The sequence below is a fragment of the Apium graveolens genome, chromosome 5 (assembly GCF_009905375.1).
Source record: "Apium graveolens cultivar Ventura chromosome 5, ASM990537v1, whole genome shotgun sequence".
NCBI lineage: Eukaryota > Viridiplantae > Streptophyta > Magnoliopsida > Apiales > Apiaceae > Apium > Apium graveolens.
This window is the reverse complement of record NC_133651.1, coordinates 208,194,919-208,267,007: the sequence shown is the minus strand read 5'-3', so window position 1 is coordinate 208,267,007 and position 72,089 is coordinate 208,194,919. Positions and strand designations below refer to the sequence as shown.

Genomic DNA, 72,089 nt, shown 5'->3' with positions numbered 1-72,089 from the left:
ACACTCAGCGTCGGGCCGTCAAGTAGAACGTGACCCGTTACGCAAAAAGGGGAATAATGTAATAAAAAGGGAAATTCGTGATTGAGTAAGAGTCGTGATATGTGAATACGTGCTATTGCTTGAGAATATGCTTGATTATGTGCTCTATTGATTCTTTAAATGATTTAAGGGAATTATCTGATTTAAAATGAAGTTTATAGAACCTTTTAAATGTTTTGTAAAATTATCCGAATATGTTTAAGGTGTGAAATTTGTTTTTTTTTCTTCAGAATAGTCCTAGAGACTTTATAAAAATGATAGATAGATTTATTTCGTGATCAGAGTATTTTAAAATGATTTTATCATGGTATAATTCTATTTTGCGCACAATCTTGTAAAATCTGTAGTAAATCAACCGTTCGCTCAACAATTATTTCGAAAGTATGGCCGGAAATCTAATTTCGAGATATTTATTCTAAAATCATTATTCTTTGCATTCCCAACTTCTCTGAAAGAGTTATTCATTGTTTAATTCATTTTTGGAGTTTTGAATAAAAGAGAAAAGAGAATAGAAATAAGAAAAATCATGTAAATACCTAAAGCGCCCTCCCTTTTATTATAAAAACCCACCTCCCCCTTTCTTTTTCTTTTCTTCACCCGTATCTACTATCTCTATTCTCTCATTTTCTCTCGTCTCTCTCTCTTTCTCTCTCACTCTCGAAGCTCTCTCTCTCTCTTTATCTATCTCTCAGTATATAGTCTCTCTCCCTCTCTATTTCTTTAAAATCCTCCATGAAACTTCATCCTTGTTCCATATACAAGCTTCAATTCTTATGCATGTGTGTGTACATGCTTGCATGCGAGTGTGTGTGTGTGTGTGTTTGGGTTTGGTTTTGAGCCAAGTGCCGAGTTCTTGCTTTATAAACTCGAGATGATGTGATTTCTGTAAGGATTGTGTCTTGCATGTCTGTGTTGCTGTGATTTTGGAGAGAAATCGGAGGTTCAAGGTTGGAAACCCCCGAATGGGGGCACCACCGTGAAACCGCCGCCACCGGTGATGAACTCCGGTGAACCGGTGGTGAGTAATGATGTATAAAGTGAACTCTAAAGCACTAAAACTCACTTTTCTGTGGTTCCATGTGATGTTTCTTTAAAAAATCTGAATGGTTCTTGATTTTGAAAGGATTAAGTTGATTTTTGTTGATATAAATGGTTTATTGTTAATTGTTTTTAGAAATTATAGAATACATATATTGAGTTGTGGAAATTCTGTTCTTGGAAAATTCGAATGTTCTTACTTGTTTTTAAGAAATTAAGTTGAATTATGTGTTAAAGTGATTGATCAACCATGTTTAGGGTTTAAATTATGTGTTTAAATGGGTCGTAAGGATGAAATTGAATTAGTTTGGGGTGAAATATCTAATGCATGTCAATCTATAGCTTTGCATGTAAATACTCAAGTTAAAAATGATTTAAAAAGGGATGAGTGTTCGCTTGATCTCAAGTTTATATGTGATTTTGGTACTTGCTTGTCATTGTTTGATTCGCGGATTGTGTTTAGTGTTAATTCTGAATGGTTTCTAAGTATAAAAGTAATTTATTTGATTCCAATAACTTACCAAGATAATGCATGCAAGATTTCTAAGAGTTATGTGATTTATTTGTTTTTTTGGTTCGGATTAAATGAAATAAAAGAAAGTATTGAGTCGTTATGATACGAGATTGTATAATTGTTATTATGACTCAAGTATAGAGTTTAGATTTAAGGATTATATGCCATGTGTTGTAATTGCGTCGCAATATGTGATTCGATGACTATTTGGTTAAAGTATACGAGTATATGGTATAAGCGTGCCTTGTGTATATGATTGAGTATATATACTCTTAGGGTATTGTGATAAAGGGAATTGTTAAGCGTTCTGGGAACGTCGAGTGAGAATCTAATTAGGGTTTGATTGTTGAATTGTAGATTCGGAGCGTGAAGGCATTCGGGCTAGGAAAGGGAAAAGTGTACTAGATGGCAGTAGTTCAACCCTTGTGAAATAGGAAAGCGAATTCAGGCAAGTAACTCTGATTACTTGTATAAATTGTTATAGAGAGGATATTGTTCATGCCATGATAGAGTATTGAACTTTTATAGCACATGTGAAGCTGTCATTGATTCTTCAACCTTGATATTGAATTCTTGTACCATACCCGTTATTGATTCTTGAGAAACCCTGTTGTTGTTCCTTGTGAACCTGTTATTAATTCTTGCAATGATTTGATATTCTTATTGCCCAAACCCTTGTAGTAACCCTGTTGACTCATATTCTAATTACTTATTGATTCCTTTGGATACCCTGAATGCTCATGATCCCTAAAAGAACCTTTACCCATTTCCCTTGCGTATTGCTGATTAATATTTCTTTTTAATACCCTATTCTGTGATGATCCTTAGAACTGTTTTGATTCCCTATCTGGATACCTTGTTTATCATTTGATTAAGATCCTTGGTTTTAATCTTTGCTTACTTTTGATACGATCACTTTCTTTGAATTCTTGAATTGAACTTAAGAATGAGTTTTAACTTGAAAGAGTCTGATTGATTTCATATTCTTGGTAATGTTAAAATGAACTTAGTAAAACCATTCTTTCTTCCAAAGGTTTTTTCAAATAAATTCCTGATGGATTGGATTGAGGCGTAAGGAACTAGTGGGACTAGTCCAACCATATAAGAGACTGGCGGGGCTAGTCCAATTTAAGGCTGAAATTATACCATAGGTACCTTAAAGACCAGATGGAGGTCGGTACGGGTTGATCACCCGTATTATTAATATGAATTAAAAGTTAAAGTAGTCCAATCAAGGGTTCCATATCATTTAATAAAGAGAAATTGAATTCCTTATTCAGCAAATGAATCTTTGAATAATGTAATGGTTTAATATGATTTGTGATGAGTTGATTGAGATATTATTTGATATTCAGTTTTGAGAACCCTGATTCTATTCTGATAATGATATCAATCATATAATTGTTTTCCATAGTTAGATATATTCTTGCTTTCCTGGTGAGAGATCCTTTGAGATCCAAATGTTGATTTGTGATGAATGTCGGCTATCACCCTACCTTGAGCCTTGATTCCTGAAAGCCTAAACCTTTCTTCATAACCCTTTCATAGCCCAAAGACAGAAATCTACCACCTAGAGATTTTAAAGTAGAATGCCTTAAAAGCAATAATGGTGTATTGTGGATATTGTATTGTATAACTGTCATATAGTTACTTGCTGAGTTTTATACTCATATGTTTTGCTTTGTTCTAACCATTGCAGTTAAGCAAGAGGATGGCCAGACTTAGGCGCACTGCTCGTAAGAGCGTACCTGGTGGTCCCTACCGTGTTGTAGGCTTCCAGATGCCAGAGCAGGTAGTACATGTTATGTGTGAGCAAGCGCTTAGTCGAAAAGTGTGTAAAGATACAATGGGTTATCTGTCGGTTCCAAGTCGGAATCGATTGTGTAAATTAAAGATTATTTTGGGTTGTAATTTATATATTATGGTTGGTAGTTGTAATCTTGTCTCAAACTTATCATGTTTGATCATGTTGGTAGCTAATCGGGGTTTATGCTTATCTATTTTTAGTCTAATATTGTGTGGGTCCTCATTTCCTAACCCCGAGATTGAGGGTGTCACACTCACCATAGCTGTTGTCCAAAACTCATGCAGCACATCTAGGTACAATACTGGGTTAGTAGTTAAAGCTCCTGCAAGGTAAGATTCAGACAAAAATTTTACAAACCCCTTGAAACTATCAGGGGCTTGGTTAGCATTAGTAAAAGCTAGGTAGTTTGTTCCTTTCTCTGGGATAGTTGCTCTAATAATATTGAGTGCCAATGTTGATTGGTAAGTGTGAGTGGGTAAGAAAAATTATTGAGAAAGGAGTAAAAATGAGAGAGAAATCGGTTTTGGATTGAAAGGCTAGGTCACTTGAGATCTCGAGAGTTGTAAGTATGTATATATATCGAGATGTCTGGGTATTTATAGTAAAAGCAAATGACTTGTCGAGAACTCAAAAATAGATGTTTGGAATTAGTCTATCGAGAAGTCATTTTAAGAAATGAAAAACATATCGAGAAGTCACTTTAAATTACTCTTATAGAAAACTAAAAATTGACTTATCGAGATGTCAAATAAATACCCAGTTTGTCCAAAAATAGATTGAATTAATTCCAACTTTTATTTGAATAAATTCAAAATAAAATTAGAATAAATTTACCAAAAGTATTTTACCAAAATAATTTATTAAGTTAAATATTTTAGTTCTAAGTTATTGAGAAGTCTAAAAGTTATACTTGTAGAGAACTCTGTGAATTAGCACAACTAGAGAACTCTACAAGGACTTATCGATAAGTCATACTCAAACTTATCGAGAAGTCACTCGAGAAGTCAGTGAATTGACTTATCGAGAACTCACTCGTGAAGTCTTAAAATGACTTGTCGATAAGTCCTCATTTAGACTTATCGAGAACTCAGTTCTCTATATACTTTTGATCATCTTAATTCTGCCTTGTGTTAATTTTACATATTAAGGATGTAAATTAACAACTGACCAGTTTACTTAGAATTTGAAAAATTCCAAGCTGAAATTTTTGTTTTGAAAAATAAATATGCAGAGATTTCTGAAATATTTATAATTCATATTTCAGTTAATTTCCAATGAAATCAAATTAATTTTGATTTACTAGAAATTGACATGATGTAACATATTAACTGAGTTCTTGCCTTGGGATGAAGAATTAAGCATTCCAATTTCACCTACAAGTCTATTGAAAGTTACTTCATCCAAAGGTTTAGTAAAAATGTCAACTAATTATTTTTCTGTTGGAACAAAAATGAGCTCAATGATACTATTTGTAGCATGTTCTCTAATAAAATGGTACCTTACATTAATGTGCTTTGTTCTAGAATGATTAACTGAATTAGACACTATAGATATAGCACTAGTATTGTCACACATGATAGGAATTTTGTGTAACACTAGGCCATAAGCCATTAGTTGATTTATAATCCAAAGCACTTGAGCATAACAACTTCCTGCAGCTATGTATTCAGCCTCTGCTGTAGAAGTTGATACAGATTATTGTTTCTTGCTATACCAGGATACAAGTCTTTGACCAAGAAAGTGACAACTTCCACTAGTACTCTTTCTGTCCACCCTGCATCCTGCAAAATCTGCATCTGTGTAGCCAATAGCTTCAAAACCAGTTCCTTTAGGTACCATAATCCCAAGTTTGGAGTCCCCTTCAAATATCTGAAAATCCTCTTTACAACCATCAAATGTGATTCTTTTGGATTGGCTTGAAATCTTGCACATAGACATGTTGCAAACCTGATGTCTGGTCTACTTGCAGTTAAGTTGTAATAACTCGAATTTTTGAGACTTTGTAAAAACATTTAATGAATAGTAACCCTGACAGACGGGGAAAACTTTTTAGCCCACACTATGTTATGCATGAGAAAATGAGTTTCGGAGTTAATAACATGATTATACGTACCAAATGAGTGTAGGTAAACGCTATTAGTTTTCGAAGAAAACAAACTTTGAAAAATGACCGTATTTACGAACCATCGAGGATTACGGGAATCACAATATAATTACGAATTTAAAACCCTACGGATTTATATCCAAGGACAATACTTTAAAACATAAAGAATAAATACGAAAGGATTTACGCCGTGAATCGTTTACGAGAAATTATTACGAAAATGATTAAGCGACCAAACGAACGCGTAAACGAATAAATAAACTTATCATGCTAACCAACTATGGTAGAAAAGTAACCATGGTTACTTTATCAAATAGTAAGCTAAGCTATATAGGAATGATCACCTAAGGATAAAGAATAGTAAGCTAAAGTCTAAAACCAACTAGCTTAGCTTGTAACCTAGGAAAGCTAGTAAGATTTGTCCAAGATATGCCAACATAACTCTAGTTTAGGTTATATACTAAAATATATACAAACATATACCACAAGTCTTATTCAAAAGCAAGCAAGAAGCTCACAAAATCTCTCTCTCTCTTTCTCTCCCAAAAGCCTTCCATTCGGTCCCAAGCAAAAAAAACTAGAAATCATTTTCAAAACTCCAAGCTCTAGTCATGGCAAAAATCCCCCATCAATTCTCAAGCTTCATACATCCTAAACTAAGGTTCCAAAAACTCTACCAAGCACTCCCAAGACTTCACCATCACCAAGAACACATCTCAAGCTTTCAAGAAAGATTTTTGAGCAGACCCTAGAGCATCCTTCATCTCAAGATACCTAGGCAAGTTTACGAACCCAACTCCATATACTGTTGTGTTGTGCAAGGATTGTTTTATTATCATTGCATAAATACCATGCTTGCCATGATACTTAGTAATTGAGTTTTCGCATAATGTAGCGATGTTGTACGATATGTATATGTCGTAAAATGTTTAACGCCACCACGAGCGTGATGTATAATTATAAGACCGAGAGTCGGTCGGGATTTTTAAAATAAAAACCCGGGAATCATTCCGGTGATATTTGAGGACGATTAAAGTCCGTAGTAGTTGTATTCCAAGGGACTCGGCGTCCACTTGCGAAACATTAAACACCTCGAACTTTTACTAAAATGATTTCCAAAAATCGTATTCCCTCAACAATATTTAATTACCTGGATGACGGATATTAATTCATTTATTCATTTAAAATAGGAGAATTATTCTCCAATGATTATTTAGTTCAAACTCGATTAATTAATAAAGTTTACTTTAATTATTTAAAACATAAATTATTTGAGAAATATTATTTCAGATATTCTTTTAAAGTATAATTATTCGAGGTTTAATTATTTGACGATTAATATCTGATTATTAATTATTTATCTAATGAATTATTATGATTTAAAAATCATAAAGCCTAATTTAAAATACATTCTGATTTTCGGAAAATCATTCGAATAATTTCAGATCGTCGGAGAATATCATCTCGACTTATTTTAAATATTTTGAATATAGTTTCAAAAGAAACTCCCCCTTAATTAATTATATGTTGACAACAGTCAACTCACATCCCTAGTACTTCCTTCGAAAATTTCGGAAGTACATATATATATATACACTAATAAGATAAGTTGTTTCTATCAACAAGCAAAACGCTTGAGGAACTTGGATATGGTTCGAGTTCTCGAGATATAATAGGATTCTTTTAAAGGAAAAGGGAGGGGTAGACTCTAGTACTATGTGTACTAGGGAGACTACCAAAGGTACTGCAGGCGAAGGTACTCTGTGTACTCAGGAACTTGTGAAGTATGTGTATACCCAAAATGGGACACGTAGCCCGAATATGGCAAGGGTGATAACCAGGATACGAAGGTTTCGTCCTTCTACTAGTAGAAAAGGTTACTATTTCTGTAGTACGACTGATCATTGTATGTGGTGGCTCCAGTGAATGTCCTATTCTTCCAATTGAATTTGTGATGCAATACCGTAACCCAAGACTAGGTGATGGGTTTACCATTAAGGTATCGCAGGATAATAAATCCACTAAAGAATTGTTTTCAAAAGAAGGTGTGTATCACCAAGAAAAACTATTTTGAATAAAACATATTTACCATATATTGCATTATACTTGAGTTTATCATACAGTCATTTCATACTGTACATTATTATGCTTGGCATTATAGCTCACACTTGTTTTCGTAAATTGACACAACAAAATAGTGAATCAAGATGCCTATCATGAAACTTACAACCAGGAAACGGGTAGGAAATGGCCAGCTGTTCCGTAGGATGTTTGGTGTTGTACCTCAGGTAGACTGAATAAGCTGGATTGGTTTTCAGATGTTTTTAGTCTAGCTTATTTACAAGTATGACTTATGTAAGATAATGAATAAGAAACAAATATTTGGTCGGTGGACTAACCTTACTTAAAGGTTATTTCCCCGGTAAGACTTAACTACTTTTGGGTTGTAATAACTATCACTTTGTGGATTGATTTACTCTAGTAATGAATGGTTCGTTTCCAAGACAATAACCTATAAGTGTGTGTATGTGTGATAAATGTGGGGTTGTAAAAAGTGTAAGTATTTATATATTGTGATAGGAGATAAGTGTTATATAGTATTCAAGATGGTGTGGCCTCCTAGATCATTGACCCCAGATTTTGGGGCGTCATAGAAATGGTATTAGAGCCTTAGGTTATCAAATCTTGGAAATGATAGGATATAAAATATGTAGACATAAGAATAATAAATAATCAATTAGAGCTCAAGTCGAGTTCGTCGTTAGGCTACTTGAGTAGTCTTGACAGTTTTACCCTTAAGGGAATTCTGACTCTAAGTTAGTAACACCTTGCCTATTGTGTCAGGTACCAGTGGAGCCTATGGGGGAGGTTGACCCTGTTGATGATATTATGGCCCATGAGCGTGACCCTACTCCCGAACCAGAGAACCCACCCATTGATGACTCAGATGATGACCCTATTGAGGATACCCTGGAGGAGGAGACTGACCTTCCTGTCCCCATAGCTGATGACATTGAGGTGCCCCGGGGAGATGGCATAGACTGAAGGGATATAGAGATGTACCCTCTCCCGACTGTTCGCTCTCCTACACCACACCCAGGAATACAGAGCCCTTTGCCCTACACTGATGATGACGAGGAGGATGGGATGGACGCATAGACCTGCGAGGCTCATGACATATCCTCTAGCGACCCAGACTCACCTCTACCACCCCCAGCGACCATACATATAGATGTGCATGACTGGATAGTGGCTCAGCTTAACGTTGAGCTCACCGCAGCATCTGCCCGTATTGTGGAGCTACGACAGGCGCTGACATCTGAGATAGACATCAGGCTAGGATATCCAGGGGACTTCAGAGCTGCTTCCCCGGCCATAGCCCACAGGAAGATCGATGGGATCGAGCTCCGTACCCGGGTTCAGATGAGGATGACGGCGATAGGGGGATACATCCCGGTAGTTGACGCAGAGCTGATGTTGGCAGGAGTGATAAGGAGGGTGCGAGACCTCACGCGCAGCGACAGTGACTGAGGGACGAGTGACTATTTATGCACCTTGTAAAGGGTTGGGTGACTTGTCACCAATTTTCTTAGGATAGCTAGTAGTAGATAGCAATCCTAGCCTTTTAGGGTACCCGGTATATGTATTTGTATTTCAGTATTTAGGAAAAGTGGTGATGTATTATAATCAAGTCATGTACGAACTCAGATAGTTATTTTATCCCCAAGATATAATTGGGAGACCTTATGGTATATATCTAGCAGTTATTAAGAAATTTATTTCCATATTATTGCACTTGATAAAAACATGCTAGATAATAAATGACATGCTTACCTATGAATAAATTAATCCAATTATAAAAAAATTTGCAACTATATTGACAAATTTTTCATTATCAGAACGATGCCACCCCGTAGAAGAGGAACCAGGGCACAGCCCGCAGAATCTGTTAACCAACAACGGAATGGACCTGACCACATAGTGAATGAGGAAAGTGAAGAAGACCTAGACTATAATGAGTATGATGAGAAAGAGTATGTAGAAGAAGAGGCTGAGGATACCCATCAGGGAAGGAACCCCATGAATGAGTTTATGGAACTTTTAAGGGCAAATCTGAACCAACTGCCCATTCCACCACAGCCGCATATTGCCCAACAGACTGCGGCCACTGCCTTCAGGGCATTCAAATCCCTCAAACCCCCAGAGTTTCTAGGATCTGCCGACCCCATTGAGGCACGAGCTTGGCTTAAGGAAATAGAAAAGTCCTTCGAGATACTATGTGTGGAAGAATGACACAAGACCATTTTCGCTTCTTACATGCTGAAAGGGGAAGCTAACTACTGGTGGGAGTCCAAATGAAACCTCGAGACTGATGTTGTGATTCTATGGGATAGATTTACCCGATTGTTCTTAGACAAGTATTTCCCTAGGTTTATGGAAACTCAGATGGAGATTAAGTTTCTAGAGTTGAAACAAGATAAGATGACTGTGGCAGAGTATGAGGCCAACTTTACTGAGTTATCACGATTTGTGCCTGAGTTTGTGAATACCGAAGAGAAGAAAACGCGAAGGTTTCAGCTTGGTCTGAAACAGTGGATCCAGAACCGAGTGGCAGTACTAGAGCTGATAGATTACGCCACCTTAGTGCAGAAAGCCTCGATTGTTAAAGCTAGTAGTGAGCAAAGTTTGAAGGAAAAGGAAATTAGGAAAAGGAAGATAGGGAGTCAAGGAGGAGGAGGAGGAACCGGGAACAGGAGCCTTCCAAGCAGGTTTGTCAGGGGAGTGGTGTCCCAACCTTCGAGAGGCCCCAGATTTAGAAAAGCCCCAAGTGAGGGTGTTGGCCAGAAAGGCGGATAATCTAGGGAAACATTTCATAGCCAACCCCGCGCCCCAATACCGGAGTGTCAAACATGTAGAAGAAGACACCTTGGAGTGTCTAGCCAGGCGAGAACCCCTCTGAAATGCTATAAAAGTGACCAAATCGGACACCTTGCCAACAACTGCAATCGACCCAACGTAACGTGTTTCCAATATGGAAAGGTACGACACATGAGGAAGGATTGCCCGACATTGAAGCCCCAACCTCAGGGATGAGCAGAACTGCATCCAACCGGCCCCCAGCTGCTAGGATTTTCAACATGACCATTCAGGACGCTGTCCGGAACACTGACGTGATAGCAGGTACCCTTCTGTTAAATTCCGAACATGCAAATGTCCTATTTGATTCTGGAGCGACTGGGTCTTTTATATCTCAAGATTTTTTTAAAAAGTTAAAACTTAACGCCATACCCTTACGTGAAGTATTACAAGTGGAAATAGCAAACAAAGAAATAATTCCTGTAAATCAAGTACACCCCAAATGCAAGTTGAAATTAGAAGGGAAAGTCTTGGAGGTTGACTTAATCCCATTTGCGTTAGGAGAATTTGATATAATCTTAAGAATGGATTGGTTATCCAGTAATGGAGCACAAATAGATTGTGAGTGAAAGAGGGTGAAGATAAGAGTGCAAAATGGGAAGGAAGTAGTGTTTAAAGGTCAATGACAGACCCATAAATTTCTGACCATGCTACAGGCAAAGAGATTGTTAAAGAAAGGTAACGAGGCCTATTTGGCTTATGTGATGGATACTAAGAAGGAAGTTCCCAATATACAGGACATACCCATAGTGAATGAATTCGATGATGTGTTTTCAGAGAACCTACCAGGATTACCACCCGACAGAGAAATAGAATTTGCTATAGAATTAGCACCAGGGACGACACTAGTGTCCAAGGCCCCTTATAGGCTAGCCCCAGTTGAGATGAAGGAACTAGCTTCTCAACTGCAAGGGTTATTAGATAACGGAATAATAAGACCCAGTGTGTCGCCATGGGAAGCGCCAGTACTGTTCGTAAAGAAAAAGGATGACAGTATGAGATTATGCATAGACTATCGGGAGTTGAATAAGCTGACTATCAAGAATATGTACCCATTCCCTAGGATTGACGACCTATTCGACCAACTCAAGGGTGCTGCACATTTTTACAAAATAGATTTGAGGACAGGATATCACCAGTTGAAAATCAAACCTGAGGATATACCAAAGACTGCTTTTCGCACTAGGTATGAGCATTATGAGTTCTTAGTCATGTCGTTTGGACTAACCAATGCACCCACAACCTTTATGGATTTGATGAACAGAGTGTTCAAAAAGTACCTAGATATATGTGTGATAGTTTTTATAGACGATATTCTAATCTACTCAAAGACAGAGCAAGATCATGTAGAACATTTTAGGATAGTCATAGAAATCTCGAGGAATGAGAAATTATATGCCAAGTTCTCGAAATGCGAGTTTTGGTTAAGGGAAGTTCAGTTCTTAGGGCATGTGGTGAGTAACAAAGGAGTTTTAGTTGACCCCGCTAAGATAGAGGCGGTATCCAATTGGGAAAGACTGACCACCCCAACAGAGGTTAGGAGTTTTGTGGGTTAAGCAGGATATTACCGGAGATTTGTGCAAGACTTTGCCAAGATAGCCGGCCCACTGACTAGACTTAACCCGAAAAATGGAGAAGTTCGTATGGACAGAGAAATGTGAGGAAAGCTTTCAGGAACTGAAAAGGAGACTGGTGTCAATACCAGTGTTCGCTCTTCCCGATGGAAAGGGAGAGTTTGTGATATATAGCGACGCATTGCATAAAAGACTAGGATGTGTGCTTATGCAGCACGGGAAGGTTATCGCGTATGCCTCTCGGCAATTGAAGGAATATAAGATCAGATACCCAACCCACGATCTAGTGTTAGCAGCCATAGTGTTTGCCTTAAAAATTTGGAGGCACTACCTGTACGGTGAAAAATGCAAGATTTACACAGACCATAAGAGCCTCAAATATATTTTTACTCAAAAAGAACTAAACATGAGACAGAGGAGGTGGTTAGAATTGATTAAGGACTACGACTGTGAAATTTTGTATCACCCGTGTAAAGCCAATGTGGTGGCTGACGCCCTCAGTAGAAAGGAGAGACTCAAAGTGATAATGACATCTGAGGAGTTAGTTAGGGAATTTGAAAAAATGGAAATTGACGTGAGAATAATCGGTAAGGGAACAGAAGGATTATTTGAGATTAAGCTAGTGCCGGAACTGACTGAAAAGATATGAGTGTGTCAGGAAAAGAAGATGAATGAAGAAAGAGGAACATCGGCCGGTGAGGAAGTCAGATGTGAGAAGGATGAGAAAGGGATCATGAGGTATGCATCCCGAATTTGGATTCCAAATGTTCAAGAGTTAAAGGACGAGCTGTTGCACGAAGGGCACAACTCCAGATATTCGATCCACCCAGGAAGTACGAAAATGTACCGTGACCTTAAGGAATATTATTGGTGGCCTAATATAAAAAGAGAAGTAGCAGAGTGGGGTCAACAAGTGCTTGATATGCCAGAGAGTGAAGGCTGAACATCATCGACCGGTGGACTATTACGGCCCCTGGAAATTTCGGAATGGAAATGGGAGCATATAGCCATGGATTTTGTGATAGACCTACCAAGAACAAAAACCAATCACGATGCCATATGGGTTATCATAGATAGACTGACCAAGTCCGTGCACTTCCTGTTGATCAACGAAAGGTACACAGTAGAGAAGCTAGTGGATATTTACTTGAAGGAAATTGTAGTGAGACACGGTGTTCCTGTTGCCATAGTGTCAGATAGAGGCCCAAGGTTTAATTCTCGGTTGTGGAGAAGCTTACATGAGTGTGTAGGCACCAGACTAAACATGAGTACCGCTTACCAACCCCAAACTGATGGGCAAAGCGAAAGGACTATTCAGACCCTAGAAGATATGTTGCGAGTATGTACCATCGACTTTAAAGGGAATTGGAATGACCACTTACCCCTGATCGAATTTGTCTACAACAATAACTATCACGCTAGCATAGGAATGCCTCCGTATGAAGCTCTTTACGGAAGGAGATGCCGCTCTCCCCTTTGTTGGGATGAGGTTGGAGAACACAAGATAATAGGACCCGAGTTCGTCCAGCAAACTAGGGAAATGGTGGGACTCATTAGGAAGAGACTGGTAGAAGCTCAGGACAGATAAAAGAAGTACGCCGACCAGACCAGAAAAGATATAGAATATGAAGTAGGGGATTCAGTGTTGTTGAAGGTATCTCCATGGAAGGGAGTAATGAGGTTTGGAAATAAAGGGAAGCTGAGTCCTAGATTCATAGGACCATTTGAAATTTTGAGAAGAATAGGACCTCTAGCTTACGAGCTCGCCTTGCCTCCTAATCGACAACAAGTGCACAACGTGTTCCACCTATCAATGCTAAGGACGTACCATGCAGATGCGTGACATGTGATAGAGTATGAGCAGGTAGATTTACAACCAGACCTGACCTACGTTGAGCAACCGGTAAGAGTAATGGACCAAAAAGAACAAGTATTGAGGAACAAGACTGTGAAGCTGGTTAGAATCTTGTGGAGAAATCAAAATGTTGAAGAGTCAACTTGGGAACTAGAAGTTGCAATGAGAAATAGATATCCCCGCCTATTTTCTAATTGATTCCGGGACGAAATCCTTGTTATAGGGGAAGACTGTAATAACTCGAATTTTTTGAGACTTTGTAAAAATGTTTAATGAATAGTAACCCTAATAGACGGGGAAAACTTTTTAGCCCACACTATGTTGTGCATGATAAAATGAGTTTCATAGTTGATAACATGATTATACGTACCAAATGAGTGTATGTAAACGCTATTAGTTTTCGAAGAAAACGAACTTTGAAAAATGACCGTATTTACGAACCATCAAGGATTACGGGAATCACAATATAATTACGAATTTAAAACCCTACGGATTTATATCCAAGGACGATACTTCAAAACATAAAGAATAAATATGAAAGGATTTACGCCGCGAACCGTTTACGAGAAATTATTACGAAAATGATTAAGCGACCGAACGAACGCGTAAATGAATAAATAAACGCATCACGCTAACCAACTATGGTAGAAAAGTAACCATGGTTAATTTATCAAATAGTAAGCTAAGATATATAGGAATGATCACCTAAGGCTAAAGAATAGTAAGCTAAAGTCTAAAACCAACTAGCTTAGCTTGTAACCTAGGAAAGCTAGTAAGATTTGTCCAAGATATGCCAGCATAACTCTATTTTATGTTATATACTAAAAGATATACAAACATATAACACAAGTCTTATTCAAGAAGCAAGCAAGAAGCTCACAAAATCTCTCTTTCTCTCCCAAAAGCCTTCCATTCGGCCCCAAGCAAAAAGAACAAGAAATCATTTTCAAAACTCCAAGTTCTAGTCATAGAAAAAATCCCCTATTAATTCTCAAGCTTCATACATCTTAAACTAAGGTTCCAAAAACCCTACCAAGCACTCCCAAGACTTTACCATCACCAAGAACACATCTCAAGCTTTCAAGAAAGATTTTCGAGCGGACCCTAGAGCATCCTCCACCTCGAGATACCCAGGCAAGTTTACGAACTCAACTCCATATACTGTTGTGTTGTGAAAGGATTATTTTATTATCATTGCATAAATACCATACTTGCCATGATACTTAGTAATTGAGTTTTCGCATAATGTAGCGATGTTGTACGATACGTACATGTCATAAAATGTTTAACGCCGCTACGAGCGTGACGTATGATTATAAGACCGAGAGTCGGTCGGGATTTTTAAAATAAAAACCCGGGAATCATTCCGGTGATATTTGAGGACGATTAAAGTCCATAGTAGTTGTATTCCAAGGGACTCGGCGTCCACTTGCGAAACATTAAACACCTCGAACTTTTACTAAAACAATTTCCAAAAATCGTATTCCCTCAACTATATTTAATTACCCGGATGATGGATATTAATTTATTTATTCATTTAAAATAGGAGAATTATTCTCCAATGATTATTTAGTTTAGACTCGATTAATTAATAAAGTTTACTTTAATTATTTAAAACATAAATTAGTTGAGGAATATTATTTCACATATTCTTTTAAAGTATAATTATTCGAGTTTTAATTATTTGACGATTAATATTTAATTATTAATTATTTATCTAATGATTTATTATGATTTAAAAATCATAAAGCCTAATTTAAAATACATTCTGATTTTCGGAAAATCATTCGAATAATTTCAGATCGTCGGAGAATATCATCTCGACTTATTTTAAATAGTTTGAATATAGTTTCAAAAGAAACACCCCCTTATTTAATTATCTGTTGACAACGGTCAACTCACATCCCTAGTACTTCCTCCAAAAATTTCGGAAGTATATATATATACACACTAATAAGATAAGTTATTTCTATCAACAAGCAAAATGCTTGGAGAACTTCGATATGGTTCGAGTTATCGAGATATGATAAGATTCTTTTAAAGGACAAGGGAAGGTTAGACTCTAGTACTATGTGTACTAGGGAGACTACCAAAGGTACCGCAGGCGAAGGTACTCTGTGTACTCAGGAACTTGTGAAGTATGTGTATACCCAAAATGGGACACGTAGCCCGAATGCGGCGGCAAGGGTTATAACCGGGATACTAAGGTTTCGTCCTTCTACTAGTATAAAAGGTTACTATTTCCGTAGTACGACTGATCATCGTATGTAATGGCTCCAGTGAATGTCATATTCTTCTAATTGGAATTGTGATGCAATACCGTAACCCAAGCCTAGGTGCTGGGTTTACCATTAAGGTATTTGCAGGATAATAAATCCACTAAAGAATTTTTTTCAAAAGAAGGTGTGTATCACCAAGGAAAACTATTTTGAATAAAACATATTTACCATATATGGCATTATACTTGAGTTTAGCATACAGTCATTTTATACTGTACATTATTATGCTGGGCATTATAGCTTACACTTGTTTTCTTAAATTAACACAACACAACAGTGAATCAAGATGCCTATCACGAAACTCACAGCCAGGAAATGGGTAGGAAATGACCAGCTGTTCCGTAGGATGTTTGGTGTTGTACCTCAGGTAGACCGAATAAGCTGGATTGGTTTTCAGTTGTTTTTAGTCCAGCTTATTTACAAGTATTACTTATATAAGATAATGATTAAGAAACAAATATTTGGCCGGCGGACTAACCTTACTTAAAGGTTATTTCCCCGGTAAGACTTAACTACTTTTGGGTTGTAATAACTATCACTGTGTGGATTGATTTACTCTAGTAATGAATGGTTCATTTCCAAGACAATAACCTATAAGTGTGTGTGTGTGATAAATGTGGGGTTGTAAAGGTGTGAGTATTTATATATTATAATACGAGATAAGTGTTATATAGTATTCAAGATGGCGTGGCCTAGTAGATCCTTGACCCCGGATTTTGGGGCGTCACATAAGTAAAGCAATGATCCAATCATTCCTCTATAGCTTGATATATCCTCACTCTTGCCTTTTTTATCTTCATCCAACTTTGTTGCTGTAGACATAGGTGTAGAAGCAGGTGAACAATCAACCATACTAAAAATTTTCAATAAGTCCTTGACATATTTAGTTTGGCTGATGAAGATTCCATCACTTCTTTGACTGACTTGTAGTCCAAGAAAGTAACTTAATTCCCTCATCATAGTCATTTCATATTCATTCTACATAAGCTTAGAAAATCTTTGGCAAAGCTTTTCATTTGTAGAACCAAAGATGATATCATCCACATAGATCTGAACTAGGATCATATCTTCACCATGTTTCTTGTAGAAGAGAGTCTTGTCTATAGTACCTCTAGTAAAACCATGTTTTAGTAGGAATTCTGAAAATGTATCATACCAAGCTCTAGGTGCCTGCTTTAGTCCATATAGAGCCTTGAGTAATTTGAACACAAAATTTGGAAACTCTGGATCTTCAAAGCCGGGTGGCTATTGCACATAAACTTCTTCTTCTAACTCACCATTTAGGAAGACACTCTTGACATCCATTTGACACACTTTAAAATTTGAATGTGCAGCAAATGCTAGAAAAATCTTTATTGCTTCAAGTCTTGCAACTGGAGCAAAAGTTTCATCATAATTAATTTCTTCTTCTTGTGAGTAGCCTTTTACAACCAACCTTGCCTTGTTTCTGGTAACTATACCATTTTCATCCATCTTTTTCCTGAACACCCATTTTATTCCAATAATGCTTCTATTCTTTGGTGTAGGAACTAACTCCCAAACTTTGTTCCTTTCAAACTGATTAAGCTCCTCTTGCATTGCAGATATCCAATCAGGATCCATTAGAGCTTCTTCAGTTTTCTTGGGTTCTATTTGAGACAGAAAGCATGCATATAGGCACTCATTAGTAGTTGCACTTCTAGTCCTCACACCAGCAGTAGGATCACCAATAATTGTTTCTCTAGTATGAATCCTATCCCACTTCCTTGTATGAGTTGATTGACTTGTACCTTCATCATTTTCTTCATTATTGGTATGACTGTTGGATCCTTATTCTCTTTCTCCCCCTGAGTTTGTGCTATCAAATTCAGGTGTTTGAAATGAGCTTCCATTCCCATGATTTTCCTGTTCAGTAGTCTCTTCATTTATCATCTGCTGTGCATCAACTTCCTCTTCTCCATCAGAATCACTATCAATGTTGAGGTTTTCAAATGCAAGGGCTTTAGCTTCATTTTCATCAAGGCATTCAAAGTCTGGACACTTGTCATCATCAAAAGTCACACTCGTGCTTTCCATCATCTTCTTTTGAACTATTACATAGACCTTGTAGGCAGTTCTCTCCAATGAATATCCCGAAAAAATTGCTTCAAAAACTTTTGAGTTAAATTTTCCCACATATTCAGAGTTGTCTTTTAAAATGTAACACTTACTTCCAAACACATGAAGATGCTTTACAGTAGGCTTTCATTGAGTATGGTGATTTTCCATGTGTTTTGTTAATGAGATATCTGTTCTGAGTGTAACATGCAGTGTTAACAGCCTCTTCCCATAAACTTGTTGGTAACTTGGCATCTTGCAGCATTATTCTAGTAGTTTCAACCATAGTTCTGTTCTTCCTTTCAACTACTCCATTTTGTTGAGGTGTTCAAGCTGCTGAAAATTCTTGAACAATGCATTTGATTTTGCAGAATTCATTCAATGTTGCATTTCTGAATTATGTTCCATTGTCACTTCTCAATCTTTTTATACAGTTGTGATCTTCAGCCTATTTTTCTATCTTCTTGATGTGCTCAATTATGATGTATGGAGTCTCATCCTTAGAGTGCATGAACTCTACCCAAGTGTATCTTGAGAAATCATCCACCATCTGTGGAACAGCCCATTCGTAGGATAGGGAGAGTATCTCGCCAACCTGAGAGGTATTATGGCCTTGTCATTGAGAATGACAATGAGTTGTCAATCATTGATGATGACGACCCTGTGACCTATAATGAGGTTATGAGTAGTGTTGACTCAGAGAAATGGCATAGTGCCATGAAATCCGAAATGGAATCTATGTATACCAACCAAGTATGGACTCTGGTTGAGGCGCCTGAAGGTGTTAAGCCTATTGGGTGCAAGTGGGTATACAAAAGAAAGATTGGAGCAGATGGCTAGGTGGAGACCTATAAGGCCAGGCTCGTGGTAAAAGGATTCAAACAAAGACAAGGGATTGACTTTGATGAAACTTTTTCGTCTGTAGCCCTGTTAAAATCAATTCGGATTTTGCTTGCGATTGCTGCTTACTACGACTATGAGATCTGGAAAATGGACGTGAAAATGGCCTTCCTCAATGGGGAACTTGAGGAGGAAGTGTATATGACACAGCCATAGGGTTTTCTTTCCAAGGGAAATGAACACCTAGTGTGTAAGCTGCTGCGAACCATATATGGTTTAAGGCAAACTTCTCGTAGATGGAACATCCGTTTTGATGAGACAATCAAAGAGTTTGGTTTTATCAAAAACATAGATGAACCATGTGTGTACAAGAAGGTTAGTGGGAGTGCGGTAACATTTCTTGTATTGTATGTGGATGACATACTTCTTATAGGAAATGATATACTGATGCTACAATCAGTCAAAGTATGGCTATCAAAGAACTTCACCATGAAGGACTTGGGAGAAGCATCCTACATTCTCGGTATGAAGATCTATAGAGATAGATCTAGAAGAATGATAGGTCTTACCCAGGGTACATACATCCAGAAAGTGCTTAAAAGGTTTAGCATGGAAAACTCCAAAAGAGGTCTCATACCGATGAGCCACGGAGTGACCCTTTCCGAAAAAATGTCTCCTAAGACACCTGAGCAAAGAGAGCGTATGAGTAAGATTCCTTATGCTTCAGCATTAGGATCAATCATGTACGCGATGTTGTGTACAAGGCCTGATGTTGCTTATTCAATTAGTGTGACGAGCAGATATCAGTCCAATCCAGGTGAAGACCACTGGAAAGCAGTGAAAAACATCCTTAAGTACTTGCGAAAGACTTATGACATTTTTATTGTTTTTGGTGGTGAATCTGAGTTGAAAATAGAGGGTTATACTGACTCTAGTTTTCAATCAGAAAGTGATAGCAAATCCATGCCAGGGTACGTGTTTACTCTGAATGGTGGTACGATTAGTTGGAAGAGTTCCAAACAGTCTACAACGGCTGACTTCACAGCGGAAACAGAATATATAGCTGCAAGTGAGGCTGCAAAAGAAGCCATTTAGATGAGGAAATTTGTTTCTGAGTTGGGAGTTGTTCCTAGCGTTGAAGAGACTATTGTGTTGTATTGTGATAACAACGCAGCAATAGCACAAGCCAAGGAACCTAGGTCTCATAGAAATTCCAAACATGTCCTGCGGCGCTTTCATCTGATTAGGGAGATTGTTGAAAGAGGAGATGTCAACGTCGAGAGAGTTGACACACATAACAACGTAGCAGACCCACTCACAAAGCCACTTTCTCAGAGTCACTTTGATTGTCATAAAGACAAGTTGGGTATTAGATACCAGAGTGATTGGCTTTAGTACAAGTGGGAGATTGAAAGAGATATGTCTTAAGTCCAATCATGTATGAGGATTTAAGAATAACTTTTATGTAATCTTTTTTAATTTCATTGATATTAATAAAAGACTTGTTTTATTTTTATTACGGGCTCTATCTATTTAAATGTTTAAATAAGATATACCACAGTTTAGAGTAAAGCTTTTTATGGATTGTGATGATATCATAATAATGAGACCTAAAAGATGATAACTCTAAACTTAAATAGTTCCTGGTCGTAGGATTACTAACTGGTAATTAATAATCCGCAAAGATCGGTACATACTATGCTTGCTTCATTATGAAGGATGTCTGTTCTCATAGACATTTGTGTGGTGACACTATAGCTAGTATGTAGGTGCTTATTATAGAATAAGTTCACTGAACATGACTCACACAGCTGAACAACTGATGGAGTTCACTCACGTGTCAGCAGTTGTTCATATAGTGATAGTTGTACAAGTATCCTTAGACTTGAGGTCATCATAGTCATCTTGTGTACACTGAACTATGCTTTGGTTTAGTTCTTAGTCTCAAGGGACAATTATAAGGGCTCTACTGGGTATAGAAATTTGTACACGAAGATAGTGTATGATCAATAAAGGATCTACCCCTTCCAGTGAAGGAAGAGAATATTCAATGCTGATCCACTTATGCTAGTTCAGGAATCTCTGGCCAGAGTGAATGAAATTAGAAAGGAGTTTCTAATTTACATTAAATAGAACTAAGCATACTGAATGGGAAAGCAAGTGATTAAATAAGATAGGCTTGACACAAGTTCCATGCCTTGTATTTAATCGTGACATTGCAGGGTAGAAGGAATTGATTGTACGGTAAATACTCAGTGAATAGGTTCTTGGTATTCTAAGCAGTGAATTCGTATTATCCGGATAGTCGCGATATGCTGAGAAGTATCCCTCACGATGTAGAATAAATATGATTAATTAATTAATCATATTTAATGAATTAGAGAATTTATATAAAGAATGATAAAATAGTTTTATTATTATTTATTTCTACTACCGGCTTAATATTGAACCTACAGGGTCACACCATAAAAGAGAATGATTTAATGGTGGAGGAATTAATTAATAATGGCTGGTAATTATTTATTTATGAAATAAATAATTAATTGGCAAATTTAATAATTGATTAAATGAGATTTAATTGATTATAAATTAATTAAGAAAAGGTTCTTAATATTATTAATTAAGAATTTAATTTTTGGAAATTAAATCAAGTGAGAGAATTATTTCTAAAGAGTTTAGAAAAAGGATTAATAATTAAAAGGTGTTTTAATTATTAGTGAGAATAATAAAGGGTTAATAATAATAATATTTTATGGGAAAATTTTCAGCTGAAAATTTTGCCTATAAATATACTATTATAGACCCTATTTTTGCATAAACCAAAGAAGATTTACAAAACCCTAATTCTCTCCATCTCCTCCTCCTTCATTACACCGTTTTCTTGGTGGATACTGGTGGAGTGCTTCACACTTGAGGAGCAGCTGCTAAGGATCTCCGTTCATCGTTTTTTTTGGATCGCCATTAAAGACCTCCATCTTTCCATTCACGTAAAGCTTCTTAAGGTAAACATACTGAACTACGAATTAAATATTATTTTTCGCATGAATCCTGCGGAGGGTTTCGGTTTTTTTTAAGATTTAAATTTACGTTTTCGCTGTGTTTATGTGCTAAAAACCCTTCAGCTTCTGCATCATTCTTCTCATTGTCTTCATCAACAATTTCTTGCTTTATAATCAACTCTTCCTCACTGAAATTTACTTCACATGCCTTGAACATAGGTGAATCAACCTTTTTCAGGATGGTTGGAACATTTTCAGCTTCCGTTGCTTTCCCTTTGTCACCTATATTTTTTTTCTTGTTCAAGGCATCATAATCAAGACCAATGACAATGTTTGCACATGGCTTGTTTTTCTCATGGTACTGTCCAATTAACTCAGATGCATTCTTGAATGATTTCAATTTAACTTCATTCTTTTCCAGCTTCTCCCTTAGCACTGCTTCAATTTCACTTGCACACTTGAGCTTGTTTTTCAGATATGCATTTTCTTGTCTTACAGTTTCAAGCTCCACCAAAAACAATTCAGTTTCTTGTTTCTCACTTTCAAGCTTCTTATTTATATTTGTCAATCTTCTAACTTCTTCATTAGCAGCAACCATGCTTGTATGAATGTGAAACATTTATGTGCTCATCTTTTCTACAGTTTCCTTATATTGACTCACATTTAAATCAATGGTAGTGAGAGTTGGTACCTGTGATTTTGATGAGGATGATTCTCCTTGCTCCAAGGCCATTAAAGCATAATTTCCAACTTCCTCATCTTCATTATTATCAGAATCATCCAACTTTTTCCCTCTGCAATATAAGCTTTGTTTTGTTGTTTCTTCAGAAGAGCTTCATACTTTGCTTCCAGTTCAAGATAAGCTTTGTCTTTCTTTGCTTTCTTGGGTTTCCTGCATTCTGTAGCAAAATGGCCTAGTTCATCACAGTTGAAGCACCTTATCTTTGATCTATCAACATATCCAGTTTTGTTATTTTTGTTATCAGATGTGTACTTCCCTTTTTCTTTCCAGCTGTTGTCTTTGTTCAAAGACTGTCCTTTACTCTTGAAGAATCTTGGCTTCTTTACTCTAATGTTAGAGAACTTTCTTTCCAGATAGGTTATTGACTAATCAAGCTCATCAAGTTCATCCAAGTGTAGAACTCATCTTCTCTCAATTCCAGAATGATCTGTTCTTGTGAATCATTTGTTCTTTGCTCACTTGTTGAGTCAACTGGAGTTTGAGATCTTGGCTCATCATTAGAGGTCTGGCTTTCATTGACAATTAGAGCACTTGAACCATCTACAACATGCCCTTGTCCAGTTCTTAATGATTTTCTTTGAATCATTTATAATTCATAAGTCTTCAAGATTCCATAAAGAACTTCCAGTGTTATTCTGCTTAGACTGCTAAGATTTCCTGTTCCAAATGATCAGGGAGTGTGAGCAAAAACTTCAAGTTCACCTCTTCAGCTTCATAATATTTGTCATGGAGCTGCAAGTCATTTATCAGCTTATTGAACCTTTCAAACACATCAAGGATACTTTCTTTTGCCTTGACCGTGAAACCCTCATATTATGAAATAAGTATCCTTCTTTGATTAGATCTAACTTCCTCCGTTCCTCCATAAAATATTTCAATATTTTCCCAGATTTGCTTTGCAGTGTCACATTTGACAATGTTGTTGTACATTACATTGTCAAGTGACTCTATCAATATCAGTTGCAAGCCACTATCCAGGGAGACTTTCTCTTTTTCAGGCTCAGTGTACTCAAAAGGGTCTTTTGGAACATAATGAGCTGGAATGACCATATCACCATCTGTTGATTCTTCAACTCTAACCATATGAGTGAAGGCCCATTTTTGAGAATCTGAATATAGAGTGGATTGGCCATTCTGATAAACAACAACATTTTATTTTTCCAAAGAGTGTAGTTAGCTTTGTCAAATGTAGGAATTTTGATGCTACTGATTTTCTGTGTATTCATTCTTCCAAGATCTTGAATCTGTTTACTTTCAGATTTTGCTCTGATACCACTTGTTAGGTAATGAATTACACACAGAGGAAGGGAGGGGGGGTGAATGTGTTTTTGTATTTTTATGCTTTTCTTGAACTGTTTGTGGTTGTGAACAAAGTGAATCAAATGTTGTAGTGAAATGTGTTCATACAGAAATTAAACATGTAATAATAAAGAACACAGATCTTTCAAAACTCACTTAATTTTATATTAAAATTAAGAATGTTTTGCTACAAAATTTCTAGGCTCTTTGTTGATAAAGAGCTTAGCTTCTATCTTGATAGAATACAAGAGTTCCTGATCTAAAGTGTTACAACTAACAAATGATCAATGTTAACTTTATAATTTAGTTAACTGTTGGTTTACACAGTGTATAATAAGACTTGCTATTAACTTTAGTAAACTGTCACTTGTCATTTCCACTTAAGGAAAAGTATATCTTCCATTTCCGACTTAGCATATCTTTGCATACTGTGTTAACTTTGATCTTCCTATGTCAGTTAATCTTCATCCTTGATCTTGCACACTCTTCAAGCTGCTTTTTGTAGACTTGTCAATCCAGTTGGTTAGATTGTTTGTTGATTGTAAATCTTGGATATTCAACTGGTCTGCAATTTTGTACTTTGAGATTTTACCTCGAGATCTCCAGTTTGGTCTATAGAGAACTTGACATCTCGAAAAGTATATTGGCTTATCGAGATCTCTAATACTCCATTATAAATTTGACTTGTAGAGGTCTCTGAGTTCTCTATAATAGAATTTGGCTTGTCGAGATCTCTAGTCTTCAAATCTTCACTTTGACTTATCGATATCTCTATGTTCTCAAGTGGCTTATTGACTTATCGATAACTCATAGTTCTCTAGTCAAATTTGACTTGTCGATAACTCAGAGTTCTCTAGTGAATTTTGGCTTATCGATATCTCTGAGTTCTCTAGTGGAATTTGACTAATTGATAACTCAGAGTTCTCTAATGAATGTTGACTTGTCGATAACTCCGAGTTCTCTAGTGAAGAAATGACTTGTCGATATCTCCAATCTCCATGTCTTCAATTTGGCTTGTCGATATCTCTGAGTTCTCTATAAGTCATTTTGGAGTTCTCGAATGACTTCTCTATAACACTAAATCTGTGACTTTTAGAGATCTTGACTTAGAACATTTTTCACAAAATAAATTTATTCAACTCCAAGTTTCTTCATAATTCTTCTGAGGCATGATCTTCTTGATCTTCTTCTAGATAGAATTCTTAGGTTTGATACTGTTTAAAAGAAAAAGACTATAGTCTCCTGGTTGACATTTTTACAGACTTTAGTGTTACAATATAACATGCAAACTAAAATTACAATACAACTTACTTAGCGTTGTCAATTTGACTTAGTCTTGTTAAAGTACATGCATGTCTTGTACAAAACAGTCTTTTGTGATAAAAGTCTAACTTTGAAGTTAAAGAGCAAATATTATACGATCGCAGTTGGACCGACATTGTTATATGACTCAGAGTATTGACCATTAATGAAGGCCCAAAAAAGGAGGTTAAAAGTCGTGAAAATGCAAATATTAACGAGAATTAGGAGTTGAGTCTATCGTCAATATAATAAGGGAAGGTCGACTATGTTGGTATGAATGTGTTCGCAGACGATGTGTATTAACTCGAGTTGAAGACATATCGATACATGAAAAGAGAAAGTAGGGGTCGATCACATAAGACGTAAAGTGATCAATTGAGTTCAAATATGTAGATTTTATATTTCACATGTGACATGACATTATACAGGGTTGCTTGGAGTTGACGCATCATAGTATATATTGTGTATTTCCCGATTTACAATAGATTACGACGTTTACCTATATATATACATATATAATAAGTTATTTATGTATTACACTAATCACTGTAATAAATCATTGTAATAGGGAAACAGTTTGGTTTGGTTTTTGTTAATAAGCAATATTATATACTCATTTTTTTTAAAAAAAAATCAAAATAACATGTGTCATATTTTCAATTATGGAATTTACATTAATACACACGAGAAATCTATCTTATTTATAAGTAAATATTCAATATCAGGATAACACAATTTATCATTCTGAATATCAGCAAATTATTTATAATTCGATTTCAGCATGATCTAGTCACCATTATGTACGATTAAATTAATCGTCAAATTTTTTAAACATTTCGTTGGTAGAAACTAAAAAGGTTTGACAGTCGAATTTTCGTCGAATTTATAGTTTTATAATAAAACAAATTTTGTTTGTTTAATTTAATCCGTACTAGTGTTTCATATTAACATTAGGAAAGACGAATTAATTACTCCGTACTTTCATATAGAACATACAAAGTGATGATCTTGATGGCCTAAAACAGCGGAAGGTTTGATCTTGACAAAGTTTTGGAGGTAAGTTTCTGAGTCTATGTTTCACAATGTCATATAATCTTGTCTTATATATTCTTGTAAATTTGTATGTGTGTGTGTGTATATATGAACAAACTAATTTATGTTATAGTTTGTAACCCAATGAGATTAATGTTTCAGATTATTGTAATAACACACTTCTTGATTGCCCATGTTCTGATTTAGGGTTACAAGAATTTAATGTTTCACAAGATGGGTCAGCAGCAAAAAGCTCTCAAATTAATGGTATTTTTTTTAATTTTTTAACATCCATGTTTTTTTTAAAGAAAGAAACAATTTTTTGAATATGTATGCATAATGTAGTAATGTTTTTTTTATTGTTGAATGACAGAAAAATAATGATGTGATTCCGGAACTACCTGATGAGATAATTTCTCAGTTTATGTCATTGTTGCCTTTCAATGAGGCAGTTAGGACAAGTGTTGTGTCGAAAAGTTGGATATCGGTGTGGATTACACATATGGATGTTGTATGTAATGCTACGAATATTCTTGCGTACTTGTCTGAGCAATTTAGAGATGTGTATTTTCTTGTGAGGCAAGATCATAGGGATAGATTTGTGGAGCGAGTTGATCATATTATGCAGCAGCGTTGCAAGGGTCCGAAGATGAATTCTATTGTTATAAGCTTTCCGCTTTCTAAAGAACATGAATCTCATATTACTAATTGGATTAGTAGTGCGGTTATGACGGGGGTTGAAAAAATTAGTCTTGATTTAACGGGAGGTTCTGGTTTTGTCACTTCAGATGTACCAGTGGCATACACATTGCCTTTGTCGGTTCTTGTTTTCCCTGGAAAGTCATGCACCGTTAAGCATTTGCAGTTAGCATCATGTAGTCTCGACTCCCTTTCACTTTCTATTAGTCTTGCTTCTCTTGTCACATTGGAATTGCAAAATGTAAGTTTCGCTGATCAACAGTTGGATGCTATGCTAGGCAATTGTTTGTTTCTTGAGAGAATGGTTTTAAAGAGTTGCCCTGAGTTGGTCAACTTTAAGCTCACAAATAGAAGCGCTAGGTTGAGATTCTTGGCAATTAAAAGCTGTTGTAGATTGAATTATTTTGAACTTGATGGAAAGAATCTTGAAATATTTGAATACACCGGTCAAATTGATCGATTTTTGTTCAAACATGTTCCGAAATTAGCTGAAGTGTATTTTTGTTTTTGTGGATCGAGCCGAGTAGAAAGTGCAATTTGTGCCCTGTCCCGACTTGCCAATGATATACCTCAACTGAAGATTCTGAATATGGTTTGGATACGTGTAAATTTGGTAAGTGAGATTGCATGTAAACAAACTTGTCCCTAATTTGAGAATCGTGGTTACGTTGCTCAGGGCTAAACATGAGCCAATGACCTTCTCATGGTCAGATTAGTCTTTTGCCACTCTATACATGAATCATGTGTTTGGTCCCATAACATACATTTTTGTTTTTATTACAGGCTTTTCAGCTTCCAGAAGGAGTTCCTACATTTATCAACATAAAGCATTTGGTACTTACTGTCTTCCCATTCCTCGATGAAGACAAGCTTAGTTGGATTACCTACATATTGAAGTCTGCCCCATTGTTAAAGAACCTACAGTTAAATGTGAGTTAAATGTTAAATATCCTCTATTAATAATTACATAGAACGAAACCAATTGCAGCAGGACCATTTCTATAAAACTTAAACTCTGAATTATGTAACTTAAAAGGGGAAGCAGCTGAAGGAAAGAAGTTTACTGATGGCATAGTGGATTCAGTTTACTTTTTGGTTTTGTTCTTACTTCTTAACCTCTTTAGCTTACAGTTACAATAAAATTCTTTAATTAGAGTCGAAATTTCAGTCAATGTAGTGACCATAAATCTTAACATGACATCATGTCAGCTTCAAATAAGTAATTGACATCATGGAAGCTCAATTAGAATAGCTTACTCATTGCCAACGCGCCACTTGTCTATTATGAAATGTTATGTTTAAAGGAAGTATGATAGTACAAACTGAGCTGTTTGTGGCTGGACTTCCTTTTTAGATCAAAAAGTTTACAAGTTAACTATCGTAATTTTTTCATTTCTAACTTCATCATGTTCTAATACTACTAAGAATTTATCCCTATCTTTGTATAGGATTAGATACTACTCTGTGTTAAGTCTAACGTTGCTTCGACTCATTTTCAGCAATTTGTCTCAAGCTTCACCAGACAATTAGATGTGAATGATAGACAATTACCTGAAGTCACTCACATGAATCTAACAGAAATAGAGATAAATGGTTATCAGGGTAACCATCATGAAAAGGAGCTCTTAAAGTATTTGGTTCATAGTGCAGTTAAGCTTGATCTTCTTGTGATTAGTCCACAGGTAAAGGTATACAAGGGCTTAAATGATTGGTGTTATGAAGAATTAAATTTTTCTGGCGAAAGCTTGAGCTTGGAAAAGATTGAAGAACTCCATTCAGTAGTTCCCAAGGACATTCGTGTAAAGATATTATAATTATAGATTGCGGTTTCAAGCAGATGTAGAAAGTCAGCAGCATATTAGCCATGGTTGCTGGTTAGCCGGGTTTATATAGAATCAACATTTATAGTTGTACCAATTTTTGTGTTAAATTACATGTTTGTAGGTTATTCCAGACTAGCGCCTCAGCCCGTATGCTTTAAATCACAGATTTTTTAATTTATTAGGCCGGACTACTAGTCAGAATTATATATTTTTTGTTTTATGACTGCTGTCTTATGCTAACCACTGTCTCCTATAACAGAGCAATATGCATTGATTGTAATGGCTGAAAACTTGCTCTACCAAACTACCAGATGACTTTTTCCATTGCTAATGCAGGACACATGCTTTAACTTCCTCTACTCACAAGGCTAGTATTCAGGTGAAATATTATTTCTCAAAGATAGGATTTTCCCAAGACAGGTGAGAAATTGAGATAGGTCTTTTTTTAAGTTTTAAAATAATTATCTTATTTTTATATATGGAAGTAGAATAAAACTCTTGATTATCAGAACTTTGTAATTAAAAACTCAAAATAAAAAAGTGAAACACCTGGTAAATTATTATTAATAATTAAATAAAAGAAGAAGCGTATTAACTTGCAATCCAGAGTAGAAGTTCAAACTAATTTCTAACTATAAATATTGTGAAAATTTATTACTGCAGCATGTAAAGAATATGAACCTTAACCTTGTCACATGAAAAGGATGGAGTAAAAGCAAATTTGAGTTTTTTAAGTTCACACATCAGGTATGAAACACCTGTATATAGGGAGCAAGTGATAGGTAGTTTTGAATTGTTGTATGTGTATTGAATTGGTGATTGTTAATTCTTCTTAAAATTATTATTATTTTTTGGGTGGGAATCAGTTTCTTGTAGTCGTGAGAGATGATATTAGTGTGAGGCTTATGTAAATGTTAGCTCATTGTTACAGGTTTTGACTTGAGAGATATAAGTGTGTATGGTGGTGAGTACTAGGTGCAATTTGTTAGTTATCTTGTTCCGATTCTGTTGGTCGTGATTGATGGAAGAGATATATGACAGAACTCATGGCGCGGAGAATTCTGGATGTTGAGAGGGAAGGTGATGGGTTAGGGAATTACTATAATAGGGGAATGGGATCTCCAAGAGGGAGTGGCCAAGAGTTTAGCTAGTACATGTAGAACTTCCTCAAGGAAATCAGAGACCGTCACAATCAGTCCAGTATCTATTTGATGCTCTGTCCGTGGTTGAAAATATAAGATATATTTTCACCTGGTCAGAACTGGATCCTGTTGTTCTCCTGGCCGTGCCTCCAGAAAATATGACTAAATATGAGTGTGCCATCGACAAGAGCACAACAGGATCCAGTTCTGACCGGTGAGAGTATATCTAGTAGTTTCAACGACAGACAAAGAGCATCAATTAGATACTGGGGTTGATTGTGTCCTTGAGGAAGTTCTACATGGTACCAGCAAAACTCTTGGCTGCTCCCCTCTTGGAGATCCCATTCCATATTGTAAAAATTCCCTTACCCATTGAATGTATATGCTTATGCTTTTACCCTAACTGCACCAGCAAAACGTGTTATATAACTGCACCAGTATCTCACTTCACTCTTTGTTTTTTCTTTTCTGAATATTTTGCAGTTACGTTATTATCATTCAATTGAAGTTGAATCAGTGCGATTACTAAATACTAGTTAAGATCTGACTCGCAAAAGTTTAATTATAGTGAGATACTAATTGGAAATTAATATGAAGTTCTACTTGCAACAAGTAACATGAAACCATAGAAGTTAATTAGATTAAATTCCTCGCTTTTATGATGCGTTAGACTAGAAGGAAGCATGATTAAAAGAAATTGATCAGTCTGTGGTTAGACTTCTTAAGGTATAAAAAGATTAACCAAGTTGATAATTGGTACATACATTTCCATCTTCATGTTATTGTAATACTACCAAGGATTTAACTGTCTTCCTACGTCACGCTCATCTCACAAAACTGGAGATAAATGGATGTCAAGGTAATCAGCATGACAAAGATTTCCTGAAGTATTTGGTTGATAGTACAGTTAGCTTAATCTCCTTGTAATCAGTTAAGTTTTACCAGGGCTTAAAAAGTTATTATTGTTTAGAATCGGAGTTCTTGTGCAACAAATTGAGCTTGGAACAGATGGAGGAACTCCATTTAATAGTTCCCCAGGCCGTCCGGGTAAAATATAATGATTGATGTTCATCTTTACTTATGGCTGTATGCTTTCTGAGGAACCAGCATTCATGTCAACCCCCTTCATATACAGAACACTTCTAGATGTACTGATGAATACATTGCAAGTTCGTCTTTTTAGAGTACTTGGCATGTTTGTAAATTAATTTGGATACTTTTGTAACTGCAATTGTATGCTTGATTCAATTACATTTTCCCCTGTGAAAAATTACTGAATTTGCAAAGTCAATATATAGTTGCCTAAAGTACACATAAATTTGTAGTTCTTAAGCTCATATCAGAACCAGAGACTTTCTGTGTGTATATATATAGTACAATGCACGTAAAGAAGCTAGATTAACTGTGAAGATTAGTGCAAAGTAGGTCAAAACTCCCACTCATGCGGACACACATCAATCTGTTTACACTAATCACCACGATAATGGCATGAAAAGACATGACTACAAGTAGTAAAATAAACGATACATAATGCGAAATACATTGATTAACTTGGTATTATGAGATCAAAGCATTGTGCAAGTATGTATGATGCGAAGTTGTAACTAACAAAACCAAATCCCACACTAACAAAACCAAATCCCACACATTGTATTCCTTCGGAGTGAAAAAATGTAGTAGCGCAAGCTTTCTTTATCAGGTATCTCTCGAGATGTGGACTTGCTAAATCACCTTTCGGCTAATCTAATCATTTTGTAATTCTACAACTGGGTTTTCACTATCCACAATTCTTTGCAAAGCTTGATTCGTCAAGTTGACCGAGGTGGGGAGACGAATACCGGTGATATTATTGTTCATAGTACAAAATATTATGTTCACCAACAAATGATGTTTTGGGAATGGGCCTCTTGTTTACTCAAATTGGCTGCACTCGAAATAATAGGTTTCGACTTATTTCAGGCTCGAAATCAGGGCTTGACCCAAATTTTGAAAAAGACTCGGGATTTGACCGGGGTTACCACATCCTGATTTTTAAAAAGGGCTCCAAATTTGGTTCGTTATGTCACATGCATACGTCAAGAATCAACTCTTGACTTTCCGCAAAGTTGACAAATATTCAACCACCGCACCAAACACTAGTATGTTATGAGGGCTTGTTCAGACTCAAACTTTGATTTCTTGTTATTCAGTCGTTCGACTAAAATTCGACCACTACATCAATCTTTTGTTCACACGGACAACAAATATTGATAACAGTGATATATTATTGGGGCAGGTTGAGACTCAAACTTTCGATCTCTTATTATTTAGTTGAGGAACGAGACTCGAGTTCTCGTTCTTGCATAGTAGTTTATGCCCGGTATTTTTGCCTATTTATAATTTTAAGCCATTTTTATGAAATAATTCATATTTGAACTATGAACAAGAAGAATATAACTGAAGTAGTTTGTTGAGCAAGTGAAAAATCTCTTAAACCAACCTTTGTGATGGTGTTTGGTCGTCATTTTCCAATCATTGTCTCCGACCCACCAAGAATACATAGCAAAACAAACCTCAACAAAGAGAGATGACCTGCCCATATCAATCCAATATATATTCCAAATGTCACATATAAACAAATAGGCCTGCCCATCTCAACTTATTTGCAAATCCCTGTCATATAAAAATATGTAAGTGTGCTACTTTATAATGTGTGGAGGAATAAAACACTTGTAATTAAAGCACACACTTCTACGTCACCCTAATAAATTTGTTCCCAATATATAAATACTTGGAGCTTCTTGCTTGCTTGAAACCTATACAAGAAATCTTCTTTAGCACCTGCATAGTGATTGTTACAACATATATATCGTGTTTATTATTTGTGATAAGAAACAATGATTACATTTTTTATTTAATATTGAAGATTCATTCACTCTTTCCGTGCGGAGAGTAAAAGTTTAAGATTATCAACTTATCACACTTATTATACGCGAAAAAAGTACTGTAATAGTCATGTATCATGGACCAAATCATTTTTTAAATGTTTTTATTTTATCAACATGCTCATCTAGCTTTTATATCAATGCAGCCCATCTAGCTTATCAGTGTTTTCAAGATTTCTCATACCCATACTCAACTCAAGTTGGGGATATCCAAAGGTACTTTCTTGAACCAGCCTCTCTCCTCTCCCCCTACTCTCCAGCCCCTCCAGTCCCAACTCTTTCACATGCATTCTTTGTTTCTACTATCTTTTCTCAAAAAACATACTCTCATGTCTTGACATGGTCCCAACAACTATTCTTTTATTTAATGTGCCCATTTGATGTAAAACTACCCAACTTTATTTTGTAGTAAAGTCATAATATACACATACTTAACACAAAAGTCTTTGTTTTTAAACAACTTATTCATTGCATTACTGTCTCATGTGCATGTGATGCAATGCACAAGTTTTGCAGGGAAAATGTTTATCAGATCACACACACACATTTGCATACATATATAAATCAAGAGACTTTATAGCCTAGGGGACAGAACCACACTTAAGATCCAAGAGAAAGTATATTAGATTATCCTGTAGTATTAAAGAACATCAGTGCTTCTACTTTAATGGTTTGATTAGCTATGATATTATTGCTATTTGTCAGTTCTGTCATTTGCAGTTTTGCCTGATTTCTTCTGGTCTCTTCTCAGTTCTTACATTAATACTGCAAGGCTTTCTTCTTCTAGTGGATTCTTGACTTCTTTCAGTTGATCATCAAGGTACTCGATTATTAAACATTATCATTCTAGTATTATTACTCTTCTTGTTTTGGGTTAATAATTGCTAATTATTACTCTACTATTGTAGTACCATAACTAGTCCAAAAATTGAAGACTTCAATTTTTCAATCTCAGTTCCTTTCTTTCCATTAAATTATACTTCATTTACATTCTGACATCTGCAATTATATAGAAAATCTGGAACTTTGTAAATCTTAAAGTAAACTTCAGAAGAATTTCAAGAAAAGAGAGAGCAATGATGAAGCATAATTCAACAATGAAAACTGAAGAAAACCATCCCAGTGTTTTAATCTCCACAACCCCATCAAAATCTAGAGTTTCTGCTTCATCTAAATCCAAGAATTTGCCAAAGACTGAGATTTTAAATGGTGGAGTTTCGATATCTCCCTCGCCTCAATCAAGAAGAGCCCATTCAGTGCCTCCTAGAGATGTTATTCACATCAGTAGTAGTATCCAAAAGATAAATAGGAGGCCAATTTTGAATAGCAGGCCTAAATCTGGAGAAGCATGTGTTGAGGGGTCTCAAAATGGTAGAGAATTCGAAGAGGTTAAGCATGTGCATAGGTCTGTCAACCGAGTTGTTGTTGAATCATATGCTAGGCCTAAGAAAAACTTGAAAAAGAGGAGTGATGTAGATTTGGTAGATGTGAAGAAGGGATTAGAAGAAAAGCTTGATCAAAAGGAAAATTTGATCAGGGAGTTACAGTCTGAGCTGTTGGAATTGAAGGCAGAGTTAGGTAGATCACAGAGCTTGAATGTTGAGCTTCAGTCTCAAAACAAGAAGCTCTCTGAAGACCTTGCTTTAGCTCAAGCTAATAATACTGTCCTAACCACTACCAAGGAGGTAAAATTGCAATCGTTTATGCATAATTGCTTTTTCTTGTTTATGTTTCTTTAATTGAAGTTTCTATTATGTTATGAAAATTCTGCTGTTTTTATTTGACATGACAACAAAAAGTCTAAAAGCAAAACATGCATAAATCTATGTATGTGTCTTTGTGATTAGGAATTTAGCAGTCTGAACTGATCTATGTTGTTCAATTGTTTTGTATCTTCTTGAAGAAGAATTTGATTGCAGAAAATCCCAGCTCCAAATTCAAGGACATTCAGAAACTAATTGCTAAGCAGCTGGAAAGTTCGATAACTAAAAAGGATAGTGTTATTGAAACAAGTGCTAAAGTTGCACCATCAACTGCAACAAAAAGTCCCGGGCTTGGCATTGTAAATGTACAACCAAAGTTTCATGATTGTCCTAGTGCCCTGCCGCCGCCGCCTCCCCCACCACTACCACCACGGCGAGCTGCTAAAGCAGCTTCCACCAGAAAGGCTTCACCAGTTGTTGAAATGTACCAGTCAATGACAACAAATAAGGGTAAAAATCCTTCAGTGGGTGGAAATTACAGTAAACAGATTGCTAGTAGTGCACATAACAGCATTGTTGGAGAAATACAAAATCGTTCAGCACATTTGTTAGCTGTAAGAATCTGATAATGCACTCTTTTGGTCGTATGTGTAGCCCTAGATCCTGCATTGAACGTATTTATTGTAAACTGATTAACTATATTTATGCATTATTGCAGATAAAATCAGACATCGAAACAAGAGGGGAGTTTGTAGAAGGCCTCATCCAGAAAGTGCTGGCTGCTTCTTATCAAGATATTGAAGATGTTCTTCAATTTGTGGATTGGCTTGACAATGAACTTTCACCATTGGTAATTTCTTTTTCAAGGATTCTAAATATCAGCGTATATCTGGTAAAACTAATTGTCGTGATCAGATTATATCACTATGATACTCAAACTAGTCAGCTGTAATATTCTTTGTTTGTTGTTAATCAATTTTATGTCATATATTAAACTTTTAGTAATGTTGCCACATGCACCTTTAATATTTACAGGCTGATGAGCGAGCAGTACTAAGGCATTTCCAGTGGCCCGAGAAGAAAGCAGATGCCATGAGAGAAGCAGCAATTGAATATCGGAGTCTTAAACTTTTAGAAACTGAAGTTTATTCCTACAAGGATGATACAAACATTCCATGTGGTATTGCGTTGAAGAAGATGGCTAGCTTATTAGATAAGTACGCACATTTTTCAGGCATTCTGCTTACATCCGTTGCTGGTATGACACAATAATTAGCTTCTGATGACATCTCACAATAATTAGCTTCTGTTGACATCTCATGTTATAGGTCAGAGCGGAGCATACAGAGATTAATCAAACTGCGAAACTCAGTTATGCTAACTTACAAGAACCACAAAATACCGACTGACTGGATGCTCGATTCCGGGATTGTTGCAAAGGTTGGTTTTTAATTTTGGTGTTGGTACAATATTGGAATCTAAGAATCACAATAACCACGCTTAACTAACACTATTCACTCGTCGTGCTATGAATTTTTGTTAGAATATAGATCCAGTTGGACCTTCCTCTAATACCTTAAGGTTTTAGATGAACTGGTTCCTTAATATGATATCAGAGTTTAGGCTGACGGGGGACTAAGGTTCGATTTCCAGTCAGCTCCAACATTTTCACAATTGATTGTGGACACGAAAAGCAAATTAATGTAAAAATAGGCCCTCTAGTGAGGTAGAGTGTTAGAATATAGATCCAGTTGGGCCTTGGGGGCGGCGGGATCAAACCTTAGCTAGCTTGGATGCTAGCAATTTTTTGTTTCTATAAATTTTTCTGTATTTCTAAAGCATATAGCCTAACTAAAAACAAGAAGATATCAGAAAACAAGTACATGTAGTGGTACTGTAGATCAATGCATATTTATTGGTTACAAGTGAACGAGAAAACATTAGAAAACAAGTTCATGCCGCATTTTCATTTCTGTACTCATAATTCTACCAGTTAAAAAGATTACTAAATATTACGTATGAATTTGTTTGTAGAGATAATATATTAAATATAAGTCTATACTATTTAGTTTTCTGTAGATTGATCTTGGTAAACTCTGCATACTTAAAAAGTTTCTATTGTTTTTAAGTTTTAAGAGATCAGCTTTTCAACACATCCTACTACGGTTACTTGCACTTATAACTTCATTGTGACTGATTGTGAATGATGTCTCAGATAAAGCAGGCTTCAAGAATGCTTGCGAATTTGTATATGAAGCGGGTCACCCTAGAGCTAGAGTCCTTGAGATATTCCGAAAGAGAATCCACACAAGAAGCATTTCTGCTTCAGGGTGTGCATTTCGCATATAGGGCTCACCAGGTATAAATCAGCATGATAATATGATTTACATGTTAATCACTTCTCCTAAACAGTGTCTTCCTGATATTCTTATGTTTCATAACAAAATCTGAAATTGTTAAAAACTATAGATGGAGAGATCTGCTTGTGGTTCCCTAGCAGCAGTTAATTTTCTGATAGCATATTTTTAAGTTTTCTGGCGGAAATCTTAACTGGAACGAGAACTATGATACTTATGCATTGTTATCTGCAGTTCTCAGGAGGTCTAGATTCAGAAACTCTGTGTGCCTTTGAAGAGATGAGGCAACGCGTTCCTGGACATTTGCAAAGTTCTCGAGACATCTTTTCTGCAATACCATATTCGTGAGGGTGGGGAGACGGTGACAATCTTAGTAAATCCAAATCACGCTACCTCTTATCGCTACTACATTCCCCCATGCCATGTTTAGAAGATTGTAAGATCTAGCAGACATTACTATCTGGAAAATGAGATGATAGACTAATATCTCAATATAAATCATACATTGTATCCCTGTTCATATTAATAAACAATAAAATTTTGGTATAGACTGTTCAATGTAATATGATGTAAATGCTGTAATAGCTTCTCCGCATTGCTTAATTAACTAAAAACATCACCTCACATTTACGTAATGACCGCCAAAACCTTTAATCCCTCCATTTGTTCCTTCCAAACACTTCCCTTGGACAAGGGAGGAGCCAAAAAATAAATTTCACTTATGCTAACTTCTTGAAATTAGTTTCCGGACTTTATTGCATAAGCTAGGCTAGAAGTACCAAAGTAGCAATACTAAAGTAGCAATGAAAATACAATTGATTTCATTGAGTCAAGATGAATTGATCTTGTTTTAGTTGTACTTTAAAGTAGAGCGGACAATTCGGTACACGACACGTGAACACAACACGAAACGACACGAAAAATATGGATATGGGTTTTAATTTTTGGTACACGAAACACGAATGTACACGAACACGAAATTACACGATAGATTTAGTGTCAGATATAGTGTCGGATATGAGTTTCAATTTAGGTACACGAAAGTACACGAAATTATACGAGATAAATATATTTATGTATATAATTATAATATAAATATAATATAAATATTTACAAGTTTTTATAGAATACTATGTAAAAATATATATATATTTATGTATACATTCTCCATATTTCATTAAATTATACATTAAAATAGATTTTTTTTATATTATATGTATATATATTATATTAATTTTTTATTTAATATACACGAAAAGTACACGGAAAGTACACTACACGATTCGAATCGGATATGGGTTTCACATATGAGTACACGAAATCATTTTAGGTCGGTCATGAGTTTCATGTTTACGTAAACGAAATACGAAATTACCCGACACAAAAGTATACGACACGACTCGATTGCCCGCTCTACTTTTAAGTCACCGATCTTCTTTTCCTTACTTGAAAATCAAATTGAAGGATTGATTTTATGTTTACTACCAATGTTCTTCCCGTGTATTGAATGTTATCCAAAAACAAAAGAAATTGGGATAGGCTTAATTTATCCTGGACTAACTTCAAAATACTTCGACTTGACAATGGAAAAATTTTAAATAAAATTATGTAGGACACAATGTGAAGAGTTGGGCTCGGTTCAGGAAGGTAGGCTCCTTCATTTGCTCCAACGCTGAAATTTTTAGTTGGATCCCATTCACGTTCCCTCCCGTGCAGGACGTAGGCTCGTGTTGGAGATGGTCTTAGACATGTACTCACTCCGTTCTTTTTATAGCATTTTATTGGTTTTTACACATTTTGAAGTGCTTTGATCACGTATTTAAAATTATTATTTTTAAAAGTTTTTTTTATAAATTATATTTTTCATTATGATTTACAAAGTACATGGTACATTAGATTATAATTGTAAAATTTAAAAATGTCAATTATAAGTACATGGTCAAAGAACTTCAAATTATGTGTACAAAGTTAACGTCATATGTAATTTGAAACGGGGGTAACGAATGACGAAGTTTACTTTTTACTTTGTATGTCTTTAATTTATTGGCAAGGTTAGAATTATAAGTAACAGTTATTTAGTTCAGGAATTCTGTCTTCTGCAACTTTACTATATGGATGCGTTTTCACCTGGATTACTGGATGGAATTTTAGAGACCACAATGCCCTCGTGAGCCTGGAAGCCTAAGATTAAAGCTTATATTGAACACAATAATTTTCACAAAAATAAATAAATTATTATTGAACCACATACATCTGCCAAGAGCTGAACTGGTGTATATTATTGAATAAACACGTATACACTTGGTATATATCGCATCATATGCAATGCATACATATAGGTTTAGTTGATAGACTCATAATTTCGCATACTTGATTATGTTTTTAGCAGCATCCTTGGCATGCTCCGGCACAGGCAAGTTTGCTACAAGAGTGACGCGCGATACGGCTATCATTGATTTGCTCTCAGAGTTTGAGGGATCGTCCATCTTCCAAAGTTTTACCTCCCAAACCTGCTCAACAATTTCATACCAAGACTAAGTTACTTTTGACTCGAAAGAACAAAAGCAAAGAGTACCTTAGGAAACAATTTGTACTAAAGATGAGTTATCCAGTTGTAAGGTAGTTCATCTGAAATCTGAATCAAATCATCCATTTTCCATTCAATGAAACACATGGTTTATCAGTTCTAATTTCGCTCTGCATTCCAATATTAAACTTGAAAGGTTTAAGGGTAAAAGTTAAACCAAATTACTTCTACGGTTAAAAAGAACCAAAAAGGGAAGTCAACATTCAATTTTCAGAAGATAGATTAGCAAAGGATGAAGCTTGGAGTTCAGTGCATTAGCGACTCGGTGTTCTAAAAAGCAGTAGACGAGTGTAATGTACTTTCCAGCCGCTAATGAGATAGGTGAGTGTTGATATTAATTAGATATATCTTAATACATAAAATTGATACATCTGGTGTTTATAGCTACGCCCTATTACTTTAGCTAAACCAAGTACTTATTATCAGTTCTACAAGATTAGCGCACGAATTCTCAAGTTTAAATATAGTTCTCTAGTCACTGTGTTCATCGCTAATTTTTTGGAAATAGACAGAGGTCTCTATGAAAACAGTCACTCTAATTCTACTACTCACAGAGAAATAAGTCTGCCTACATTTTATTCTTTCAATGTAAATTTTCTTCTTGAACACCCAAGATCATACTCTAGGTCTAGGAACAACATGATTGATACAATGTGTTTGTTCGGTTTGGTTTCCTTGTATTAAAGCATTGGTAATTCAATCAGGATGATGTAAAACGAAATTAAATACACCCGTACAAAACTAAGCTCGTGGATAGTCATGGAAACTATTAATTGACCAATCACAGGGATCAATAAACAAATAAAAAAACTGCATTGATATATCAGTTGTACTTAAATTAAAAAAATCATACGTAGATTTAGTGTTCTAAAAATGTGACCACCTAGACGTTAAGCGGTGCTAAAACGGTCCGACGCCTAGCGATTTCTGGAAAACCGGGTACATTACATAGAATAAAATTTACAAATACATTACTAGCAAGTAGCACATAAATAGTAATACCTGAATAGTTTTGCCGACCGAAACAGGGTTGGCCTCAGCCAAAACAAGGTCACCAAGATCGGCACGTCGGAGATGGTTGATACTAAGATGAATTCCGGCGACCCTTTTCAGGCCAGATGCTATATGAGCTCCCATACTTGCTAATCCTTCGGATATCAACGCCGATACTCCGCCATGTAACACCTTAAACGGCTGATGACAAAAATAAAATTATTTTAACATATTTCTCAAATGTTAAAAAATTGAATTCAGAAAGCTGTAAAAAATTAAAAAAGAGTACCTGGCAACATTTTTCGGTGACATGAAGACGACCGGTGACTTTTTCCGGCGACAATTCATGAATCTCAAAGCCAATAGCATGAAGGGGTGCATCTAATTCTTGTGTTTTGTTAGTTGGTGAAGTCAACTCCATTTTTCTCTTGTGTTATGTTGATGAATCAAGAAAGAAAGTCAGTTTGGTAAGAAACATATCAAAACTAAACTTTCTTTTCGTATGTAAATAGGCAGGGTACTAGTCCTACGTAATAGGATGAAATGTTGAACGCTATCTTATCCTGGACTTTCCAGCCCCTCCCCCACCTAACGACTATGTTCAATTTGTCTCCAGCAAATGTATTTTGTATATTGGAGGCCACACTGACTTAAACACGGAGAGGAGTGTAATCGAGTTAAATACGGTTTACATGCTATTCAAGTTCCATTTTTTTTAATTAATAGTAATTTTTTAGTTTGAATTTGATTTATTCGATTTTTTTATTAATTTAAATTTGAGGTTTAAATTAGTCGACTCGTAAAGTTTGCAAGCGTTATACAATTTTATATTATTTTTTTAATTTTTTTATCAATATATTTTTTTATAAATATTCAATGATTTATTTATATTTTATATATTTAATTGAATCGAAATTGACCTTAGCTAAACTGATAATATTTTGAGTTTTTGTTGATATTTGATGAAATCAATTCGAGTTTTTGAGCCTAATTCAAGTTTATCAAATTTTTAGGAGTCCGAGTTTTGATGAAATTAAAATTTCGGTTGAGTTCGAGTTTGAATTTTATAATCCAGTTCGAGTTGAGCCTGTATATAGTAATCCCTCCGTCATTTTTAATTGATATTGTTTATGGAAAACTGTCAAATACGTATTTTAAGATGTATGGAAAATATAATTTTATAACTTTTTTATTTAAAAAAATATAAAATTAGATATTTTATATATTTTAATATACGTGTCCGGACGCTTTAAAGTACGGATCCGAAATTTAGCCGAAGAAGTGTCAAAGCTTCTTATGCAGCACAGTTACGTTTATCCAAAGTAGTATGCCAATATCGCAATGCGTAATTGGTATCGGGTAGCGACACTAAAAATATTTTCAAGTCGGTAAAAGACACTGTTGATCATGTTTAGCGATTAAAATATGTAATTTAGGTCTTTGAATTGCTGGAGATAGTTTTAAGGTATGTTAGAAATTTTTCGATATAAAAATATATCATATTAATTACATAATCAACACATATGTGTTTCCAAAAGAAAATTCTTATAAATTATTTCATTTTGCTTGCACATTTAAAATCACTTTTTATCCGTAAAAAAATCAGTTTTTAAAATGATATCTTTTGCTGCACACCTGGGATTGGATGAAAAATGATAATGCATGCAGTACGCTTGTAAAATTCACTTAGATGGTGTCGATCTATATGGTAGTCGAGAATTAAGCACATACGTATGAAACAGTGGTGTTAGGTTTCATAGGAATTATTGTAATTATTTTGATCGTCCTTGCAACTTGCAACCACATGTTTTACCAACTTCCTCCTTCCTCGTGTTTTCTATTTTTTTCATTTCACACCTGTGACCCTCTTTCGTGTCGTGAGAAAAAATGATAAAAATAATAAAAATAATAATTTTTTTAGTTTTTTTTTGCAATTTAACTATTTTTTAAATTATTTCATAAAAATACGAAATCAATCAAAATTAAGCAAACATATAACTAGTTGAAGTGAGTATTTTTGGTTGCATCCGAGTTTGTACGAGATTACATGGAGTTGCAGAAACTTTTCAAAGATTACATCTACTTGAATTCGGTTGCAGAAAATCATATTTTTGCAATACTTTTTTAAAAAAATTGTATTTTTGCAAATAAAAATGTATTTTTACAATTATTTTAAATAAATGACAGTATTTTTGTAAAAAAAAATTGGCCTTGGATATTTTTCAAAAAAACTCAAAATAATATTATTTTGAGACTAAATGAGAAAAATATTTATTTTTTATATTTTGCCTATTTTAATCAACCGGATTCATACTCAGAGGTTAGGATTTCTAACTTGTTCTCCCTAACTTCCTCTGTGCCTTCATTAATAACCTCAATAGTTTCCCAGATGTGTTTGGAATCTTTACAGTTCATCACATGTCTATTCATCAAGGGATCAAGGGAATCTACTAAAATTAATTGAAGGCTAGCATCCAGGGAGGCTTCTTCTTTTTCAGCAGGAGAAAAATCCTCAGGATTCTTTACATAAGTTCTAGCTTTGGTGATCACCACATCATCTTCAATTACCTCTGGTTCAATAACCATTGGAATTTTTGGACCCTTCTTTAACACTTCCAGATATTTGGGATTAGCAACTTGTAAAAACAATAGCATCTTCTTCTTCCACATGATATAATTTTCTTTATCAAATAGTGGAATTTTAACGGTTCCAACTTTTTGTGAAGTCATTATGAATTTTTGAATAAATAAAAATTCAAGGAGTGAAAGAAACACAAAAGTCTAGGATCTTGATTTGTTCGTTAATCAGAAGGCTCTGATACCAATTGTTAGGTCCCAATATGTTTGTAGAAGGGGGGTTGAATACAAACAATACCGTTTAATCGAATAAAATGCGGAATAAAAAGGTGAAACAAAATTCAAGTTAAATAAAACTATTATTAAACTTGAAAGGTGTTACAACAACGGTATCGTTTACAAGGGATTAATCTCAAATCAATTATTACAAATCTAGAATAAATTCGACATGAACTTTTTCTATTTTTGTAATAAAAAGATCAAATGCTAAAAGCGATTTGAGATTAAGTTCTAGGGATTTCGATCCGCTAGATAGTTACACAAGAACAAGAAAAGTATTTCTAGTGGATTGGATTTAACAATAAATACTAGAAATAAATGATATGTGTAGTTTGCAATAATTTCTCTGCAGGTTCTCTTGTTCTGTGTTTTGCTGTTGAATATTCAATGATGTGTTCTTGTTGAAAAATGATCTGCTTTCTGTTGTTTAAGTAATCAAAACAATCCAATTGAATCAGCAAGACTTTCGGCAAGACTATCAAATGACCTGGCATGACAATCCATTTGAACTGGTAGGACTTTCGGCAAGACAATCCAAATGAACTAGCATGACATTCAGTATGACTATTGATTGTCATACCGATTATCTTCCTAATATAAAAGATAGTCTTGCTGGATTAAAACAGATTTTAATCAAATAATAATTTTGAATTAATTAATCAATTAATTCAATTAATCAATAAATTAATCTTTGCAGATTTAATTTATTTTCTTAATTAAATTATATGGCTTAATTAATTAATAGAGAATTAATACCAATCTTGAGCAGCAACCATTCCTCTGAAAATCTTCTGAAAATCACTGTCAATTACGAATCAATTCCACCACTTCAATGTTGACACTCGATGTACTGTCTGGTTCATGAGTGACTAACTTCCGTGACGTTTCTTCATGCCTTGACCTTGATACTCTTGATTTTCTTCAGACTAAATCCTTGTAATTAATTGATACCCTGACGAGATCTCTGTCACTTGATTAAATCCACAATCTTGATTTATATCACTGAGGCTTGATCAATTGCTTGAGCTTCTTCCAGTGAATTAAGTCATCAAGTCTGTAGATGAACAATGTTACTTAATTCTTTGACATATGTTACTCTGTGAGATCTCTCTGACGATAGATCCACTATTTACTTATTACATTCTTATTTGAGTTGAGTTAAATCCTCGAATAAACAAATAGGCTATTACATATGCCTTTCAATCTCCCCCTATTTGCTTGTTAGACAATAACAACAAATACCTAGAGGATAACTCAACTAACAAATAAGAAAAAGATATAAACAGTAATGCAAAGTAAATAGCAGAAAAGTTCTGGATTATATTTAACATTTTTCAGATTCCAAAAGAAATTTACAAGTGAATACAAGATAGATGTTCCTCTAGCCTGAACATATAACTACATTAGTCTATCTTGATTCATAAAGCTCTAATCATATTACATTGAGTTTTGAGCTAATTGAATTCGGTTGTCCTCTCTTCTGACTTCACCTTCTTCTAAATCTTGAAGCAGCTCCTTGTCAAAGACACGATCCTTTTTCTGAAGTGAAGCTGTCTGGTCTAACTGGTTGAACTCTAACTGTCTTTAGCTTATTCTTGAGTTGATTGTCCCTTTTAATATTCTTTTCACAATAAGCTTGAATCAGATCAGCTGCTTGAGTTTTCAACATGGATGAATATCCAGCAGTTCTTAAGTGATGTTCCATCCAGACCAGATGCTTAGCCGAGTAGTCTTTAAGAGATTGTGAATCGAGCTGGCAGATTTGAAGACAGTCAGACTTAAAGAATCTTACCTGATGAGGATTGTTGACCACTTGAGGACTAGCCCTGCTGGCAAACTCTTTGAGCCTTTCTCGAAGAACTTCATTCAATTCTGAGCTTCTTTTGACTTTGTTGAGAAGAACCCAAATCTCTGACAAAGAACGATTCTCAAACAGATGAAGTGACACCTTGAAAGATCCTTCGCTCTGACAATATACAAATATGCTCATCTCATTTAGGGATCTGTCAAAGGCAGCTGTGATCCTTGAGACTTCAGTCTTTATAACATTCATGTACATGTCATTGTTTGGATTAGAGATTTCCAGCTTGTCCAGAAGATGTAGAAACTGTCTATCATTGTTTGTGCTCAGCTGAGGCATATCAAGTACTTTCCTAGTTTCATCCCATTTTTCACCAATCTTCAGTCTAACATCTCTTCTCCTTTCTTGAGCTTTAATGTCATGAAGACGTTGCTTTTGAAGAGTTTCTGTTCTTTGTATGTCTTTCCTCATGTCAATGATCTGGGAGACCTTTTTGAGTTCAGCTTCTTTTCTTTTCATCTCTGACTGCTGCTGCTGAAACTCTTTCTCAAACAGAGGATCCACTGGAGCTTCCTATTCCCATTCTCCAAAATCACTTTCCTCCTCAGCTTCAAAGAAACCATCTTTATCTTCCAAGACTGGTTCAGTGGGAACGTCACAAATATCAAAGTCATCTTGTTCTCCACTATAGTAGATATCATCAGGCTTCCCTGTGCCTCCAGCAGACGACTCTTTTTCTTTTCCCTTATCACTTCTCCCTTTCTTCTCCCCCTTAGTTGAGGAATCCTCTACAGACTTTCCCTTAGATCCTCCATGACCTCCATGACCTCCCTAGCCTGAGCCTCCACCAGACGGCCCTTCAAAGAAAGTCCTTTGTTCTTCATTAGGGCAGTGAGAATTTTTGATCATGTAGTACAGGTGCTTCATCCCTTCATTTAGATGTTCCATGCCCGTCTCTATCTTCAGAATTCTGGAAGAATCTAGTGAATGATTCATTTCAACCAAGTCTTCAAGAGAAGTCATTCTTGTATGTAGAGAGCAGAAGTTTGAAATGTCATCAGCTGATAACGTTGGAGATTCCTGGATTGAGTTAAGTTTTGGTACAACAGATGTCTTCAAATCTGATATTTCAGTCCTGATAAGAGCCAGCTGATTATTGACAGAGGTGGAAGAAGAAGACCGTTCAACCACTTGTGTTTTGAATGATTTAGCTTCAGCCTGACTTTTTGCAAGTTGTTCCTTGAGATCAGCAATTTGAGCTATCAGATTTTCAGTGTTTGTGTCTGTGTGTGCGCTCATCTGAATATCTCTCCTGTTTAATTCACTCAACTCACGTGCATGTGTATCTCTCAATATAATTGCTCGTGAGGAGTCTTCCTGAGGCTGATCTTCTGTACCTGCATTTAAAATCACCCTAGCCTCTTCAAGAGAGGTCAGTGGTGGTGCAATGGGAATTCGCGAGTCCCGATCCTCAGTCAAACCTATCATTTCATGTGAAATAGATGTCTGAATTGCTTCAGGGATAGATTGACCGAGTTGCCCTCCACTTTCTCCAGATAAATCTGCGAGTGGAGAATCACGTGAGGGAGCCAGAGGTGTTGGATCTGGGAGGGGAGAAAATGACTCTATTAAAGGTGGCTGAGAGTCAGATTTTCCCTCAGAAGCATGTGACTGCTCTTCTGCCGTAACTATGGCAGGCACTGTAACCAACTCTATGTGCACTCCTCGCTCCGTGTCCTGAGTATCATCTACTGGTATGTATGCTTCCATTGTGAGTAATGGAATTGTGCTTGACTCAGTACAGGATGCCATGGCCCTATGGCGAATTTCAATAGATTCATCCTGTTGAGAGGATGTTTCTAGTAACTGTTCAGTGGCCATTTCAAAGTCCATGTCCTGTTGGGAGGACAAGGATGGGCTTTCAGATGCCTCAGTAAATGTTCTTCTTTTCTTCGGAGGAGGCAGAGCTGAGGGTTCATTCACATCCACCAACAAACTACTTCCTATTAACCTTCTAGGCAACATTTTAGACAGTGGGGGAGAGGTTGAGATAGGTTGTGAATCTGTGTTTGGCTCTATGACCTGAGATTGAAGCTGTGGTTCTACAACTTCATAGTCAGTCCTATCAACCACTGGGGGTCTTTCAACAGAAGTAGGAATAGGTTGAGTTGGAGGAACTATTACCTGTAGAGGAAGAACATCTGATGCTTGAGCCTGGGTAGTTTGAACCACTGGAGGTTGAGCTTGCTGTTCATGACCGGGAAGATTGAAGATAGGTAAGGGAATATAAGTGGCCATGAAAGCAGATACAAGTACTGGAACTTGCATGAATTTGAAAGTTGTGTCTTGGCGGGTGTAAATCTTTTTGCTTACAGGAGGGGGTTCGGTTACTGCGGAGTTAGCAAAAAGGGCTTTATGCTCAGGTGAGAGAATATGTTCTGCTATGAGCATGAGAAAACGAGCATAGTAACACGAGACCCTACGATTTGTAGAATGATCACGTAAAGCAGTAGTGAGACGTCTCAAGAGAATGGGTAAAATTAGTTTGCCAAAATTGATCCTTTGATTGAAAACAACCGCAAGACCAATATACTGCAGAGTGGAAGTGATGTTGTGAAAGTTGGATTTAGTGCAGTTGGTAAACACTTTAGAAAGTGTATCGAAGAAAATGTCCCATTCAGACACCAAATTGGATTTTGATAACTTGGTTAAATTAATTACCCCCTGATAGTGAATAGCATGGAAAAAGTTTGAAATATCATTTTCAGAGGGCAAATTACAGAAATTGTCCATAGGAAAATTTAAAGCTCGATTGACGACTGTTTCATCAACCACATACTGTGTGTTTGCCACGGTGAATGAAAAAAATTTAAAATCATCGGCCACAGTAGAGGTTGTGCAAATCAGTCTGAGCAGATCAACATTTAAAATCACATTTGATTTAATAGCAGAGCTAACAATCGAATGGTCATTTAAAAATCTAATCCATGGCTTAAATTTTTCTACATCACATTTATCTGGATTAAAGTAACCAACAAGATTATGCGAAACAATTTGGAAATTGAGAGCCATTTTAAAAATAATAATAAGACACACACTTTCAGAATTTTAAGAATAATATTAAGAAAATTCGAATTAATTAAATTAATTTAATAATTCGAATTAAATCAATTATAATCGAAAAATTTAGAAAGAAATGTATCTCGTTAAAATTCTTAACTCACAAAAGCAGATTTGAAAAAGCACAAGACACAAAACAGAAATTAAAATAAAAATACCCAAAATCAAACAAACACAAAACGATTTTGAGGGGAACAAAACGAAGTGCAAAAGATTTAAAAAAAAATTTGGCAGCACTCCTGTATGTATATACGTGTATGTATATATCAGGAGTGATGTTTTAGTTTGCTGAGTAAAAACTCGAGCAAGGAAGACAATGGCGATGGAATTGTTGTTTGGTCGAAGAGAGAGAGAGAGAGATAACTGTTGGATTTTGAAAAGAAGGAAATGAACTGATAAAAAGTAAAAAAAAACAAAAAAAATGTTAAGTAGGACAACTGGTATGACAATTCGGGATAGTCTTACCGATTGTCATACCGATAGTCATACAAGGCAATTTTGAGAAAACAAAAAACAAAACAAACAAATAAAACAAATAATAATATATAACTGGTATGACAATCTGATAGTCATACCGATTGTCATACCAGTACAAAATAAAACATAATATATCTGATATTAATTTTATTACTAGCATGACAATCAATAGTCATACCGATTGTCTTGCCAGTTATAAAATTAAACTGATTTAAAAATAAACAGTATTAGTACTAGAATTACTTTCTGCAAGACAATTTCAATTGTCTTGCCGATTGTCATTCTAGTTATAAAATAAATTAAGTATTTAAATATACTGAATAATTAACATAAAAACTGTTAAAAACACACATAAAAACACTGAATATAGAAAATATTACAATTACAGAAAACTGAAATGAATATGGCAGAAAATATTTACATAATTAAAATAATTAAAATATTTCAGAGATAATAATATTTTTAGTCCAAAAATAGATTTCTTTTGAATTTTAACAAATAAAATTCATAGAAAAATATTTTTAGAGAAAATAAAATATTCTGAGACATTAAAATTAACAAGTTGAGTAAATAAATAAGATAAGATAATAAAAATTACATAGAAATAAGCAGGAAATTTTGGAAAATGATAAAATAAATTTGCAAATGAATTTTTCATTTATGAAAAATTCATTTGTAAATTCACTCAAGAACAGATTTCAGATATTCACAAGTTTAATCACTAAAGCTATTCAACATACCCAATTTACCAACTAATTTGGTAAATGTGGATTCATCAAGAGGTTTAGTGAAAATATCTGCTATTTGTTCTTCTGTTGGAACAAAAAATAGTTCAACAGTACCATTCATGACGTGCTCTCTAATAAAATGATACCTGATATCGATGTGCTTTGTCCTCGAGTGCTGCACAGGGTTCTTGGTGATGGCTATTGCACTTGTATTGTCACATAAAATAGGAATTTTGTTCAATACAGAGCCATAGTCTCGTAGCTGGTTCCTAATCCACAAGATCTGAGCACAGCAGCTTCCAGCAGCAATATATTCAGCCTCGGCCGTTGAATTTGAAACTGTTTGCTGTTTCTTGTTGTACCATAAGACTAGTCTGCTACCTAGGAATTGACAACTTCCTGAGGTGCTTTTCCTATCAACAACACTTCCTGCGTAATCTGAATCTGTATATCCAACAAGGTTACAACCAGATTCTTTAGGGTACCAAATACCTAGATTTGGTGTTCCCTTAAGATATCTTAAGATTCGTTTAACAACAACGAGATGAATATCTCTAGGATCCGCTTGGAACCTTGCACATAAGCATGTAGCATACATAATATCTGGTCTACTTACAGTAAGATAGAGTAACGAGCCAATCATACCTCTGTAGCTTGTGACATCTACCTTAATGGAGTTTTCACATGGTCCAAGCTTGACAGCTGTAGTTGACGGAGTCCTTGCTGATGCAGAATCCTCTAGATTGTACTTTTTGAGGAGTTCCTTGAGATACTTGGATTGACAAATAAAAGTTCCATCTAACCTTTGATTTACTTGTAATCCAAGAAAGAACTTCAGCTCTCCCATCATGCTCATTTCAAATTTGCTGTGCATTAATTTAGCAAATCTCTTACAGAGATTATCATTAGTAGACCCAAATATTATATCATCCACAAGACTTGGAATAATATTGTATCATTCTTATGCTTTTTAGAAAAGAGAGTTTTGTCTATGATACCTCTAATAAAGCTATTTTCAATAAGAAATTCAGAGAGAGTGTCATACCATTTTCTCGGAGACTGTTTGAGTCCATAGATAGCCTTGAAAAGAAAGTAGACAAAATCCAAATGATCTGGATCTTCAAAACCAGGAGGTTGCTCTATATATACCTCTTCATCCAGCTTTCCATTCAGAAAGGCACTCTTGACATCCATTTGATAAACTTTAAAGTTAGAGAATGCTGCAAATGCCAAAAATATCCTGATGGCCTCTAGTCTAGCCACTGGAGCATAGGTTTCATCATAATCAATGCCTTCAGCTTGTGAATACCCTTTAGCTACCAGTCTTGCTTTGTTTCTTATAACCACACCATCTTCATCTAGTTTATTCCTGAATACCCATCGAGTACCAACAGCTCTCTTGTGTGTAGGTCTAGGTACCAGTTTCCAGACTTGTTGACTTTCAAACTGATTGAGTTCATCTTGCATAGCAATCACCCAATTTGGATCAGTCAGTGCTTCCTCAATCTTCTTAGGTTCCATCTCAGAAAGAAATCCTGAGAACAGACACTCATTTTGAGTAGCACGTCTAGTTCTGACTCCAACATCTGGATCACCAATAATCAACTCAAAAGGATGAGCTTTATTCCAGAAAATCTGTCTTGGAAGATTTGATCTTGATGATTCGCCTTGTAATTCATTGGGATGTTGTGTCCTACTAGTTGATCCTTCAGCATCTCCCCCTGAGTTGTTGTAATGTTGACTTGAAGATTCTCCATCAGTAGCAGTGGTATCTCCATTGTTGCCAAAGTTTCCATCACCATTACCTTGAGTATCATCATGATTAACAGGTTCTTCACCAGTAACAACCTCAGGTTCTTGACCATGTTCTGATTCTGAATCTGACATATCATCAAACTTCAGTTTCTCAGAAGGATCTTCAGTTTGGATACTAGGGAGTTTAGTGTCATCAAATGTAACATTGACACTTTCAGTTACTTTATGTTGATCAATGATATACACTCTGTATGATCTTCTTCCATATCCAACAAAAATACCCTCATATGCCTTTGCCTCGAATTTACCACGACGATCATCTCCATCCTTGAGCACGAAGCATCTGGCACCAAATACATGAAAGTATTTGATAGAAGGTTTCTGTTCATTCAAAATCTCATAAGGAGTTTTCATGAAGTCTTTGTTGATTAGAGTTCGATTCTGAGTATAACATGCAGTATTGACAGCTTCATCCCAAAAGTACATTGGAAGACCTGATTCACTTAACATCGTTCTTGCAGCTTCAATCAATGTACGATTCTTCCTTTCTATCACTCCATTTTGCTGAGGGGTTCTAGGAGCTGAAAATTGTCTGGTATTCCCTTTGTCTGTACAGAATCCATTGAGAAGTGAATTCTTGAATTCTGTTCCATTATCTGACCTTATTGCTCTAACAGGGACATTAGAATCTAACTCGATCAACTTGATATGATCAATCACAACTTGTGGTGTTTCATCCTTAGAGTGAAGGAATAAAACCCACGTATACTTGGAATAGTCATCAACTATCACAAGACAGTAACACTTCTTTGTCATCGAAAGGACATTAACTGGTCCAAATAAATCCATGTGTAATAATTGCAGAACACCAGTTATGGAGGATGTGTCAGTAGCAGTAGTTGCAGTAGGAGTTATTCATTTATCTTTTGGTTTTGATAGGATTTTGGTTTTGAACAATTGTCTTTATGTACCTTCTTTTAGAAGGAATTTAATTTCGGTTTCTAAACTTGCTTTGGATGGTTATAATGTTTGTTTGGATCGTAATGTTCCTATTATAATGAATAAACGAATTATATGTTCTGGTACATTACAAGACAATTTGTATATAATTAATCCTAGTCAACCTGCACTGCAACTGCAATTTAGGGAATTGAACAACACATCTTCTAACTCTACTAAAAGAAAGGAACCTTCTAGTTTGAATCAAACATATCTTTGGCACTTGAGATTAGGTCATATTAACTTGAGGAGGATTCAAAGACTGGTAGTAGACGGGCCTTTAAGCTCATTGGCAGTGGAGCCATTTCCAGTTTGTGAATCCTGCTTGGAAGGTAAAATGACTAATAGGCCTTTCAAGGCAAATGTGAATAGAGCCAAACAAGTATTAGAATTGGTTCACTCTGATTTATGTGGACCCATGAATATCCAAGCAAGAGGTGGTTATGAATATTTCGTCACTTTCATTGATGATTATTCTAGATATGGGTACGTTTATTTGTTGTACCGTAAGTCTGAGTGCTTTGATAAGTTCAAAGAGTACAAAGCTAAAACGGAGAAGCGACTTAATAAAAGTATCAAGTCACTACAATCAGATCGTGGTGGCGAATACTTGCTTGGAGAATTTAGGGAATATTTATTAGAAAATGGGATAGAATCCCAGTTAACTGCACCAGGCACACCCCAGCAGAACGGTGTAGCAGAGAGAAGGAACCAGACTCTTTTAGAGAGTGTTAGATCGATGATGAGTTATTCGGATTTACCCAAGTCGTTTTGGGGACATGCCTTAGAGACAGCAGCTTATCTTCTGAACTTAGTACCTTCTAAGTCGGTTCCTAAAACCCCCTTAGAATTGTGGAGCGGGGATAAACCGAGTCTAAGACATATTCGAATATGGGGTTGTCCAGCACATGTGCTGAACAAGAACGCGACTAAGTTAGAATCTCGTACAGAAGTAAAGTTGTTTGTAGGCTACCCCATGGGAATGAAAGGATATTTATTTTATAGTCCGAAGAATTGGGATGTCATTGTTAGCACCAATGCAAGATTCTTGGAGGAGGACTATATAATGAATCACAAACCCATGAGTAGTGTCGTTTTAGAGGAACTAGTGTGAGGGACAAATAATACCCATGAAGCTGTAGTACAAGTAGAACAACCACAACATAATGTACAACCTGTCACTAATACCGCACCAGTACCTCGTCGTAGTGGGAGGGTTGTTCAACAGCCTGATAGATTCATATTTTTGGGAGAGTCTTCAGACTTGGTCCCTGGTGAACATGATGATGATCCCCGTACATACGAAGAGGCAGTACAAGACAAAGATGCAGATCTTTGGCAAAAGGCGATGGAATCTGAGATAGAATCAATGTATTCTAATCAGGTCTGGGAGCTCATGGAACCACCCAAAGGTATAAAACCTATTTGATGTAAGTGGATCTACAAGAAAAAAAGGGGATTAGATAAAAAGGTGAAAGCCTGGAAAGCAAGACTTGTTGCGAAAGGGTATACTCAGAAAGAAGGTATCGATTATGAGGAAACCTTTTCATCGGTAGTCATGCTTAAGTCAATCCGTATTCTTTTATCTATAGCAGCTCATCTCGATTATGAGATTTGGCAAATGGATGTCAAGACAGCTTTTCTTAATGGAAGTCTTGAAGAAACCATCTATATGCAGCAACCAAAAGGATTCATTAAGGAAGGCCAAGAGCATCTGGTATGTAAGCTTAAGATGTCTATTTATGGACTTAAACAAGCTTCTAGAGACTGGAATATTCGTTTTGATCAGGCAGTCCAGTCATATGGATTTGATCAAAGTCCAAGCGAATCGTGCATGTATAAGAGAAGTGAAGGTAATGCAGTGGTTTTTCTAGTACTATATGTAGATGATATTTTACTCATTGGAAATAATGTTGAGATGTTGTCATCAGTAAAGGCATGGTTGTTCAAACAATTTGACATGAAGGACTTAGGTGAAGCGGCATACATCCTTGGGATCAAAGTTATAAGGGATCGCAAGAAAAGGATGTTGGCTTTATCTCAAGAGCCCTACATTGATGAAGTATTAGCTCGTTTTAACATGCAGAACTCCAAGAAAGGTTTTTTACCTTTTAAGCATGGAGTTGCTCTATCTAAGAAGCAGTGTCCTTCGACACCTAAGGATATAGAGAGCATGAAAGCAGTTCCTTATGCTTCAACATGTGGAAGCTTAATGTATGCTATGTTATGTACGAGGCCTGACATCTGCTTTGCTGTAGGCATGGCTAGTAGATATCAGTCGAACCCAGGTCAGGAACATTGGAGTGCAGTAAAAACTATACTCAAGTACCTGAGAAGGACTAAGGAGTATATGTTAATTTACAAGGCCTCAGATCTATTTCCTTTGGGATATACTGATTCAGATTTCCAATCAGATAGGGATAAGAGGAAATTAACCTCGGGATATGTTTTTACTTTGGGAGGTGGAGCCGTTATATGGAGGAGTGTAAAGGAGAAATGTATTGCAGACTCCACCATGGAGGCCGAGTATGTGGCGGCCTCTGAGGCTGCCAAGGAGGCTGTATGGTTCAGGAACTTCCTTTTGGACTTAGATGTGGTACCTAATTTGCCTAGGAGCTTGACAGTGTATTGTGATAACACTGGTGCTGTGGCAAATTCAAAGGAACCGCGAGACCACAAAGCAGCTAAACATATTGAACGTAAGTATCATCTCATACGAGGAATCGTAAAGCGAGGGGATATAGTTGTGGCTCACATATCATCAGAAGACAACCGAGCAGATCCTTTCACAAAGAGCTTGCCAACCAAGGTTTTGACAAGCATGTGGAAGCGATAGGAGTCAGATGGATGGACACATAGTTTTTTATGTAATAGTGGATTAAATAAACACTGATGTACACATAGAATATTTTGAGTATAAGTGGGAGATTGTTAGTGTATACTGAAAATATTTATTTGAAGTATGTACATTTATTTCTGGCCAGTTTATTTGAGAATCATTTGAATGTTTACATGTTGTCTAATATTATATATTGTGAACAATCTAGTATCAAATGGGATACAGAATATTAGATTGTTAAATACGGTTATATAATATAATAAGGTTCACAACACAGTTGGTGTTGGACAATCCACTGGTATGGCTGTAGTATTATTTAGATTAGTTTATATTGACTAATAAATAATACTAGTATACTTTGTGTATATTGAACAGGATCAAATTTAGAATTGTTCCCTTAATACTGATTAAGAAGGAGAACTAAGATTCTATGTTATTATTAATGCTTAGGTTCTTAATCCGGAAATAGTAATTGACACGTGTATATTATTTACATGCTTTGATTTATATATGAAATAATTCTTTTGAATTATATCATTATATTTTGGGTGATGGAATTATATACATGGTGGATATTATTTATTGAAGGAATCCATGTCCTGATAATATTCGGGTTAATGATGTCCCCTTGAAAGCTCAAAAAGATTTAATTATGTGAAACCCTGCAGGTGGAATTTATTCTGGCATAATTAAATAAAGGTTGAGTGGATGATCAAGGATAAAAGATATTAATTAAATAAATTATCAGTAATTTATTTAATTAATGGACATATGATATTTTAAACATGGGGAATTTAATAAGCAAATAATATTGGAACCGAATTAATTAAATTACGGTATTAGGAAAGGTAGTGCAAATATTAATTTTTTAGTGGATTGAATTAATATTTAATTACATTGGGCTAGGCTCAAGATGTAATTAGAAGGCCCAACCTAATTATCCATGGTCCCTATTGTAGCCTATATATATTCTTATTCTCTTCTTGCTTGGCAATTGTGTGAAAACATATTGTAGCCACCAAGAAGCAAGAAGAGAGGATAACTTGAGAAGACGGAGGCCACACTTCGCTCAAGGGAATTTGGGAATACAATAGAAGAGCGTGGAATCAACCATTAACAAGGTAATCCTCTTTTCGTAATCTTTATCGTAAAACGTAGTAACACCCTAAGTCTGTGGTTCCCAACATATTGAACCAGAGGTTATAGAAGATAATGTTGTAATTACCAAAGCTAGAACCTATGCAAAAGAGCCTGAGGATTTTACTCCTGCTGAAAAGGAAGAAGCCTCCTTGGATGCCAGCCTTCAATTAATATTAGTTGATTCCCTTGATTCCTTGATGAACAGACATGTGATGAACTGTAAAAATTCCAAACACATCTGGGAAACTATTGAGGTGATTAATGAAGGTACAGAGGAAGTTAGGGAGAACAAGTTAGAGATCCTAACCTATGAGTATGAACATTTTAAATCCAATCCAGGAGAAGGAATTACTGAAGTGTTCGAGAGGTACAATGCATTGATCAACAACCTGAACATAAATGGAAAATATTATTCAATCATGGAGATCAACAAAAAGTTCCTTTTAACACTGCCAACTCATCTTGAACATAGAATCACTGTCATAAGAGAAGCTAGAGATTTGAGTGAGATTTCTTTGGATAGACTCTATGGTGTGTTAAAAACCTATGAGTTGGAGCAGATTCAGCAGAAGGAAGTCTAAAGGAAAGGTAGAGTGGTCAGCACGTCTACCGCTCTAGTAGCTGAAGGTCAACAACAACAATAACAATCTCAACAGTCAGAGAGAATGGTATAGTCTTCCAAGGCTGAGGAAAATGTGTTAGTAGCAGAATATGATCCTCCTACTACAAATCAATCCGGTAATGATTTTTACTCCTTGGAAGAGCTGGAGCAATTGGAAGATGAGTCAATGGCCCAGATTGTCAAGTGATTCTCCAATGTCATATTCAAGAGAAATCCCAAGTTCAAGTACAAGTTCAACTAGAACAAATTCCAGAAAGGTGGATCTTCATCCTCTAACACCAGCAGTGGTGGATATAAAATAGGGATGGTTGATCGGAGCACCATTCGATGCTTTAACTGCAATGAGTTGGGACACTTTGCCACAAAATACAGGAAGCCAAAGCAAGTAAGGAAGAACTCTTATGATTCAAATTAGAAGAGTAACTCTGAAAGGGCTTATCTGGCAAAGGGAAGAAGCTGGGATGATACTAATAGTGAAGATGAAGAAGTTGGGAATCTTGCTCTTATGGCTATTGATGGAAATACTTCATCGTCAAGAAAAGAGGTAAAATTTACTGATGCTGAATTAGTTTATCATTTAGGAGGTTCCCTAGATTGTGCCCGCCGTGATAATGAACTGTTAAGTCAGCAGATCAAAGACCTTGAGAAAGAGGTCAATGAATTAATACTTGTGCACATTAATCAAGATAAATTAAAAGAACAAGTATCCTTTCTAGAGAATAGAGTTAACTGTTATAGACAACTCGAAACTATTCTCAAAGACAAGATCACCGGTCTTGAGACTAAGGTTAAAGCTTACTTTAATTCTTGTTCGAAGGCTAAAGAGTTCTACAGTAAGCAAGATGTTAATCAAACATCTGGAATAGGTTTTGATTACAATGCTGCTATTGGAGAATTAGGCATAAACTCCCCTCATCATGTATGTCCTAAAGGTAGGGAAGTACCACATGTGCTTAAGGGTGTTGATAAACTCCTCTATAAAGGATCAATTGCTGAACCATTTGATGAGACCTCCTTTTTTATTCAAGAAGAAATACGTGCTGAAGATCGTGCTAATGAGAAGGTTGTTTCCAAGCCAAGTGTGTCGAAAGTTCCAGTCAAAGTTGTGAAAGCCACTGAGATTAACTCAGACACACATGAGTTTGATGACAAAAATGCCATGTCTACCATGCATATTTTGCCTGTTGTTAATCCCTCTCATAAAGTTTGTGGTGTTCTTAATTATATGTCTTGTGCTTTTAATTTGATATATGCTTATTTTAATGGTAAGCATGTTTATAGTGATAAGACTACTCCTCGTCAGCATGTGAATAATAGGAAGCATGATAGGTCTAAGACTGCTAGTCCTCCTAAGGCTAGAAAGGAGACATTTGTGCCTAAGCCTAAACATAAATTTGTTAAGGCTGTTTACAAGGTCAAATGTCCATTCATTGAGAAAGTTGATAACATTAAAGTTAAGAATGTTGTTTTGCCTGACAAAGGTCAATTCTACGAGTATGCCGGACCCAACCAAGTTTGGGTTCCGAAGAAGGTTTAATCCATTTGTATTGCAGGGCATTAAACAGGTGGAACCGGTAGTGTAGATTCTTGACAGTGGATCGTCAAGACATATGACCGGAGATAGAGCCCTGCTATCAAATATGGTTGAAAAAGCTGACCCAGTGGTTACCTTTGGAGATAACAGCAAAGGTTTAACTGAGGGACATGGCTGTTTGCAATCTCGTAATGTTATCATTGAACTTGTAAATATTTTCTGTATTTTTGCTATATTAATATAAGTTTTTATTTGTACTTTCTGTCATTGTAAATATTGTTTGAGATATTACAGTTGTTAGGAGTTAACAATTGTATGATATATGAAATTGAATGCTGATATCTCTTTGATAGATATTTGGTATTTAATCAATTATATTAAAATAATATGCAACATAATTATTGGTATCTAAAGTACTTGACAAGTATCGGTCAATGATATATTGTTAATATTTTGTTGCAGATAGTTGTGAGATTTTAAGTTCTAGTGAATTTATATAAGTTGTTATATCTGAAAGATTCACTATAATTTAAAATCAGCAGCATAGTCATTCTTATTAATATTATTTTTCAACAAACAATATTGTTGATTATAATTTTATTAAGATAGATTATGGAGCTTTTGACATGAATGAGAATTACTTAGACTTTACCCTAAGTGATCAATGCTTTAACAAAAACTCATTCATATTGAAAGTCAAAATCTTTCTTTCTCTTCTTAATACTGCTAGGTCATCAGTCTGTGTCTTATCAAATCATTTATCTTTTTAGGCATAAAAACAGACTTGTGCACTCGAACAGTTTGAGGAGAAAATCAAACTTCTTTCAACATTAGTGATCTCTTATTTCATTTAAAATCTTTTGAAGTCGCTATTGTACATCATCTCTCTCAAAAGATTAAATGTATAATTTTCATTCATTATAGATCTTAAGTACATTTTATCTCTATATTGCCATATGTTCTGTGATACAGGTTCAGCCTCCAATGGCCTTCTTTCATTGACAGTCATGAGGTTGAAAACCCGCAACATCTATCCCAGACTGTAAAGACAAATATAGAAACATAACCAACCAACACTCTCTTACCACTAAAATGTAGTATGAATGAGCGTGGGGGAGATAGTGCCTTAGTGCACCACATAAGGAAGGTTCTGAAGTCAACCCAGCAGCTCTGTCTCCTACAAAGATGAGTAGTATTTAAACCGAGACAACTGCTAGCCCCCGTACATCTTCTCAAAAAGATGTAATGGCTGAAAAGGCACAAAACAGTTACTAGATTCATTCTCTCAACAGGGTGCGTCTATTGAAATTTGCCTGTCGGCCAAGGCATCCGATGTAGTGTCACCACCTCAAACATAAACAATTCTTGATGCACAAGAAAAGGTCACACACACAAAGGATGAGTTGACGGAAACTAGAGTTTCGACCATTTTAAGGTCAGATTCGATTGTTCAAGGTTCTTTAATGGACCAATTGCCTTTACAGGTGTTAGGAGAGGATATTGATCCAATAGCCATATGTCAGTGGTCAATGTTTACCTCCCCAAGGTTAAATCCCCTGGATGCATCTGCGGATAGTGGATGTAACGTAGGTGCAGATCGGCAACTTGTTGACAATGATTCAGATATTACCTGATGAGTCACAAGGAAATGTCTTCACAGATATTAGAAGGGAACCTTGATCTTTTTGCTAAATTCTTTGGATCATTGTTTACCTTCCCAGAGTTCAAATCTGGAACTCTAAAAGGGAAACTAGCAACTTGTAGATTATGACTCAGATTCATCTGACGAGTTTAACAAGGATGGGGATTTGCGAACTCCCATTGCACCACCTGTGACCTCCTTAAGGACGGCTAAGGTGATTTTCCTTGCAGGTACGCTGAATTTTGGAGCTATGAGAGGAGTGATACACTTGTGAGAATGAGTGTAAACACGAGTGGAGAGAAGAGTGAAACACATGTGAGGTACACTAAACAGAATCACACACTCACAGTGAGGAAGAAAGAGAAACTACTTGTTATTTCTTTTCCAACCAAGTGAAACATGAGAACTTCTTCAGACAACGGCATACATTCCTTCTCTAAGGGGGAGATAAAAGCTTAAGTAATAGTTTGGAGGATTCCTCAACTAAGGGGGAGAAATAACAGGGAGGAAAGAAAAAGAAAAAGGTAAAGCATATGTATACTACACCACACCATTGTTGTTTGTAACTACGGATCCTATTATACGGGAGAGGTGGTAAACACAAGGTGATCTCCTTTAAGCAGTTGATTCTCATAGGGGGAGAAGCAAGAGAGATATGCGCTTCTCAATAGGAAATGTGATTGTACAAAAGAAGATGAAACTACTTGAAGATATGTTCAGTCTAGAGGAACATCTATTTGGAATCTGGAAAATGTTAAATATAATCCAGAACTTTTCTGCTATTTACTTTGCATTACTGTTTATATATTTTTCTTATTTTCTAGTTGAGTTATCCTCTAGGTATTTGTTGTTATTGTCTAACAAACAAATAGGGGGAGATTGAAAGGCATATGTCATAGCCTATTTGTGTATTTGAGGATTTAACTCAACTCAAATAAGAATGTAACAAGTAAATAGTGGATCTACCGACAAAGAGATCTCACAAAGTAACATATGTCAAAGGATTCAGAAACAAGGTTCATCTACAGTCTTGAGGAATTACTTCACTGGAAGAAGTTCAAGAAATTGATCAAGCCTCAATGATATAAATCAAGATTGTGGATTTAATCAAGTGACAGAGATCTTGTCAGGGTATCAAATAGTTACAGGGATTTAATCTGAAGAAAATCAAGTTATCAAAGTCAAGACATGAAGAAACATCATGGAAGTTAGTCACTCATGAACCAGACAGTACATCGAGTGTCAACATTGAAGTGGTGAAATTGATTCATAATTTTCAGTGATTTTCAGAAGATCTTCAGAAGAATGGTTGATGTTCAAGAGTAGTATTAATTCTCTATTAATTAATTAAGTCATATAATTTAATTAAGAAAATAAATTATATCTGCAAAGATTAATTTGTTGATTAATTGAATTAATTGATTAATTAATTTCGAATTAATATTATTGATTTTCAGAAGTGTAATTGAATTAAAATCAATTTTAATTCAATAAGGCAATTAAACTTGAACTGGCATGACAAACCAGATTGTCATACCGATTGTCATGCCAGGTCATTTCTAATTATCTAACCGAAAGTTCTACTAGGTGTGGGATTGTCTTGCTAGTTCAGGAGATTGTCATACCGAAAGTTCTACTAGCTATGGAATTGTCTTGCTAGCTCAAATGACTGTCTCACCGATTGTCATGCTAGTTCAAAAGATTGTCTCACTGAAAGTCATGCCAATTCTCAGATAGTCATGCTAGTTCAATTGATTCTGTTGATTGAATTATTAAAAGACAAGCAACAGAAGACATTCAATTCATATCAACCAACCAAGAACACAGCAGCCGGAGAAGAAATATTTTATCTCTCAACTGCACTTCAAGATTATCAATTTCTAGTTTTAAAGTTAAATCCAAACCACTAGAAATCATTCTCTTGTTCTTGTGTAACTATCTAGCGGATCAATATCCCTAGAACTTAATCTCAAATTGCTTCTAGCATTTGATCTTTTTTATTGCAAAAATAGAAAAAGTTCTTGTCAAATTTATTCTAGATTTGTGATAATTTATTTGAGATTAATCCCTTGTAATCGATACCGTTGTTGTATACAAACCTATTGGGACCTAACATCAGTGTTTTAATATACACGATTATTTTTTCCATCTTCAACTTACAATACACGCAATAATAGATTTACATACATACACCATCATCACCACGACAATATCGGATTGTAACTGAAATAATTATTTTATATTACTTGATCACCACAATATATGATCTTAACTGAAATCACTACTTTATATTACTGAAATACTAGAAATGTTAAAATCACTAATTTATCTTACACAGATCACTAGTAAGTGCTCTAAAAATCACCAATTTATAATTAAAAATCACTATCTCAAATAGAAATCACTTTCTATAATCAAAAATAGAAATCACTATCTATAACTATTAATACAATAATTATTATGTGTGAGGAGAGGTACGGAAAAGAGAGAGAGGTGGGAATAAAGAGGTCATCAAAAAAAGAAAGTTCAGGGAAAATGAAGAGACAATATGAGGATATTGGAAGGGAATCGATGGGGGTGGCGGTGGACAAAGGGGGTAGTGGCCGTGAGGATGATGGCAGTAGTGGAATGTGAAAGCGGTAGTAACGGGTGGGGTTGTGATATTTGAGGATGATTCGGTGCTACAGTAAAGTGGAAGTGAGGTGAGTGGATAGTGCTAAATATGGGGGTTTTAGTTGTTATTTGATCAAAAACATATATATATATATATATAGAGAGAGGGAGTCTTACTACAATACAAACTAAATTAAAATACAGACTACACCACACCCAATTTAAATATACCCTCCCACACCCAACTCCACCTAATTCCCTCCATTTTTAATTGATTTTTTCCGTCAATTGGTGAACTCTTTTTAAAATCTAATGTCACTATATTTTTCTACATCCTCCAACAATCATTATGAATACCATATTTGATATATTTTGGAGATAAATCAGTATTCAAACTTACCTGAATCACTAAACTGAAAAATTTTACTGGTGCATGTAATAATACTGATTTCAGCTTAGTGATTCAGGTAAATTTAAATACTGATTTGTCGCCAAAATATAGTAAATATGCCATGCAAATTGATGAGTGGGAGATGGAGAAAAATACGGTGAAGTTATTTTTTAAAAAAATTAACCGACTAACGGGGAAAGTCAAATTAAAAAGCGAAGGGGAAAATATATACATGAATACATAATGCCCATGAAAGAGAGAGAAGGAGATTAAACATGTGGTTGTTATTGATTTGTAGTTTATATTCTAATATTAGTTTGTATTTGAGCACTTGCCTATATATATATGCAATTGATCAAATAGAAACCAAAATTAAAATAAAAACTAAAAATTAATATGAACCACTCATTTATCTACCGACCACATAAGATCGGCACGTGACCCACTTTTTCATCTTACAGTTTGGTGAGTCTATTATTTGGTTATGTTTTTCAGTTCTTATATATGCTACTTACTCAAGATATGCAAGGCCTAATCAATATTTAACAAACATATAAATTAGCATGGTAAATAGCATTTCATTTGATGAACCTGAATATAACACTAACTACTAGCATGCTAACATACAAATTAACCTGAATGTCCATAATGATAGTGTTCGTAGAATTAACATAAAGAACTTATTTATCATTACAACAGTTTTCTGAATGAAGGAGAAATTTACAATAACCAAACTGACAAACAAGAACATTATTAGGTCACACAACACTGTAGAAGGGGGTTGAATATAGTGTTTATACAATCAAATCGATTTGAACACAAGTATGTAACAAAAATCAAGTATATTCAATAAACTCTGTTACAATATGAACTGTTGTTCTCTCTCAGTGATGAACAAATATCACTAAGAGCTGCTAGGTTACAATGAATAATGTTTCTCGATAATGATAACACATATAGTGTAAACCCTAAGCTGTGTTTATATAGTACATAGTTACAAGATATATTCTAATTGATATGGAATATAATTCTGTCTTTTAAAATATATCAATCAGATATCTTCTACAAGTCTTCTAGTCCTCTAACTCTTCATGCATATCTTCTTTTGCTTTAGTCAAGATCTTCTCCTGTAAATCAGCCGCATTCCTTATCTGAAATTCTTCCCGCACTTAAGTACTGATATGTATCTTCTGATACCTTAAGTTCTGATACTAAGTTCTGACTTCAGTAAGTTCTGATTTCAGTAAGTCCTGATATGTCCTGTTGTTAAGTTCTGAAAACTAAACACAAATCATATTAGACATGACATCTCAAATATATCTAACAATCTCCCCCAACTTGTAAATTATGCAAATTATACAAGTTAATAGATTTGATAATGTCAAAAACATTTTAAGTACAAATACAATGAGAGTTTAATAAGACAACTAACTACAACTTACAGTCCTTGTAGCTTTTACCAATCAAACTGAGTCAATCTGAATCCAAAGTGATTCTTGACAAAGTTTGATATCAGCTTTTCTTCTTTATTCCTCAGGACTTGAGATAGTGTAGTTTTGACTTGCTTCAATTCTTCACCCTGACTTCCAATCTGGTAGATTGCAGTCCTTAGTGCAGAGATATGGTTTCTTTCTAAACCATCACCCAGTCTTATAACCCTTGGATGAGAAGAATCTTCATTGTAACATAGACATTTCTCTTTCAGAATTACTTCAAGTTTAGCAGAATCCTTCTTCATTGGAATTTCACTTCCATCATCTTCAACTATGTTAGGAATGAATTATGTAACCCTTGAACCATAAATTCTTGCTTTATCTCTTATGGTCTCCAATATGAAATTTGACCATCTCCTGGTAATATCAAACTTTATCTCTAAAAGATAATGAAAGAATTAAAGTTCTTTCAAAGATTTGTTCAGCACATCTGATTCTGACATCTGATATGTCCTTCCATCTTCAAGAAATAGAATCAGATTTTCTTTGACATTATGCTTGTCATGAGCATCCAGTACCACTTGAACAGAGATAACCTTATCAAGGTGTTTCTGTGTAACATCTTCAAGAGGTCTGTCAGTTAACAAAAATGGATCTCTAGTAGCAACTTCAACTCATGTCTAGCTTCATCAGAACCTAGCCCTGCTCTGTCTCTTGGTTCTCTAGCATTTAACCCAATAGTCATGAAATCAGACAACAATTGGCTTTTCTTTGGATCTGATGGTCTGACATTTTTCCATAGAAGTTTCTTTTAATCAGCTACTTTCATCTTGTCTAAATCAACTTGAGCTATGTCAGAGGTTGATGTCTTGATGACTTTATCAGAACTTGCTGTTTCTTCTGTAGCTTGTTGTTTTTCACTCTGAACAACTTGAGCTTTGTCAGATGTTGTCTTAAATTCTTCAGTAATCTTTCTTATTTTCAGAGTTTGAACAGATTCATCTTTATCAAGAGTATTATCATGAACTTGAACCATTTTGCACACAGGTTTCATCAGGATTTGAGGAATCTTCATCTCATGTGGCTTTGTTGGTTCATCAACTTTTCCCTTTCCTTTATCTTTAGGATCAATCTCAGTTTGTGATCTAGTCTTGGGCTTTGATGCCTCAGTATTTGATTTCTCCTTGATCACAATGCCTTTTTCCTTAGGCCTTGGAGGATTTTTTGCAACATAAGCTTTAGACTTTAGATTTGTCTTCTCAGCTTTAAATCTAGCTTCTTCCTCCTTGAGATTTTCTAAATCCATTCCAGGATTATGTTTCAGAAATAATCTTCTAGCAATCTCTTCATCAAGTGTCTGAATCTTGGGATCCTTGTAGTAGATAGTAGTCTCCTTTCCCTTGAGCTTCAGAGTTTGCAAAAACTTCTGAGAGTCTTTACTTCCTCCTTGAATCAGAATATTAGAACTTGATATCAGATTTTGATTATCAGCACTTGCTATCAGATTTTGAGTTTGAGCAGCTTCAGAACTTGTCTTCTTTTGAGTAGAAGATTTGCTTGCATCAGAAATTAGTTTCCTAGAAGAGACTTTGCTGCTTTGCCCTTGACCCTGACCCTTGCTAGGGTTTCCCTGGTCATCTTCATTATTATCCCTTTTCTTCAGTATCTGACTGGTTGAGCATTTGGACTTAACTACCTTCTCCCCCTTTTTGGCATCATCAGGTAATAAGAAGAGAGAAGAAGTTCTACTGAAGATTGAATTTCATCCAGTTGAGCTTTTTGAGAAGCTTGATTCTGCAGGACCTCAGTAATTTGGGCCTGTTGCTTCTCCTGAATCTTCTCAATTGCTTCAACTTTTTCAGAAATAGGTCTGATAAACCTCTTTTTATCAAGCTTGGTCTCCATATCCATCTTTTCAGCTTTTTCCAGAAGTTTGTCAACCTTTTCATGAGTGGTAGAGTGTTGTCCTTGAAGAGACTTGACACTTAGAACTGTGACTTTGAGTTGCTGCTTAAAATCAGAACTTGTCATCAGCTCATCAGCCTTAGCAATGTGCTCTGTCAGAACTTTAGAGCTTGGAATAAAATCAGTTTCATTCCACTTCTTGGTCCACTCCACTCCTCTGTGAGTATCTTCCCAAGGAATTGGAGCATCCTGTTCAACAAACTTTTGGATTAATGCCTCCTTTCCAAGAATTGGAGCATTTACTGGAGCTGACTCTCCAGAACTTGCAGAAAATCCATCATCTTCTGACAACATAAGAGTGTGTGTAATAGAAGGAGAGTCTGTACCAGCTTCATCTAAATGATGAGCATCAGAATTTATCTCCAGAATAGGAGTTGTTGGTATCTCAGCCTGTAAGATAGGAGAATTGACAGTAGATGGTTGAGCTGCTGTTGGAGCTTCCAAATAAAGAACAATAGGAATATTCAGATTGTGAATATCTATTTCAGAACTTGTGTCTTGTTCTTCAACATTATCTGTAGCTTTGATTGGAGAGACAGGAGGTGTGAGCACTGTATCTGGAACAGTGTCTTAAGCTTGAGTTGGGGATGGAAAAGCTTCAATTACAACAAGTTCTGATGAGATCAGAGATTCCCGATCCCCTTCCTCAGCTTCTTCAGTATCCTCAGATGGAGGCTTAGCCATGTGCCTTTATGGCCTCATTTTCTTTAATCTCCTTGATAGTGAAGGAGTTGCTTCAGCAGCATCAGAACTTACAATTCTTTTCCTCTTCAAATTACCAGAACCCTCAGCTTCAGTCCTTTTCTGATGGGTTGACCTTTCAGCTTCTTGTGTCACAGGTTCTGATGCATGAACCTGTGCTTCTTCTGAATCTGATTCATCCCTTAGAATCATCCTTCTTCTCCTTGGTGGAGATTTAGGAACAAATTTTTTTCTAGAAGGTTTGGATCTTGATGCTGTAGTAGATGGTTGTTGTTGTTTGGATTGAGCTGGTTGGAAGTATATTCTAATGGTGGGTTGAGTTGGTTGAGGTTAAGAAGTGGTAGGTTGTATAGGTGCTGATGGAGGTTGGGATGGTTGGACATCAGGATATATGGTAGTATAGGTGTTTGGGTCAGAGTTTACTAAGTCCTGTTTGACTGACTGAGGGATTGGGAGGGGTCTTAGTACAGCCTTCTTATTATCAGTAGATAATAAGTCAGTGAAGGCCCTTTTAGCAGTTTAAAAGGTTCAATTAACTCACTAGCTAGTTGGGCCTTATCAGAACTACAGAAACTGTATATAAACTGACAGAATCTAGCTAAATAAACTGTGTTTCTATCTTCTGTCATCCTATCACCTATGAATCCTAAAACAACACTTGCATAATCAAAATGTGTTTAATTTAAGAGAGTATACCCGATTTGCTGACTTAGGATTAGGATTGCATCAAAATTGGAGCACTTGTTTGCAAAGGCCTTGGTGATGCAGTCGAAGAAAAAACACCACTCCCTCCTGATGTGGGGTCTCTTCAATTGCCCAAGCTTTGCCAAAGTCTTTTCATAGCCCAGATTGGCCATCATTTGCTGAAGGGCCGGCTCCTCAACTGTTGAACTGTAAACACAGTTTTCTGGCAAATGTAGTGCTTGTCGAATAGTTGACAAAGTCACCACATGTTCATCCTCCCCTATTGTGAAAATAATACTAAGGGACCCATCTTTGCCACCATCATCATAAACCCCACTCCTTCAAAACTCCAGTATCTGAGTTCCTGAGAGTGATTGAGGTTGGGTCAATGCATACCCAATCTCGCTGTTAGTAAGGAAGTCCTGAACAAAGTGAAGATCTGATGAGGCTTCATCCTTGCTAAGAATAGCTAAGTAGTTGTTAGGAACAAACTTAACTCCATTGAAAACGATGTCTTTTGGTGCCATTTCTGTGAAAAATCAAGTGAGAATAGTGTGTACACAAAGTGTTTGATAAAATTCCTGTGAGAAAATAGAGTTTCAGAGAATATTAGCGGTGAGAGAAAATAAGAGAGATGGGAGAATGAGAAAAGTAGGTAAAAGATTAAAAAATCTTTTAACTTTCTTATTTATACAACCCACGTGACAACAACTATATTTGTGAAGCATGGAAGATAATTTACACCTGGCAACATGTGAACAGTCAATAAATAGTTAAAGCAGTGTTAGTGGGCACGAGAAATAAGCAGTAATTAGTGTGCACATGCAGTTTTTCAAGAAAAACACGTTTCCCACTAAACAAATGATTATGACTATTTTTATCTCACTTAAATATATTTTGATAAAATATGACCGTTCAGTATTACAACAAATAAGTCAAGTAAATAAATAATGCCACATAAGCATTAGAGTTTTCATCAGGATTTAATATCAGAACTTGACTTTTATCATATTTTAACGGTCATCAGAACATGGCTTCTATTCTCAGAAAGTGAATATTTATTTCTGTGATTCTTCATACAAATACTGACTTGTTTCTTCAGAGTTTAAGCATCAGAACTTCCATCAGAACTTGTCCTCAGAATTTATGCAAATGACACTTAACTGTTTGTCTGAAACAACTTAATCACCACAGTTATTTTCATCATTCATATGGAGTGCGAGTGTGTGCAATAGCAAAATATCAGATAAAGATTAAAGTCTGATAAACTTCAGTACATCTTAGAAATAAGGCATAACTAAGAAAAGTGCAAAAATTTATCTTTAATAATGAAGTCTACTATAGAATAAACTGATGCAAGAGTCCATCTCAACTGTTTGTGCTCATTTTATGCATCTTTTGAAATTCCTTTTTACAGTGGCTTCTCAGTGTAAGTGAGTCACAACTGCTATCATAATTTATGCTATTATCAGAGTATTTCTCCAGTAATCAGAGAATGTGAAAAGTCACCAAGAAAAATTTATTTGCTTTTCTAATGCATATAACTTAATACCAACAATGCACTTGGGTCTTCCCTTCCACATATTTACTCTTGATCTCAAAGGAGTACCTGACTTCAATTTTCTTTTCTTTTCTTTTCTTTAGATAAGTGAGGCTTATCCAGCATTTAGTTCATTCTCAAGATTTACCGACATCAGAATTTGACAGATGAGAAGCAAGAATCTAGTTTGTGACTTAGTAATAAGATACACAAAGTAAATTTGACTGAGCTCAACATCAGAATTTTCTTGTGTTAATGAATTTCCATATAAATAACTAATTCAAACATGGGATTTCGAGTATATTAAAGACTACTAGGTTAGCATCTAGCACAGTAATCCTCATTAAATTGAATAGTCTTAGAACATTCAAAACACTATCAGAGTATATAGAATCACATCAGATAATAATCAGTATTTAATGTATTACTATTTAAGCACAATTTACATGGTGATAAGATAATCTGTAAACACTGGTCATAAAGTCTGATTCATGAGAACAAAAACTAAGCAAATTTTGAGAAAGAAACTGAAACCATTCCAACTTCCTTTACCAGTCTTTGTGAAGATATCTGCTAGTTGTTGATCTGTTGGAACAAAATGCAATTCCACTGTACCTTCCATCACATATTTCCTTATGAAATGGTACCTAATGCTGATGTGCTTTGTCATTGAGTGTTGTACTGGATTACCTGTCATAGCAATAGCACTTTGATTATCATAGTAAATAGGTATTTTAGAAAATTTTAACCCATAATCCAGTAACTGATTCTTCATCCAAAGAATCTGTGCACAACAGCTTCCTGCAGCAATATATTCTGCTTCTACAGTTGATATGAAAATTGATTTATGTTTCTTGCTAAACCAAGAAACCAATCTGCCTCCAAGAAATTGGCAGCTTCCACTAGTGCTTTTCATGTCTATTTTGCATCCTGCAAAATCTGCATCTGAGTAACCTATTAGCTTAAAATCTGATTCTCTAGGATACCACAATCCTAGATCAGCTATACCCTTGAGGTACTTGAAAATTCTTTTCACAGCTATTAGATGAGGTTCTCTTGGATCAGCCTGAAATCTTGCACAAAGACAGGTAGCATACATGATATCAGGTCTACTTGCAGTTAAATAGAGTAAAAAGACAATCATACCTCTGTAGTTAGTAATATCTACTGCTGAACCAGTATCTTTATCTAACTTGGTTGCAGTGGCCATGGGAATGGATGCAGTTGAACAATCTTGTATTCCAGATTTTTTGAGTAAATTTCTGGTGTACTTGGATTGATTTATGAAAGTACCTTCTTCATTTTTCTTGACTTGAAGTCCCAGAAAATAGCTAAGTTCTCCCATCATACTCATTTGATATCTTGACTACATTAGCTTTGCAAACCTTTCATAGAGTTTGGCATTTGTAGGACCAAATATGATATCATCAACATATATCTGTACCAAAAGTAAGTCCTTTCCATGGTTGAGATAGAACAGTGTTTTATCAATTGTGCCTCTGTTAAATCCACTTTCCAGAAGGAATTGAGCTAAAGTCTCATACCATGCTCTTGGACCTTGCTTAAGGCCATAAAGTACTTTATCAAGTCTGTAGACATGATTAGGAAATTTTGGGTCTATAAATCCTGGAGGTTGTTCAACATATACCTCTTCTTCCAATTCTCCATTGAGAAAAGCACTTTTCACATCCATTTGAAAGACTTTGAACTTTTTGTGAGCATCATAAGCCAAAAAGATTCTTATGGCTTCCAATCTAGCAACTGGTGTAAATGTTTCATCATAATCAATACCCTCCTATTGAGAGTAACCTTTAGCAACCAGCCTTGCTTTGTTTCTTGTAATTATGCCATCACTGTCAGTTTTATTTATGAACACCCATTTTATGCCAACAATTGATCTGTTCTTTGGTCTTGGCACTAGGGTCCAGACTTTATTTCTTTCAAATTCATTTAAATCTTCCTACATTGCTTGCACCCAATCAACATCTTGAAGAGCTTCTTCCACTTTCTTTGGTTCGGTCTAAGATAGAAAGGAATGATAGAGACATTCATACGATGTTGTTGTTCTAGTTCTGACACCTGCTTCAGGATCTCCAATTATTAAGTCATGTGTATGTGCCTTAGTCCACTTCCTTGCAGATGGAAGTTGTTCTCTAGAACTGGATCCTCCCCCATGATCCATGCTATCTTCATCAGCATTTTCTGATGCTCCCCCTGTAGTTATGCTCTCTAAGACTTCAGAATTTGAGTTGGATCCTTCAGGATTTGAAGAATCAGAGTTTGCAGAATTATCAGAAATTGGCTCATCAGAACTTGATGAATCGGAACTTGAAGAGCCAGTGACAGGTTCTAATGCTTCTTGAGAGTCTTGAGTTGTGGTAGGATCTCCAGCTTGCTCCCCCTAAACAGGTGCATTTTCCCTTGGTGTAGTTACCACAGTTTCAATGACATCAGAATTTATCCCGTCAGAACTTACATGATCAAAATTTAAGCCATCAGAATTTACAGAATTAGAATTTAAGTCTTCATTTTCAAATCTCAGTTGATCATGATCATTGAAATCTTCAAGTCCAGTAATCTTTTTATCATCAAAAGATACATTG

General features: G+C 35.6%; 3 protein-coding genes across 6 annotated transcripts; 2 read left to right on the top strand and 1 right to left on the bottom strand.

Moving 5' to 3' along the window:
* Positions 1–26,249: 26,249 nt before the first annotated feature.
* On the top strand, positions 26,250–31,398 carry LOC141724752 (F-box/FBD/LRR-repeat protein At2g26030-like). 2 transcript variants are annotated; one of them, XM_074527002.1, is made up of 6 exons: positions 26,250–26,441; positions 26,625–26,684; positions 26,791–27,729; positions 27,900–28,046; positions 29,276–29,359; positions 29,603–31,398. In XM_074527002.1, exons 2-5 carry the CDS (start codon positions 26,640–26,642, stop codon positions 29,309–29,311), a joined length of 1,167 nt encoding a protein of 388 aa, XP_074383103.1. In that variant the 5' UTR covers positions 26,250–26,441; positions 26,625–26,639; the 3' UTR covers positions 29,312–29,359; positions 29,603–31,398. The 2 variants fall into 2 exon arrangements, with proteins under 2 accessions (XP_074383103.1, XP_074383102.1); XM_074527001.1 differs by lacking the exons at positions 29,276–29,359; positions 29,603–31,398 and adding an exon at positions 28,616–29,159 and having other exon boundaries at positions 26,254–26,441.
* A 1,762-nt stretch (positions 31,399–33,160) lies between these two features.
* LOC141724751 (INCREASED PETAL GROWTH ANISOTROPY 1-like protein 2) lies at positions 33,161–37,611 on the top strand. Of its 3 annotated transcripts, none has more exons than XM_074526997.1 (9): positions 33,161–33,221; positions 33,757–33,825; positions 34,019–34,690; positions 34,909–35,322; positions 35,427–35,558; positions 35,744–35,925; positions 36,037–36,148; positions 36,924–37,067; positions 37,300–37,611. In XM_074526997.1, the coding sequence occupies exons 3-9, from the start codon at positions 34,082–34,084 to the stop codon at positions 37,411–37,413; spliced, it is 1,707 nt and encodes a 568-aa protein (XP_074383098.1). In that variant the 5' UTR covers positions 33,161–33,221; positions 33,757–33,825; positions 34,019–34,081; the 3' UTR covers positions 37,414–37,611. The 3 variants fall into 3 exon arrangements, with proteins under 3 accessions (XP_074383098.1, XP_074383101.1, XP_074383099.1); XM_074526998.1 differs by lacking the exon at positions 33,161–33,221 and adding an exon at positions 33,278–33,675; XM_074527000.1 differs by lacking the exon at positions 33,161–33,221 and having other exon boundaries at positions 33,274–33,825; positions 34,912–35,322.
* A 1,666-nt stretch (positions 37,612–39,277) lies between these two features.
* On the bottom strand, positions 39,278–41,250 carry LOC141724750 (1,4-dihydroxy-2-naphthoyl-CoA thioesterase 1-like). Its single transcript, XM_074526996.1, has 3 exons — positions 40,935–41,250; positions 40,655–40,846; positions 39,278–39,575 (listed from the first exon to the last, which is right to left on the bottom strand). Exons 1-3 carry the CDS (start codon positions 41,064–41,066, stop codon positions 39,420–39,422), a joined length of 480 nt encoding a protein of 159 aa, XP_074383097.1. The 5' UTR covers positions 41,067–41,250; the 3' UTR covers positions 39,278–39,419.
* Positions 41,251–72,089: the final 30,839 nt, after the last annotated feature.

What these genes read in the sequence shown, in the direction of transcription:
- LOC141724752 (XM_074527001.1), top strand. Translation starts at nt 26,640, where the DNA reads ATGTTTCACAAGATGGGTCAGCAGCAAAAAGCTCTCAAATTAATG. An exon ending in TTTGGATACGTGTAAATTTG is followed by an intron (nt 27,730 to 27,899) that starts GTAAGTGAGATT and finishes TTTTTATTACAG; the next exon opens with GCTTTTCAGCTTCCAGAAGG. An exon ending in TAAAGAACCTACAGTTAAAT is followed by an intron (nt 28,047 to 28,615) that starts GTGAGTTAAATG and finishes ACTCATTTTCAG; the next exon opens with CAATTTGTCTCAAGCTTCAC.
- LOC141724751 (XM_074526997.1), top strand. Translation starts at nt 34,082, where the DNA reads ATGATGAAGCATAATTCAACAATGAAAACTGAAGAAAACCATCCCAGT. An exon ending in ACAATGAACTTTCACCATTG is followed by an intron (nt 35,559 to 35,743) that starts GTAATTTCTTTT and finishes TAATATTTACAG; the next exon opens with GCTGATGAGCGAGCAGTACT. An exon ending in ATGGCTAGCTTATTAGATAA is followed by an intron (nt 35,926 to 36,036) that starts GTACGCACATTT and finishes CTCATGTTATAG; the next exon opens with GTCAGAGCGGAGCATACAGA.
- LOC141724750 (XM_074526996.1), bottom strand. Translation starts at nt 41,066, where the DNA reads ATGGAGTTGACTTCACCAACTAACAAAACACAAGAATTAGATGCACCC. An exon ending in TCACCGAAAAATGTTGCCAG is followed by an intron (nt 40,847 to 40,934) that starts GTACTCTTTTTT and finishes TTTTGTCATCAG; the next exon opens with CCGTTTAAGGTGTTACATGG. An exon ending in CGGTCGGCAAAACTATTCAG is followed by an intron (nt 39,576 to 40,654) that starts GTATTACTATTT and finishes ATTGTTGAGCAG; the next exon opens with GTTTGGGAGGTAAAACTTTG.